This window comes from Fringilla coelebs (assembly GCF_963513975.1).
Source record: "Fringilla coelebs genome assembly, chromosome: 8".
In the NCBI taxonomy this organism is placed as follows: Eukaryota; Metazoa; Chordata; class Aves; order Passeriformes; family Fringillidae; genus Fringilla; species Fringilla coelebs.
Window position 1 is genome coordinate 30445433 of NC_140066.1, and position 72089 is coordinate 30517521.

The window sequence follows — 72089 nt, forward strand, 5'->3', positions numbered from 1 at the left end:
CTGACTGGCAATCACTGCCAAAAACCTTGGTACCACAATGAGATGCTGCACTGCCTCTGCATTTCAGTCTTTGTCCCCTGACAGTCTGAGACAGAAGGGTTGTGCTTGTGCTTTTCATTTCCTGCCTGTGTGGGGACAGCAGGCAGGGGACCAACTTTTTATTAATAATTAGTAACACCCCCCTACTGAAGCTGATGAGGGTGTAATCACTCACAGGGTCTAACCCAAACCTGTCCAGCTCAAGAGGGATGCAAGGGGCTTCTGGCAAGCTTTGGAACAGAACTTCAACAAGGCATCTTCTCAATAAAAGAAAAGTTAAAAAGCCTCTTCAAATCCATTTTTAAAGGTAACTGACACAATCTAAGAAATTAATAACCATACCTGCAAAATTAAAATGGGAAAGGGATTTTGAGTGACACACAGTTATTTAACACTTCAGTGCATGTAACAAAAACTGCATACAAAAGACCATTTCAAGCTGTATTATTTCTGTCTGGAGTACAGACCCTGGCCCCTAGTAACACACCTAAGCAATTCACAAGTCCAGATAACGATTCCCAAAAGGTACAGCCTTGCAGAGTAACAATTAACAGCTAGAACTATCTGTTTCTTTCATTTTCCCAACGTTAGTTTCTTTATGCAGTGGCTTGCTTTTTTCCTCTTTCACTTTGTTCTGGTTCAGGGCATTTCCAGACATTTGATCCCCACTGGTGGACACAGGATCTAAAACTACCACAGATTCTGTCTCTTTTTCACTGCTAGAAGCTTTTCTTGTCAATTCTGTGTGACTAGTTGATCTAGAAGAAAAAGAATAAATATATAAATACAAATGTCAGTTCACATATGCAGAAAAGCATAAAAACACAGAAAAGCATTTCTGTTAGTAGCACATACAACCAAGACAGGTCTGCTAAGCTAATAAATAGATTTATGGATTTAACAGCTGTTATGTACAGATAGCAGTGCACAAAATGCAAACAGTCACATTGCCCCTCCTGGATCATTTGTTAAGCCAGGCATGGAAGATGACAAATGAACTCACAAGGCACTGAAAAATGGTTTCTCCACACCTCTATCCCACAGCCACCTGCCTGGGGGCTGCACTGCATGACTCTGAGGCACAGCATAACCAGGTGTTCCCTTGGCTGCTGCTGGTCTCACTGGAAATTCACCTACTGGTTTGCTGAACTGTCAAGGGCATTTGACCCACGCTCTGTGCTGCAGAAATGGGGTTACACCACCATTGTTTGCAGTGCAGGGATTCATGGGGATAAAAAGCCTCTGAGCAGGGAGGAAGGAAAGGTCAGAGACACCTGGGTTATTTGTCAAAGCTGGCATCAGCCTATAAACAATAAAAGCACTTGTGTGTATTCAGAAGCTTTGTGCTGATGTTGAAAACATGCAGGCAAATCCTTAGATTAGCTGGAATGCACCAGCAGAGAACATGGCAAACACTGGGAATGCTCAACCTGAACAAATGGCAGACCGGGGTGTTCCACTGCCACCTTAACCCTGCTGGCTGGGCAGACAGAGAGCCTGAGAACACAGGCTGTGCCTTCTGCATTCCAGAGCCCGAGCCCCTGAGCCTTCCAGAACCACATCCCCCAGAGCCTGAGCCCCCTGAGCCCCCAGCCCAGTGCCCGTGGGCTCGGAGCTGGGCAGGCTCAGGGGTGGCAGCCACACTGCACTGGCCCACCCTTAGGCTCAGCCTTACAGGCCACTAGGGATGCACCATCCACACCCACAGAGCCCAGACTGGGCAGGTGCTGAAATCCCCCAAGCTGGAAGGTCCTACATGCACTGTAGGCTTGTCCTTTTTACCCCCCACTTTTCCTTTTTTTCTTCTAAATTTTCATGTTTATTTTTAAGGAACAGTCTTCCATTCTGGTAAGGTAACACCCTTGAGAAGAAAAGGTAGAATCAACTGGAGGCCAGAGAAAGAAATTCAGCTAGGATCCATCTGCCATGAACTGCCCTTTATTGTGACAGTCTTTGTCCTAAAGAAAATGACAAAGAAGAAAGAGGTCACCCCATTCAACAATTAGAACACTGGGTGGGGATTGCACCAGCTCCCACCTGATGGGGAGAGAGTAAATGAACAGGTTAAAGCCAAAAAATAATCACAGAAAGAACAGTTGCTGCACTTTCCATTTCATTAAGAATTTACTCAGCTTGCTGCTGCAGCCCTGGATAGAACAAATGAAATTCCATGTTCAAGCTTTAATTACAAGAATTGTCTCTAACATTAGAATTTTGGTATAAGTTAATTAATGCAGAAATTGGCACTAATAGATACAGTTTCAGACTCATTTGATTATCATCAGAAGCTAGTGATTTCAAAAGGAAAATAATGCTTATTTTATGCAAAAGTTGTCAATCATTCCAGAAAAATACAAGGCGGGGTATTTTGAATGCTACAGCAAATTAAACTTTTTAAAGCAGTGTAACCAGAAGAGGGTTATTTTAAAAAGTGCTACTTTTGAAAAGCTGATTGCCCAACACTATAAAAATGGTCAAAGCCATAAATGCCAAGTTCATTTTTATTTCACTTTGGAGGTAACTATCTTTCAAATCCCAACAGCTGGACTATTTAATACAATCTGGTGAATCAAAGTATAATTCTTCACTGGGCTCACAGTGGGGAGTCCGCATTAGTGTATGGCAGCATTCCAACAACTGATGCACAGCCAAACGCTCTGAAGTCTGTTTCATTTATAACAAAAATGGATAAAATGGCAATCATATTTACCACCTTCAAAGGACAGAAAAATGAAAGATGTCTATATAAAGTAGTTTAATGGAGAAAACCGGTGATTAAATCACTGTTTGCAGCATAAAAATAAGAATTACTATCCGACTTTGTTGTACCAGTATTGCCTTCTTCAAATCCTTCACACTGGTGCAGCACCAGTCTGACAATGCTGCTGTTACAGCTGAGGCACTGTTAAAAATTATTAACCCTGTTTATCAGTTATTCACAGCTTACTTTCAACAGTTTGCCAAGAGCAGAATGTTTCAGTGGGAAGAATGAACATAATTTTGGTGCTCCTTTTCAAAAAACAGCATCTACTCGTACAAATAAAGCTGGGAAAAGCAATGAGCAAAGACCGAGTTTGCCACAGTTCTGAAAAACTCAATTTTGTCCAGCCAAGGTATTTGCATTAAGTTCTAAGCAAAGCTCTTCCCTCAATGAGATGGTTAATGCTGCTATCAATATTCCTGTTATTTGTCCAACTATATATTTAAACCAGAAACTGAGACCCTAGTTCTATTGTAATCATTCACACACAGCTGCTCACAAGTCTGCATATATTTTTTTATGACTAAACATATCAAATCTGCACTGTGAAATATGGATTTAGGTAATAAATGCATTTGAGATTAATTCTCTGGGATATGCAACATTCCATGCTTTGTTATGTAAGAATATCAGAAGCAATCTGTTCTGTTTATATAGTTACAGAACCTACAGAAGGTGTAAATACTAAAGGGTTACTAAAGCCTGTGACGTAGCACTGCTGTGACCTTTGCATAAAATTTACAGTAGGAGTACAAAAGGACAAACAAAGGATCAGATTGTCAACTGAGACTTGGATTTTCTTTGTTTCCTCTGGTAATATTAGAACCTTGGCATTATTTAACCTGGGTCAGTGTTCTATTCATGAAATCATTGTAAAATCGTTGCAATGTGTATCCATTAGAAAACAGAATTTTATGTCAGTATTCATTGAGAATAAAAGCAAAAAACTGCACATGTCTATTATTTCAGAATTCTTAACAAGGGAGGAGAATAAACCAGAGAAGAGCACAGGCTAATACTGAGCAACAGTAAAAAAAACACCAATTCCAAGTTTTGAAAGTCTGAGATGAACAAAGAATTCCATCACAGCACTACCAGTATTTGTCCAGCAGTGATTACAGGGAATATAAACAGTGACACTGGTGAATTCACCCTCTGTTCTCTACTGAAGTACCAGTGCTACCTGCAACACCAGACATCTGTGAAGGAAGTGCAAGAAACCTTCTCCATTTCAGCATGCCCCTGCTAAACCCAGCTGAGTAAAAAGGTGGTCAGCACAGCAGCCAGCAGGACAGAACTGCAGACAATCTTTAGCATGGAGATTGTTCTCACTTTCAGGTGCTTCTTTTGAAAAAGCTCAAAAAGATCAGAAAATTTACTTAAATGAAGAATCTCAGGGAGCTTCTCCCTGCACTGAGAGGGCACACAAAGAGTACAAGCTAAGAAAAATGCCTCAGTAGCTTTTAAAGCAGTTAAAACTGAGGAGACTTCCAACTTCCAGAACATCCCATTGTTTTCTTCATCTGTTGTTTAAGCTAAATTGCCCACGTTCAAGCTGCACTGGGAAACCTTTGCAGTTCATTCCAGCTGAGGCTGAGCTGCTCCCTGCAGAGCTGGTAGATGATTTGGGGTACTAAGATTACAGCTGGGAGAGGGAGGACAAATCCTTTAATTGTATAAAATCATCAGATTAAGACTGACCCTCTCTGTAGTGCACTCTGTCAGCAAAGAACTCTGCACCCCAGAAACACAATGTTTACCAAGTGCTGAAAAAAAACCCACCAAAAAACCCAAAACCCAGGGACAGAGCCAGACACACTTTTCCCTTCTGTGCCCACACACTGCAGGGGGTCATGGGAACTGGCTTTGCTGCCAAGGAAAACAAATTGTCACCTCTTCTATGCAGTTGTCCCAAAATTACACTCATGCTGGGTTAAACACTGGGGAAGAGATCTGCAGAGGAAGTTACCTGCACGCTGAGGTGAGGCCTCAGTTTCTCTACAGGACACAATTACTGATGTCTCCCCCCTAAGCAGCACCTCAGAAAAATGTCACACATTCCAAACCATCTCCTTGATGGCTTCAGACACACAAGAACTTCTTGAATTGAAATAACACCTCACCTAGGGGTTTTAAACTCTAAACTTGTTTTCTATAGCAAGCTGTACATTAAAATGTAGGTGAAGAAAAAAGAATAAACCCTGCCCTGCAAGAGACACCTGGCAATGATGAGACATGCAGTGCTCCCCTGTGATGGGAAAGGTTTGCTCAGCTGCTGCAAACAGATTATGAAGTCACACCTTGGTTAGATTTCAAGGAACTGCAAATGATGGGAGCTGCATCCTTTAACATCAGGTGGGAATAATAAGAAGAGGATTTCTCATGCAGGGCACTGTTTGTTCAGTGCTCCTTAGGGAACGGAGTGGTGCAACAGGAGCACAGTGTGGAGGGAAGCAGCCCCAGCTGCAGGGCACAAGACTCAGGGTGATTCACTGTGTGGCCCCCCAGAACACCCAAAACCATGGATGGATCACATGCCCTGGTTTAGCTTCACTCATGCCATGAATCCAGGGATCCAGGATGCACTAAGGGCACTCCAGATTACAAATCAAAGCATAGCAAACCCACACAATAGTGAGATTTGCTTCAGAAGTGCTCTGCTGATCCAAACTAAGCTGCTTGCAGGGAAGCCCAGAAAACTGCCTAATTACAGAGCTGAGTTGTCAGACCTGCTGGCCACATGAACTCCCCTCTGCTGCCTGCTTCCAAGGAGGCCTGCTTCCAACAGCTTTCACACCTCAGAGTCTGGAGGCTGCTTCTACCAACCTCTGCTGCAAACAGCACCCAGGAGAGAAAAGCAAAGCAGTGGCCCTGTAACAGGGTGTGGGGCCTGCAGGTTATCCCTGCTCCTCCTGCCAGCCTGGCCACACAGGAGAAGGAGAGCCCCAGCACCTCCCCTCTCACTGGAAATCCATCCCCAAGGATGAGTGTTCTCAATTAAGCAGGTTTACACCAGTGACTCAGTGCAAGCAAGCCCTGCAGCATGAAGGACTCTGGCCCACCACATTTGTTTTAATGCTTTACACAGATAAATTAAAGTGAAATGTGTCTTTCGGGATGTCACTAAATAGGCAAGCTGAGAAATAAATTGAGCTTCACATATGCTTTTATAACACATAACAACTGTGACTGTCAGCACAAGATCCCTTCCACAGCCAATTCACCACGCATTCTGAGAGACCTTGGGGCCTGCAATTATTTCATTTCCTTTCTTGTAAATGCAATTTCCACTTAGTTTGGTGGAATAAAGGTACACAAAAGGTGGCAGGAGTTGTCTTGTGTTTTCTGGTTCGTTCAAAATCACAGAAACCCACAAACTACAAAGACAATTTTCAGGAACAACCTCACCTTTCTGTCAAGGGTAGCTGCTCAAGAAAATGCAATGGCATTATTCATGCCTAAACCACTGAAAATATCTTCATCTTTCTGATTAAATTAAAATGAAGATCATTTTTCTTCTAAGGATACTTAAATGAAATAAAAGGGGGAAATACATATGATTGAAAATAGCATTCTGCTTTTAATTCTCTGTGGGAATTAAATACAACTGTAGAGCACAAAAGGAAATTGGACTCTATCCACTCAAAAATAAATGATGAAAGCACCTGCATAAGAGTGAAATATCAGTTCATAAAAACAGATGCAAACTGAATATTCAGCTCATTTGCCATGACTTCCTCCTCTGAACAAAGCAATAGAGACTTGCTAGAATGGGTACTGGTGGTATTTTCTAACTGACAGAGCAGGAAATCAGAAGTTTAATTAGCCATAACTACAATATTTTGCCAATCTGATTTGTCTCATCTCTTTCCTTTTCTTGAAATGACTGACAAGCAACCTGGCAAGGCAGCAGAAGCAAGTGCACAGCCTAATTCCAAAAGGAGCCTGGTACTGTTGGACAACAAACCAATCCTCCAGAAAACCTGACATAAATATTGCTGAAGTAGGTTCAAACTGCTGGTTTCAGGTCTTCAGTTTGCTGTGATGAAAGATTCTGCTGCCCATCTGTGCAAATGCAGCACCTTTTTTTTTTTTTTAATTGAGATTTCAAGGTAATTCAAAATTTTACCAACAAAATTTTAAGAGTAAATGTCAGAACTTATTTTGGTTCAACAGAAACTGCCCTGCACACCAGCATATAGACCAAGATGACTCACATGATTGTATTTTTTAAAGTATTTGCCAGAACTACTTTTAATCAAGAGTTAACAATATAACTATCATCCCTCTTCAGGATATGGAAAAAACCCTCAACCTTGTTATTCTTCAAAATCTCTTGAGGGCTTTTTTTTTTGACAGAGAAAATGAACATTTTTTTGAAGAATGTTCACAGATTTTAGAGGAAAAGAACTTCATTAAAGATAATTTAATTTCTCCTTTCACATGATACTGCAAATTATTTGGGGAGTCAGTGGTAAACAGCTGCAGACTGTACATTTATCTTGTTAACCAAAACTGATAATAAATCACTTTCCAAACACATCTTGTACTACAACATATCTAGAAATCCATATTCTACTTACTGTAGAGTGGGCTTGGAGCCCGTAGCACCCTTAGGCTGGTTGGGGACAGGACCTGAGTTGGGTACTTTGGAAGTGAAATCTGTCTCCACATCTTTCTTGTTCAGTGCTGCCTGTGGGGCACTGGCTCCTGAACCCAGCACAGGCAGAGACTTTGATTCTGATGTGGCCAAGATTCCAGTGGGACCTAAAATCCAAAGAAAGTTTAATGCTTCTGTTACCCATATTGGTCTAGAAACAGTACAAGAGCAGAGCAGAACTCAAGCTAACTGCAGAAATCAAAATGGAATTTTCATGAACAGCATCCAGTGCAAGAGAATATCAAAAGACTGCATTTACAGCTCCTGCTCTCCCTTCCTTGTAGCACAGGCGCACTTGCTGTGTTGATCCTCCTGCCTTCTGGGGGATAAGTCCTGCTGCCCACACAGCCCCACCCAGGCACAGCTTTGGTGCTCTCTCAGCCTGACTGCAGAAAAGTCTGCTCTTAAAACTAATGAGGAGCCAGTGAGCTGGCTGCAAAGTCCAAAATAAAACTCTAGAGTGACATTCAAACCAGCCACACCTGCACCAGCTATGGAATGGACTTAACACTTGCACAAATTGTGTTTGTAGCCAAGCAGAACATCAACAATTTCTTGGAGAAGATGACAGTAAAACACAGCGTAAAAACTGGAGACCCCTGGTCTGCAGAGGAGGTTAATTCAAATCACCACTCCTAAATCTCATTTCTCTGGCTAGCATTACTTTCAAGAGTATTTTCACAGTAGATTCAAGCAAATAACATCTGAGCTCCAGGATGGAAAGAGGAATCTGAGTGTATGTGTCTGTGTGTGCAGAAAATCCTGTCAGAAGCAGCTCTTGGAGAAAATGGGATGAAAAGTAACAGGTGAGACAGGGAAGGGAGTCAGTGTAGAAGAAGGTGAAGTTCTCCAGAGTGGCTGCAATGGCAGTGGTCTGGAAGAGAATGTACAGCTCCAGGAGTCACTGGATGCAGGGAGAGGAAGGACTCCTGAAGTGCAGCACTTACTGCCGCTGTCCTGGTCAGTGGTCACTTTCCGGCGCCGCAGGACTCGCTCCAGCTCTGTTTCACCACTGTCTGTCTCAAGGGACTTCAGGCTTCGGGAACTGGTGGATTTATTCAGTGTTTCCTACAGCAAGAGAAAGGCATGAGAAACTCCCTGAGGACAGACTATGCCAAGCAGCTCACGTGCAAACTTCAGAATCTTTCCCACTGCAGTTCCAGAGCAGCGTGCCAAGCTCTGCCATTACAACAGGAGCAGCTGGGATGCACTCCCCAGCCCACCCTAACCTGGATTCATGATGCAGGGACAAACCACACTCACTACACATTAGGGGGGTGATATCAGCCTTAAGAGAGATGACCTGGCCCTGCCACTGATGAATAAATTCTGATGTTTGTGGGAAACTGCCAACTCCCTCCATCTTAACATGTGAAGGATCTTAAGAAACTGCTAGAGAGTTATCATGCACATAATTAACCTCTGTTAACAAAGAGCCAAAGATCCATCTTTTACTGCTGCAGTGGGTTTGATATTTCAGCATTGTCCTGTGTTGCTGCATCCTGCTGTATACATGTATCTGCACAAGTCAGTATTTATCAGCTACAACTGCAGCAGATTATATCCTATAATGTAGCTGATCTGCCATAAACCTCACCCTATATCTATATACTTCAAGGTTTCTCTTTCACACAGAGTTAGATCTCAAGCTGAAACAGTTTTTTATACATACAGAACATAAATAAATGCTATTACTGCCTTATGCCAAGGCTAGTGTGCGGTATCAGTGAAGCTGCAAGTCCAGGAGCACTTTTCTTAAAGTGAGAGGAAAAGAGGCTTTAAGCAAAGCCTGAAACCTCACAACTTTGCCTACAGGAATTTAAACTCACATTGAGTGCATACTGCATGCACTTCCCAACTCACAGCAATCAGCTGTTGGGTCAGAACCTACTTGATTGTAAAATTTGCCCAAAATGTTTATAATGCAACTGGAAATTTGGTAGCCATATACTATTTCATTCTCCCTTTGAGTCTTTCCATAAATCTTATTTATTCAGCCTTCCAGAATATGTCAGACTCATACAGCATTTTTCCAGATCATAAATAACACTGTATTGATATCTTTTGTTGATAAGCACATAACCTTTGACCAGAAATAGCCAGGGAAATAGCACTGCAAGTTGCAAAAGCTGCCCTATTTTCAGGAGCCCTTCAAAGAAGCTCTTAATTCTTCACTCCTGACTAGAAGTTAAAAAATTTTCTTTCAAAACTATTTCAAAATTTGAAATTTAACTGAGCAGGTTATTCATTAGTAGTATGCTCCAGATATGTACAAATGTACATGTACAAAAGCAACTTAAAAAAGGGAGTCACTCAAGACTCTGGAATATGCACAACATAAATGTGTTTTGTTTGTAACAATTACATGGAGGTCTACACAAAATGCATAATTAGCATAGTAACAACAAATGTTTACTCCATCACATTCCACCCCCATGTTTGTTGTCTGACTGTGCATAATCACTGCTCTCAAGAATAGACTGGAGCTGCATTCTACACAGTTTGTCTTGCACTGCAAATGCCCTGAAAGGCTCAAAAGCAAGGAGCCTGACACAGAAATGCAGGGCCTGCAGGTTTCCCCCTGCTCCCCCTGAGTGCACAATCAAGCCTCCCCTGATGTCAGTGACACAGTGCTGGAGAAATGAAACAGCTGTTAGAGAAAGGACCCTGGGCAGGACAGCCCTGTCCAACCCTCACTGGTGCAAACAGCACACCACATCCCACTACCCCTGTAATTATAGAATTCTGCTTAAAGCACAGTCTCACTGTTGCATTTGATTCCTTTCCTATTTACTGCTGCATTTAATGAAGTGTCCCTCTAATTAGGGCTCAGCATTAGGGTCTGGTGACTCTCTAGACCATTTCTTCCCTTCCTCCCCTGCTTTCACATGACTGGAGAACAGCAACTTTAACCCATCACTGGTGATTTTAAATCACAGCACAAGCTGTGGCTACTCTCTGCTGTACTGCCTTGCATCCCCCAAAACACCACAGAACTGGTTTTTGTATGGGCTGTTTAACCACAGGCTGATGAGAATTATTAGCTTCACCTTCTAGAGTGGAAGTGAAGCATTTTGCTTCAATACTGGCAGAATTCCACCTGATGTGCCAAAGTGGCACTTCAAAAGTTTCAGGGCTACAGAAGTCAGGGAGCAAGAACTACAGCTCCTCCTGACACAATTTTAGCTCTTGTGCAAATGAAGCAACAAGCAGTGACTTGAGTAAAGGACACAACAGGAGTACACTGCTCTCAGCTGGACCAAACATGCCTAATGTTTTTATTTTGTGGTAAGGGGTTATGTGGACAGCTATCCAGAATCCCTTTTTTCCACATATAAATGCAGACAGACCAGAGCTATTGCTTTATGTAAACCTCACCTATGCTAACAAGAATCTGGCGCCACAGGAAAGAGACCAGTTGATGAGGACAACTCTACATCTACTCTTTGTGCAGTCCAGGGGTTTTACTTTGGACTGTGCACAGTTACACAGCTGCCTCTCCATCCCTAAGCATCCCCACTGTGAGTATTTGGAAATTTTCCAAAGAATCTATGGCAGACACAGACCACAAAATCCCCTCTAGTGGCAGGAGCACACAAACCCAGATGAGAGTGCAAAAACAAATTTTCCTAGCTTAAGTCCTTAAGTCAAACCAAAGTCAAGGGTGGAATTGGGGGATTTGCTTCTGTGGCTTCAACCCAAAATGCAGAAGTTTCACAGTTTGCACAGAAGGCCCTGTCAGGTCAATGAGAAGAAAATGAAATTTAATATAAAAGTTTCCTCTTACCAGAATCCCTTTTAGTTCTTTCATTGCACTTTCAGAGGGCTTTGGTGTTTCTGGCTGTAAGCAAACACAACAGACAAATGTTAAATGTCACATGAAGTGGCCCAGGACAGACTGTGTACCTGCACAGACCTCACTCAGGGGCTGCTGCCCAGGCCTGTGGCTGTGTGGTTCTATGAATTAATTCCTCTGTCCCCTCCTCTCCTGGGCACAGCGCTAACACTCCATCTATTTCCTTACTCAGATAAAGAGAAAAGCCTCAGCTCTCAGCACTGTGAACCACAGACTACAAATCAAGATTATGTTTTTATGAAGGAGGTAAGCAATGTTCTACAGCAGCCACATTCAGGTATTACTTGTGTTGCATAAAATAAAAAAATAAAGTGTTAATGCAGTCTACTTGCTGATCATCCCCTTTAACCACTTCAGGTATTCTCTCTATGCTTTTTGTTTCTTAGCAGCTGTTTGTTTACAAGTTTCTTTTCAGTGTCAAAGAAACTGGCCTTTACTTACTGCTGCCTTCTTTTTTGTTTTGGTTTGTTTTTTTTGTATATGCTGCTCTAATTAATTTGATCCAAAATCAGGCAAAGTACATAAGGGGAGGAAAATGTATTATTCTGAATACATAAAGTTTATTTTCAGTGTAAATTACTGTACTTAACTAAAATTATTGGTCTGCTACTTATTCCAAACCTTTGTCTTAGGCCTGCTTGACTGGTTGACCGGTCTCAGGTGAACTCCCTTCTTAATCCTGTCCATCATTTCTTCCACAGCTTGCCTCTTCAGATCTGTAACTTCTTCACCTGCTAAAAAAAGTCAAAGAACAGATCACATTTCAGACAGGAACTGCAGAGAAATGGTACAAAGTAAAAACCATGTTCTCATGCTGGATACAGGGATCTCTGCTATCAGCTCAGCTGTCCCCAGCTCCTCGAGGAGCTCAAGGACAAAATGCCAACCTGCACTGAGCATCCTGACTTTGCAAATGCCCAACTGCAGAAGTCTGGACAGAAGCAGGGCCCTCATCCTGAAAAACACAAAGCTCCAGGACCTGTTTGGGAACTGCACAAGCTCAGTGCTCCAGGCTGAAGCAGCAGGGACTGGAAGAACACAGCTCTGCTTCAGCTGTGGCTCAGCAGAAATTTCCACAGAGGATAAGCTGATAATGCCCCAGGACTGTGACTCCCCCATTTCTCATGGGTTTGAGGACCTGGCAGAAAGAACATACCAACACTTCACCCTGACCTAAACCCACCCCTTCAAAAAACACTGCATCAAGTTAAAGGGAAAAACTGAAATACCATGAAAGGAAATGGCTGCTTTGTCAAGTGATTTGCTATCAGGACTGCAAAATATTCAGATGACATAGGAAGCTCTGTGATGAACCTAAATAATGCCTGTTAACTTATCAGCATTCTGGATAACAAAAGAAAAGACCCTTAACATACCAGAAAATGGAGGGGGGGAAAGAGCACTTAAAGCAAATACTTGGAGAAATGGGGTTGATGCTATTCAAAGCTGCCAACCTTGTACCTTATGTAACAGGAATTTTAAAAAGACTTCTGCTCTCTCACTTGTCAGGGCACTCTTGATGATTCATAGAAATGTAGTTTCTGTATTCTAAGCTGATTTAATGTCAGGCTTTAATTTCAAAAACAGGCTGTTTCAAATATAAAAGCTTAATTGGTGGTATGGGATAGAAACCACTCATTCTAAGTCCTTAACAGGGGTTAAAACAAGACTCAAGTTTGATATAATAACTAGATCAAGAAATTATTTTCTCCCTTTTTTAAATTTTTCTTTTAAGGACAGCTCAACTATTAAGAGGAAAAGCAGTTTATATGTAATTGAAGAAAGGTCAGAACTGTTAGTTTACTAATAAATAATGAAAGAATGGGGAGTTGAGAATTTAAGAGTGAATTTCATAGTATTTCATGCAATCACTGCTTGTGACAGTCTCAACAAAAAGGTGTAATCAAAACATCTAGGATGCTTCAAGGTAAGGAACCCTGACAAATCAAGGCACCATAATTGGACTTCTACTGAAAGATAAGACTGATCCTTCATCAGAGATCTCAGACAAGATCATCTCTCTAACTACTCTATCCAGACCAACAACCTTGTTTCTCTCAGACTGGTAACCAGTTCCCAGAAATTCCCCCAGGGACCTGCCCAAGTCACTCCATTCCTCAGTTCCTCACCTGAGAATGGGAGGAGTAATATTCTCTTTTCCCCCATTTCCTGCCTGTTGGTTCCATGCAACAATCCAGCCTGACTTACATACCATTAGTCTGCTAACAGCAGGGGTCTTTTTAACAGTTATATCCTATAATTTCAGCCAGGTTCCCTTCTTTGTTTAAGTGGCAGCAAATGAGTTAAGCAATTCACTAAAAACAAACTCCTGCTGTTTCAGAAGGAAGAGAAAAACAGCAAGAAAACCCTTGGTTATTTAACTGGCAATGCCTGTCTAACCAGCCCTGACTCCTCAGGCACTCACAGTCATTTGCAAATCTGTACTTAACTCCTGTTCTCAACCTACTAAGTTTTCAGCTTCCATTAACAACAATAAAATGCAATTTCAGCTGTTACTTTGCATGCAGAGCCACCTTAGTGCAAGACTGTTTTGTTTTAGGTTTTCAGTGTTATTAAAGGATTAGAATTACAGTCAACTCTGAGTGGTAATTTCACAAGATATGAATTGAGGGATGAAAACTGAAGTATTTAACAAACAAGCTCTGTGGAGAGGCTCTGGACAGAAGAAATTGCCATGTGGAAGTTCAGAAATTTCCCTGTATTATGCTGAATATAACCTGCTCTCTGTTTAATGCCCTTAGGTTTGGTCTTCTGCCTCTTCCAGGTAACCTGTGGAAGCACAATTCCCTGCACATGCTGCAGCTCAAGCAGGAAGATCAGAACTTTTCTCCACTTACAGCAAGTGTCAGGTGTTCCCTTGAGGTTTTTGACCTGCAGCCTCAAAGACTGTTCAAACTCAAATCCTTTTGGAAGAAGTAAATTGGATGCTGATGGCCAGTTCAGTTGTGGAGGCAGAGCTGCCTATCAGGGCCACACAAATTTACTTGGGATCTTGAGGAAATTTGGAGTAGAATATAACAAAATGTTTTAGCTGGAAGGGCCCTGCAGTGACCATCTGGTCTGACAGCCTGACCACTTCAGGGCTGACCAAAAGTTAGAGCATGTTCTTAAGGGCCTCAAAACCTTACAAGCTTGGGGCACCAGCCACCTCTCTGGGAAGCCTTTTCTAGTGTCTGACCATTCTCACCATAAATAAATTCTTCCTTATGTCCACTCTAAGCATTCCTTGATGCAGTTTTAAACACTCCCATGTGTTCTGTCACTGGATTCCAGGGAGAAGAGCTCAGCACCTCCCTCTCCCTGTCCCTTCCTCAGGAGCTGTAGAGAACAATAAAGTCACTCCTCAGCCTCCTTTTCTCTGAACCAGACAAGCCCAGAGTCCTCAGCCACCCCTCCTAGGAATACCAAAGCTGTAGTACCAAAGATACCACTTCCCATCTTGGTGCACACATTCCTGGGCTGCAATCCCATTTCTGGACTGCAAGGCAGAGGAACGTGCTGGGACGTGGAGATCTGTAGGTAATGCTGACAATCAGAAGCATCTGAAGCACCATCTTTATTCCCAGCTCCTTTCCTGCAGTGCCAGTGGATAACCCACACAGCCTGAGAAGGGATGAGCCATACCTGACTCCTGCTGAGGAGGTTTCTCCTTCTTGCTCACGTTGGTGTTGGAGTGAGATCTCTTGCGAATCATTGACATGAGAGACCTTGGGAGGAAATGAAACTGCACATTGTCATTCTGTCCTGGCTCCCCCACTGTCATTCTGTCCTGGGTGCCCCACTGTCAGAATGAGCCTGAACATGACACACCACCAGCCTGCTTACACCTGATTATACAGCCACTTACAAAAGACTCATTTAATGGCTCTCGAATGCAGATGCACTGAATTACCCCCCACAATGCCTCCCATCAAAATGCACCAGAGAAATTTATTTCTTTTTAACAGACATTAGGCACAAATCAAAACACTCCAGATTTGAATATTAAAAGCCAGGGTCTCATTGTGACATATGACAAACAGAGGCTGCTCTGGCATAATAAACAGAAAGAAGAGCTGTAGATGTTGAAGTATTGTTCTCCAGAGGACACTTAAATATGGTGATCAGTATCTCCTCACAATTTCCAAGTTTGTAATCTCTTACAGTGTCAAATAATTATCCCCTCACTATATTCACAATGTAAAAGTCCACACCAGCAAATGATTCATCTTCAAGAAGAAGTACAAGCTCCTGTGCCCATCTGCTGTGTCAGTGAGGCCAGTCACTCCCTACTGAACATCATTCCTTACACAGCGGTGACATCCCTGCCTAAAAGGTCAAAACTCTGTCCCAGAAAAATGCAGCATCCAGTGCCTATGTCCTAAAACAACTTCTATCCACATACACATCACAGTGCATGAGGAAAGAGTCTGACTTTGCTATGACAGGGCTTAAAATTAATAGTTGCACCTACTCCAAACAGTAAGGGGCACAAATTTAAACAAAAAATCCCACGACAGCCCTACACAGTTAATTCATGCTATCCATCAGTGAGAAAGGAGCAGGCAGGCCAAGAGAGTTAATGGACATAAAAGATGCAAAAGGCCAAACACAATCTTCCTGAATATCTTTAGTTTCTAAAAAACAATGCAAGATGCACAAAGGGATGAATTCTCCCCAGTAACCACATCTATTCCTAAGTTTAACACAGTAGTTAACAAGACTCCATTACAGAAGGTTGCAAACTGTCATCCAAATCCATTTATTTTTAAAACCAAGCAGACAACGTGAAGATTAGCAGAGTTTTTAAAATTAACTAAGTGCCCTTTAGTGTTTTGTTAATTAATTTGGGTCTAATGCCTGATGCATCAGCAGAGACTGGTCATCCTCTTTTATAGTTCTTTGTAGAAATCAAGCCAAATTTTGATAATTTTGCCCAAAAATGCTTGATGACTGGGTGGTGATTTTCATTTCTTATTTTTTTTCCTCCTTTTTAACTTATGAAAGTAATTGTGAGAACTCAATGGAGTCTGCATTTTCATCATCAGTATCTGACATGAAGAGACACACAATAATCTAACATATCCTTTGGTTCAAAGGAGTTTTCTTGGCAACAGAAAGCATTTCACAAGTCTATAATTACAGCTATCAGGTGAATAGGAAAAAAATAATCTCCTAAATTTAGAGGAGACAGGTATCCCTCCTCCTCCAAAATCACAGTCTAGACAATCTGCTAGGCTTGGCAAGGCAGACACTGCTCAGAAGTGGTCAGGCTGTTAAGTCTGGGGGCAGGTGGGGCAATGAGCATGTCCTGCAGTACAGTAAATACAGGGCAACCCCAATGATGAAGGGAGAAAATGATGCATGTGACTGCACTGATATCAGAAAGCTAATTACTTTATTATACCATATTATTCTATTATTCTCTTCTATTATATTACACTATATTACACTGAATCTGCTCAAGTACCCAACTCCACTCAACTGAACAGAATCTTGTGACTGCCTGCTGACCAACTGGTAGGCCAAGGAAACAAAACCCCATCACTTTGGGTAAACAATCTCCATACTGCATTCTACTTTTGCACAAACACAGGCACAGCAAATGAGATAACATTTTTTTTTTTCTTTCTCTGAGGTTCCCCGCTGCGATTCCCAGAAATATCCTTGGGAAGTTGTGCCTTGCTTTTCTCTGTGAAGAGAAATCAGGAGCCCCAGACAGGTGGAGAAAGCCTTTCTGACTTTGAACACACTCTTCCTGCCTGGATGCAGTGATGTAAGGAGCTCCTGCTTTGCCCTGGCTGGGAGCACTCACCGGATGGGGTTGGGAGGAGGAGGAGGAGGGAGAGGCGGCGGTGGAGGCGGCGGCGGAGGCGGGGCAGGATTTTCAGACTGCTGGATTCGCTTCTGAAGCTCATCAACTGCACGGGAGCAAAGGAACAAACCACAGTCAGCTCTTGGGCTCTCTCATCCCCTCTAAAAACCAACTTTGATGGTTTGAGAAAAAAACTCTACTGATTAACTAAAGAACAAACAAGATTAAACCACACAACTGCCCAAAGTCCATTTTTTGACATTTTCTACCAAGAACAACGCACAGGATTCCCATCCTGAGTTACTACTCCAACCTGAGTTACTACTGAAACTCACCCTCGCACAGGATTCTTCATATAAAATGACAGATCCCATTTCTGCAATGGTGTATCTCATGTTGTATTTGAGAATAAACTAACAGGAGATCAAAGAAATTGACAATTTCAACCTCCAGACCTGTCTCTGCCTTGGTTGTGGGCTTTCCCACAAAAATGGTTGAAATTGGGTTGTGGCAGAATGGATTTTTTCTCTCCTGTTTTCATGTCAGACCTAAAATGTGGAAATTACTTTTCTGCACCTGAAATGCTGTCAAATATAATTAACTGGGGAGGGGCAGAAACAGGAAAAAAAAAAGTCCTGAATTTCTTTTTGTTACAAAAATCCTTCGCAACTGTTTTGTGTGCAGTAGGTTATGGCAGAAGAATATGATTTCCAGAGTGGATATGGTTCTTTGTTCTTGCAGTGATGGATTCAAATTAAAATTGCAGTATTTTAAGCTTGCTTTTAAATTTTAAAAGGTAACAGCAATTAAAAATCTACTGAGTGACTTTTAAGTCCAGGTATAATCTTTTGTGTCTTTCACACAGACACTTATTCCCATATATTTATCCATATCAGGGCAACCTAACCACAGGATTTTTGTTCCTTACAGAAGTTTTAATCCTTCACACACATTTTGGACACAGTTGTTCTGCAGCTGCAGGCAGCTGTTGTACTTTGTCCAGTGAAGCAAAGGTCTGGATGATTGCTAGACAAAAAGCTTCTAGGGTCTCAAATGTAGATGTGCACCAACCATCCCACCCACTTTACCCCTGAAATGAAAGTTATTACACAATTTTACCTGAGTGCTTTAGGTCCCTAGCTTTTTCTTCTGCATGCTGACACTTCAGCTCCAGTTCTTTTTTATCTTCTTCCAGAAGTTCTAGTTGCTGTTTGAGGCGACTAATCTCCTTGTGCAGTGACTGATTCTCCAGCTGCTCTTCTAATTCTTTAATCTGCAATTGGCAAACAGGAGCATTCATCACAATAAAAGACATTTTCTGTCCCTCCCATTGGCAAATAACCTACTAGGCACAGTTATGCCTGAAAACATTGTGTTATAGTACAGGAGTGAAGCACAAGTCCCAGAAAAAGCAAAATTTTTGAATGAGAGCTGGAAAGATTCTTTTGAGAGATGTCAGAATTTTCTGTTATGATCCCAACTTGCTTTATCTCTTCTTTAAAATATGTCTTTAGCTCCAAAGTACTTAAGCTTTACATTCTTCCCTTTTCTTTTTAGAGAGTTTTTATCACATAATTAATTTCAGAACATTTCCTCATTTGAAGCACGAGAACGTTGACATTTTTGTTCTCTTACTGCTTCCACTGACAGGCTCATTATTTAAACTCCCTTGTTTCAACCCATGCAGATGCCAGTGGGGGAATTATGGAATATCTGAATCAGAGGCAGCATTCAGATGCAGAGTAGCAGTAACTTCACAGCTCCCAAAATATATACATTTTGCTCTGGATTTCCAAGTAGCCAAAGATGCAGAGGTTTTCTATCAACTGGAAATGATTCTTCCAAAATATTCCTTCAGAGCATTTGAGAATGCAGCCTTAGAATTGCTGCATTGATGAAAGAATAGGAATTGTTTACCTATCCCTACTCTTACTCTACTAAAAGAGTTTTAGGAACAGGCCCAAGGGCTAAAGCAAAGCTCATTTTCAGGCTTTCCTGGGAAGCAATGGTGATTTCTCCCAGTAAAGAGATTGATCTGGTCTAGTTTCAGAGAATAAATTTGTTTATATCCTATCAGTTTAGATCCTCTCTCAGCACTTTGCAGATTCACCTTACACTTCCCTGCCCCAGTGTGCCTGTCTGGCTTTCTCCCATTCATTTGTTCAGCAAGAACCAAACCACTAATGTGCACTGCCTACCTCAGCTCCTGTTCTTTCCTTATACCCCCAAGACACCCTTTGTATTACTCAATGTCCAAAATATGCTCTTGCCATCTCTTCACTTAATGGAACCTGACTCACTGCTTGTGACTGCACTTCACTGGCACCCAGAATAAAATACTTGCCTAAACCAGAGCCTCTTCAGGCTCAGGAGCCTTTGAGTTCTGTACTGATATCTGAACAGTGACTCAGAGGGGAATCACAACCTTCTCTAAAATTTAGTTTTTAAACTCGAAGCTCTTACAGGGGATACGATCTCAAGTAATCCCGAATGCAGTTAAGACACAGCACTCCTTAAATTCAGGAGGTTTTCAAAGACTTCCAGTTGATACCAAAAGAAATTCTGTTTTACCTTTTGCTGGTGTTGAAGCCTCTCTTCTTCTAATGTGTGGGTTAGCTTAGCATTGTCATCCAAAGCCTTCAAAAGCTGTTGATCTGGAGCAAAATTTTGCAGAAGCAACTGACTCTGCCTTTTCATCTTGTTTTGTTCAATAAACATCTGCCAAAACAAGCCCACACCCAACAAAAACAACAGTCAGGCAAGCACAGTCTGATGCTAAAATGGCAATTGGAAAGAAATGAGATACTAACATTGGGTTAATGTGGTAGAAATAATGAGGAAGAAGCTGAGAAGGAAGGGGAGGAAGGGGAAGGAAGTTTGGGAGCAAAATTCACAAGGGCTAAGCTCACACTGAAAGGAACCAGGTGTTTGCTCAGAACCACCCACTGCTACACCTCAATTACCCACATGTTGGCAGCATTCAGAATTTAAACACATCTCTCAATTCTGTTTCCTGGAAATGGGAATAATCTGAGCCCCATTCTGGGAGCTCTGGAAAGACTAAAAGAACTCTAGGTGGAAGATAAAATGTCTATGAATTCACAGGCTAACTCCTCAAACACATCTGCAAGCCTTGGCATAAAGCCACTCACTTGAGGGTTAGCTGGGTATGTGAATGATGGAAGCTCATTTCTTCAGGAAACAAACTTCAGTCCATGGCTGTGTAATCAGTGCAGGCACTGGGAAAAGGCTTTTTAGGACAATTTCAGCCTTTTAGTTCTGATCCTTGTGTTCCTTCCTCTTCCCAAGTTTTATTTTTGATGTGGCAAATAAATACATTGATGGGGGGAAGCAAAAATCAAAAGGTCTATAGACCTGACATTGATAAAAAAATCCCACACATCTCTAGGCTTCACTTAAGAGGTGCAGAAGCTGTCAGCATATGCAGTTTCCACGAGAGATCTGTTCCTCCCAGACTGTTTAGGAAATAGGAAAAAAAAAAAAAAGATAGCTTCCCAACAAAAAAAAATTCCTAGTGAATTTGTTCTGCACCTTGACATCTCTTTCAGGTAGATGTTTGCCCCCAGGCAGCAAGGGCTTCCACTCGACAAACCCAGCTGTACCTGTTCTTAGAGCAGAAAAAGGGACTGGGTCATGCTGAGGTTTCACGTGAGTGTGCACAGGTCAGCAGAGCCACTTCTGGCAGCAGAACAGAGAACAGCCTGTGAATGCAGGTACTCCCTCAGACTGCAAAAACACTGTTGCAGAGCTCAGCAAAAGCAAGGAGATATTTTAAGAATAAAGTATTAGAAATACAAAAGTGCCATGACATCTTTTCAGATTCCCATTCTGTTTATTCACAAACCAGAATTCCAGATATGACACACGGTTTCTTCCCCTCTGGTGCCACTGCAATGCTCTGTGATTTATTTCTTTTAATACAATTAGATATGAAGTATGAGCTGATGCTTTTGGCAAGCATTCTTTGCACAGACACTTCAGCTGAGCCTTCCCAGCAAGCAGCTGTGTGCAGACACACTGAGAAAACCACTGACCGTGCTGAACTTTTACCCGCCCTCGCAGCCTGTGTGACCCTGCATGCCAGGAGGACTCAACTGATGCAGCCCTAACAGCAATAAAACCTGCAGTGAACACTCCACTGGGCAAAGCTCTGCCATGGGGACAGGCAGCAAAGGACTGGAAGCATTTGATGGAGAGGAAGTGATGAACGTGGGCACTGGTGCTGCAATTTGTTATATAGCAAACGGGAACAGAGTGCTGACAGTGCAAAGTCAAAGGTGCACTGGACATCAGCTCTCTGTCCCCAAATTCTGCCAGTCAAACCAATTTATGCTTATGGTATCTTTTACTACTAGGACTGGGGTAAAAACAATTCAAGGGAATCAAAGCTACTCACAACAATCCATAAAAGTTTGCCTTTGTACTGCAACTGATTCATTTGACACTTGATTTTTTTAAAAGAAACAGCATCTTTGAATATTCTCCTTGAGAAAGGCCTCTAAATCACTGCAAAACAACTCAATACTGTCTCTAAGTTTTCTGTGTTCCTCTCAAGTCACTCACAGAAGTTATTTAACCCTGAGAGAAAACAACCTCTCTCCAGAAGCCAACTTCAGCAAACATCCTGGTTTACACACTTTCAAAGCAAAGCGAAAACCTGGATTTCTTTTTCTTTTTTTTTTAAAATCTGAAAAAAACTTTAAGGTGATCAATTCCAGATTTTTATTCACAAAGTTTCTGCCACTAATTCCAACCAGAGTTGTTCCAGCCTGAGGGAGAAGAAAGCTGCCAAAACAAGAAGAAATCAAGTAGAGCAACTTGATTTCTTCAACTTGAGCAGATACTTCACCAAGTGTAGAAAATTCATATTCACTTTGTTTCATGTTCTTCTGCAACAGAATGATAAAAATCCTTTTGAAGACCTGGATGAAAACTTTTTCATTCAGAAGCTTTCAAATCAAGTCCTGCATTTTCAACTAGCTTTATAAATTGCTTTAGTGGTATTGCAAATATTTTCCTACTGACAAATAATGAAAGCATCTTCAACATTACAGAAGAATAATTCTAAGGTAATGCTGCAATCAGACACATGGGAACCAAATTCTCACAGGTAGTCCAAACCATCTCAGAAGTTACTTAATTTCAACAACAAGTGCCAACATATTCTAAATGGAAGGGACAAAACCAGACAGGAAAGTTGTGTCAAGCAAGCTGGTGGTACTGATTCCAAGTTTTTAAGAGGCTGAACTGTTTGACATAGGACAAAAAAGACCCTTACAAATTAATTCTAACTTAAAATTTTAAAAAATCAATTCCTGCTTCAGCGGGGCGGAAACCTGCCTGTCTGCACAACCCTGAATATTAATTAAAGTGACTGCTGAAAGGGCAAAACAGCTACTAACAAGATTATTTGGACTAGGTGGAATTTAACCAATTGATGGATTAGTTCCGACTTTGCCACCTGCTAGACAATTATCTGCAGAGCATCCCAATCAATGCTGGAAACACAAGTCAATAGTGCAGGAATCTGCTGAAAACCACGCCTGCAGCTGAAGGCAGACCACAAAGAAAAACAGCTTGCTTACACCTATCAGTCTCATTTTTAAAATCACCCATTGTTGTGCAAACCAGTTCTGTATCTTCCTCTCCCTGAGTTTACAGAGAGAAGCTGCAAAGTACAGGAGATCTGGGAGCTGGCCACTTTCTATCAGCAGAGCTGGGGAGGTGGAAAGAAGGGGGTGAAAATAATAGAAGGTTTTCCCTCGACCTCAGTGAGCTCATTCTCAGCCCCTTGCTCTAGGCCCTTACCCGACAGTGTTCACTGCAGCTGTTTTTTGTTTACAGCAGGGCTGAAAAAGGAATTCTTCCTCATTAAAAACCATAGAAAGCAACTCTGTTAGTGTCACATCCCCGGGAACACCAAGCCTTGTTCAAGTGGGGTTCAGGATACAACGGGATACTTTCCAACCAGCCCTTCTCCCAGGAAGAAAACAATGACAAAGGGAATTCTTTAATATCCATGTGAGGCTGCACTTCCATCTATACATCCTTCCAGTATTTGAGCAATAACCTTTTTGTCTTAGTTACAGTTTAAGGGAGAAAAATGTCCCAATACAGCAGGTGCTGTTCCAATAAGGTAATCAGTGGTATGCTGTCCATTATAAATAGAGTAAAAAAAAGGTAAGTAGCAAGGCAGAGCCAAACTTGGGAGAGTCAAACAGAAGAGAAGATCACTCAGCTGAGCAGCTGGTCCTTTTTTCAATCCTCAGCAGCACTGCCCCAGCCCCTCCACAACCAAGTGAGGAATCAGTGAGTCACAGAGGGGTAACCCATTCCCATCTATCACAGTTTACAGGAGCTGATGCCTTTTGCATTATGTGTACCCCAAAGCCTTACAGCTTGTGTTCAGACCTCAACTAAGTCCCAAGAGAGGTAGGATCAAGGTATTTGTTTCTCCCCAAAAGAAGAGGCTGTTTGAAGGATTTTATGTGATGGGGAGGACAGAGTTATCATGTCTAATTATGTCTTGACAGGGCACTAAGTGGCTCTAAAATTAGGATTAAAATACAACTCCAGGTATGGTTTTTAGTTCAATGGCTAATCAGTAAAAAAACCCAAACAACTCCTTTAGTGAAGTCAAAGTCTGATCTAGTCATATTAAGTGAGCAGTGTGACCATGAGAAAGGTCATATACATAATATGGACAGCCAAGAGTCACTCATAGATGATTCATAATATTTCTGACTAATAAAGATAAAATCCAGTTGATTTTAGTTACCTGGTTAATTGCCAGACAGCTTCTGAAAGAGACTGTTTTGAAAGAACTACAAGCTGCAGCATTAGTAAGTTTTGTGGCTCAAAAGAAGAACTCTAATTCAGTCAGAATGGGAGAACTGAAGTAGATGAGCAAAGCCTATTTTTGGTCCATTGTTTGCTTCTCACCACAGAGGTGCTTGGAGCATGTACTTTTGAGTGTGAGCAGACTGTACTCCCATCAACAATGTGACTTCCTTAAAAACACAGCATTATTTATTTTACCAGCCTGCTCTGTACAAAAGGGTTTCTCAAACTACAGCACTCATTCTTCACTTATGAGGCATAACTGCAAAAAATACAGAGGAAAAAATATTTATTTATTTCTTCATTTCCTGCAATTTTCTTTTTGTCATGGTAGAAGCACAGTGATACATTCTATAATGCTCACAGCACTTAGACACCATCTAACAGATTCACAAGTAGATCATACACCACATGAAAAAGGAGGAAACATCTTCACTTTTTTTCCCCCATAGACTAATTGCCTGAACAAAAAGAGATGGGGGGAAAAGAGACCAAAGAGTTTTCCTAGAGCATACATCTGTTACCATTCCCCAAGCCTCTTCCTGGGAAAAAGCTTGATGGAACAAATTAGCATTACATCATGCTTCAAAAGTGGTAACATCCAAGCTCAGGAGAATTCAAGTACTAACTACTTATGTCTCTTTAATTATTAAATCCAGTTCAGTCAGCTGGACTGCAAATTAATTATCTTCAGATACCAGTTGCAGTTGAACTATCCTGGGTAAAGCACAGAGAGTGGCACTTGCAAGCACAGAGTTGCTTCTCCAGTGCTGCTTTTGCAGTCTCCACTCACAGATGTAATATGTTAATGCAAAAGTCCTCAAAAATTAACCCAAAAGGTCACAAATGCATCTCAGGAAGAGGTCTTTGGGAGCTCATGTCATCAAGATAACCAAACCCATTGCATTCAACCTCATGAGTAGTGCAGACACCTGCTAAGAGTGACAATGATTTCCCCCAAATTGACAGCCACCTTTTATCTTTCAATAAGGGAAGATTCAGTCCCAGAGTAAATAAAGTCAGCTGTGCACTGGCCCAGCTATGGGATGCAGGTATTTTGAGGCAAACAAGTTAAACACACACATTTTGTTGTGCAGTAGTCACTTAAAAGCACAAACAGCTGTGGTATGGTGAAAGCATTGAGGAGGGAAAGTCAATGAGAAGATGAACGATGCACATTAGAGATTCACTGAATTGTTTTAATTCATCTAGATCATATTTCCTCTGAATGCAGCCTTTTAACTCCTTAACTACAAATTGTTTTACAGGTGACCATAAACACTTGGGAAACCTTTCTTTTCTTTTTCCAGTTGTGCATTTTGAGCAAAAAGCCTATGCAAGCCTCAGAAGTGAAAGGTGCCCCAACAAACTGCTCAGCAGTTTGACAATTCATTTCTATTTGTCCAAAATACAGAGGGCAGGGGAAAAACAGCTTTGAGAGCACACTGCTTCTTCTCCATGAGCTTTCCAGAGCACTTCAGGTGCAGGGATTATCCCTCCACCAGCATACACTAATATTAAACTGTTCACTTCTGCTGGTTTTGGCTGGAAGAGTTCATTTTCTTCACAGTAGCTGGTATGGGGCTGTGTTTTGGATTTGTGCCAAAAATAGCATTGATAATAGAAAGTTATTTTCATTATTGCTGAGCAGTGCTTGCATGGAGTCAAGGCCTTTTCTGTTCCTCACCTCAAACCACAGTGAGTGAGCTGGGGTGCACAAGGAGCTGGGAGGGGACACAGTCAGGACAGCTGAGCCCAACCGCCCACAGGGATAGTCCAGACCATGTGGCACCATGCTCTGCATCTAAAGCTGGGGGAAGAAGAAGAGGGGGACACTCAGAGTGATGGTGTTTGCCTTCCCAAGTGGCTGTTGTACCTAATGGAGCCCAGCTTTCCTGGAGAAGGCTGAGCAGCTGTCTGCTCATAGGAAGCAGTGCATGAATTTCTTGTTTTGCTTTGCTTCTGGGTGCAGAAGCTTTAGCTTTACTTAGGAAACTGTCTTTATCCCAACCCATGAGTTATCTCATTTTTAACTTCCAATCTACTCCCCCATTTTATTGGGGGAAGGTGAGCAAGAGGCTCTGTGGGGCTGAGTTGCCAAGCTGGGCTTAAACCCCAACATCACTTTACAAAATATTGTTGCAGGGCAGGATATACATTTAATAAACAACATATGCAAGATTATTTTGTTAAACTCAGGAGGTTTTGGCATGGCTAAGAGTTTCTATTTGCTTCTCACACCGTGTTCTGCTTTTGGCTTGCTTTGGCTGCATGGACTGTATTTTGCTCATCTTTGTGGGAGAGTGCTTTTCAGAGCTACCTCTATATTATTGCAATGGCCTTCAAGATACTCTCTGCCTTCCTTTGTTTTCTTATAAACTGCTTCACAAACAGCTGAGAGATCTTCAAGTGTCTCTTAAAACCTGACACTAGAATTCTGGTTAAGCTTGCCAAGATTCCTGTGTTAACAACCCTGTTTTATTCAGGTAGGTACAGATTTTTCCATGCCTCCGCCCCTTACACACTCTATTTATTTAGTTCTTTTATGCAGATTCCTGTACCTTTCACAATGGATTGTGACTCACTTCAAAACCTCTCTCCTTTTCCTTCCCCCTCTCCACACCACGGCTGACAATATTTACTCAATTTCTTTAGAACCTCTAAAGAGCATGAATTCTAATGTTTGAAGTTGGATCACTTTTGATTAATTAAATATATATTATGGTGGTGCCAGCAGCATGACTATAATTAAAGCTGTATTGGGCCTTTTTTTTTTAATTTTAATCAAAAGGTCTGATTTTCAAGTGTTTCCTCACTCCTATATGTGCCTGTTCCCTCCATGTCTCTGCTCTCCCCCATCTGTGCTCACTTCTGCACACAAGCTCAGCTGCCCTTCCCTCTCACTCACACCTGCACTCCCAAGTGTTCCTGTTCTGGGCAGATTCCTCCTCACCTGTCACAAGGGCAGGAGGCCAAGGGCACCCCTTTGAAAAGGAGCCCCCACCAGCCACACCCCTGATAGCCATAATGCAAAGACAGAAGATGAAGCCATGGATAAAGGGAAAGGACTGAGTCTGAATGCATTGGCTGGCCACACCATAAAGGCAAACTTAATGTGATTCAGCCCCTTGGACAGATGATGTGCCCACCACCACACAAGCACCTCCACAGGCTGTAGTTCTGAATTTTACTGAGCTAAAATACACATTTGGCTGTTTGAGACATCACAAACACTAATACAAAACACTACAGTGTGCCATTTTTCAGCTGCAGTGACAGCTACATTACTTGGAGCCTTTTTCCCTTCTCCAAGTGCTCCATACAAGTCAAGAACAAAGGACTGCACATGCAGGGCTGCCCTTTATTCAAAGCTCTTCCTTCTGTTGACACTGCACAGCTTAACAAAACCAACTAGTGTGGCTTTTGCAAAATCCAAGCGAAAATCCAGCAGAAATTTTGAGGTTTAAAAGAAACATTTGATAGAGACAGAGAAAACAGGCTAATGAAAGCAGGCAGAAAATCCCTGAACATCCTTAACATAATCCAAACACAGCTACTGTAAGCACATCCTAGAAAACTTAGCTCTCCAAACACAGCTGTGACCTTGCAGCATGATCCCTGTGAGAGGAAGCTGACACAGCCTCACTCGAGCAGAAAGCTGTGCTGCTGTCGATGCAGTTGTGGCCAGAGCCTGTCTCATGTCTCAGGTCACTCAAGGGACACCATCAGTGTGAAACTAGGCCAATGATAACAGGTTTTTAAAGTAATTTTAAATATTGCTTCCCCAAACGTGAATCAGCAATGCCTTTGTTGTCACATGGTCGTGTATTTTAAAAATTGTTCTCAAAATCTTTCTGAGCAGCACAACACCACAGGAAGACAAGCAGGTACAGAAATAGAATAATAATGCAGGCCTGAAGTTCACTGTTGTAGTGAATCCATTTTGGGTAAGAGAATTTTATGGAATGAAAACCTTCAAGTGAACATCTACTCTGACAGTCTGTCCCAGCAGGGGCCCATATTCTGGAAGAGGCAACAACTAAATACTGACAAAACCCAAGAAATAGCTGTTTACAAAAAAAATCAGCATTTCTTTGGCATTGTACCTAAGATGCCTGTCAGCTTGTTAGTTAATTACAAAAAGTACTTTCAATTAAATCTTTCAAAATGTGTCCCTCAACTGATACTGTAGTTTTCAATGCCTTTTATAGGAGTCCACATACTTTTCAGGAAAAAAAACCAAACAGTCCTTCAAATTATATCACTAGAAAGACAGCTAATCCCTCCCAGTTCCAACCATTACATATTCCACATTGGGATGTTGTAGCAAACCAAGCCCAAGATAAATTTAAAGCCCTGAAAGGGGACATAGGTAAGACTGCATGATTAATTCCAAAATGCTTTATAAACGCTTGCTGAAACAGTAAACTCATTTTTATTGATGAAATACAGATGTTACCTAAGCAGAATCTGGGGCTGGATGAGAGCTGGGAATTGAAATCAAGTCATCCAAGCTGGCAAGGTTTTGCCCACTTGCAATGTCTTAATTTTTCCCTTGCCTACTCACCTCCTGTGCAAATGACTCTGCCTTCTTCCGCAGGTTCTTTTCCAGCTCAAAGTTTTCATGAAGCTCTTCATATTCCTCCACTGCCAGCACAGACACTGTTTATATGAATTAAACAAGATCAGAAGGAAAAGTGGAACAGATCAAAAGAAGAAGTACTGTTTGATTTACCCAGATAAGCTGCTATTCCCTAGTACCATGGATCCTTGACTGACAGCATTACCTAGTTTTACATTTCCATATGCAGTCTCCTCTGCAGTATTTGTCCTAAACCTCACCACATATATCCATAATTACTAATCTTCTGAACAGAGTAATATTCCTCCTCTTCAGACTCAAAATCTCCAGTAACAGGCAAAGTACCACAGACCAGATTTTGCCTCTCTTTGCCTCAAAAGAGCTTTGTTGAATCTATCAAAGATTATGTTATTCTTGAGAAATCCATATTTGTTTACCTGGTTTGGAGATGAGCATAACAGTTTTTAAAGGTAGGTACAGTAAGTGGTAATTTAGACAGTGGGATACACATCCCAGCATACCTGACTCTCCAAGTGATTCTAACTTAAAAAAGCAAATAAACAAAAACCAACCACACACACAAAAAAAATTGACAAAAAACACACATACTGAGAAAGATTTAAGATCAATTCATAAACTCTGACTGAAATGCACAGAGTGCACAGCTTCAACACACTGCTACATAAACAGAGGATACAGGAGGTATTGAATACTTTGATAGCTTACTTCATGCATACAAAAAAAATCTTGCTTTAATTTATCTCTTCCCTCCAGGAAAATAGGCAAATGTGAAACTAGGGGTTGTTTTTTCCATAATGCTTCAAAAAAAGAAAAAAATTTCAAAAAATTTTCATCTCTCATATTATCCCATCAAAATCTTCAAGCTAATCTGTTTAATCAACTGTTCTGAAGTTTGGTGTTTTGAGAGTCATCAAGTACTGCCTGCCATAGGTTAAGAAATGCAGACACATGGAAGGGGTAAGAGATGGACACCTGGAGAAAGCTTACAGGATATGCCCTACTATATCTCAGCTACTTCAGGAAAATGGGAAACATCCAATGAGGCTTTTTACCAAACAGTGTTTAACTTTTTAAGGCTTAGTAAGCAGCAAGAGGAAAGGGCAGAGTAATCTAAGAACTAAAAAATTTATCCTCTCCTCTAAACTTCTTTGGAATCAACTATTACTCATGTAGAAGCATGCACCTTCATTAAGCAAAAGCTTTCCTTTTCTGAGCTATATTTCTTTTTAGTCTTTCCCTGCCCTGGTTTTACCTCTTCTCTTTCCAGTAAAGGAAAATTCATGATTTTCTTCTGTAATTTGGAAATCTTAATTCTCGTAAGATTCTCTCTCACTCCTGCCTTTTTCTCATCATCCTCTGAACATAAAACAAGTTGCTCCCAAGACCTCAGACACTGAAAATTAGAAGCTGCATCCCAACAAAAAAAGAAGACAGGTCTAATGATTTAGGAAAGCAGGAGATTAAGGTCCAAACCCCATCTCTCTGAAGGACTGTGCCCCTGCCCTGGTTTCCCACTTGTGCCACACAGGAAAAGATTTCCCTGTTCTCACAGAACACCTGCTATTCACATTGTCACATTTTCCTGGAGTACAGAGAGTCTGGAACAGTCCATGAGTTGATGCAGTGCCTGCAGCAATCGGGTTGAGTGTCAGATCTGCACCACAGTCACTCTGCTGTAATCTACTCTTTGTACTGCAACAGAAAAAGCTCTGCCAACTTCTGCAAAGGATGCAGCAAACTCCTGGAGAACCTGCTGAGACTACACACCTCTGTTACACTTCTCCAACAGTTTTTGTTGCTTATTAACTTCGGTTGTCAAAACAGCCTTTTCTTCTTTCAACTTATTTACCTAGAAAAGTATAAAGAACACATCAAAACCAAGAGCATTTCAGTTGATGACACAAAGCACACAGCACATACAAAATTCAAGCAGTATTTTGCTGTCAGTAGCTCTGTTTCCTAGGTTTGGCTTGATGCTGGGGTTTCCAGTGGAATGGAAAGCATTTTTACTCCACCTTACAGATGTTGTAACAGATGTCATAAAAGGGTGATGAACTAATTCTCCCACGGCACGTTGCAGTCACAGCTGCCAATACATGATCTTTGGAACCTTTCAGGATCAGGTGCCATAGCACCCGGCTGGAAAGTTACTTGACTGTTTGCATTTTAATATAGTCAGACTCCTGTTTTGGTTGGGTTTTTTTCCTGAGCTCTGTTTATTGTCCAAGTGCTGTTAGCTGTGTCTTTCTGAATGCAAGTGCTGCATAGACAAGAAGAGCCACCAAATCCTGATTTGCATCAGTACATGGCTTATCCAGTTTTCAGGCAGGAATTAAACTCTGCTGGCTTGAAAAGTCAATTTGCTGGTGTAATTATCATGACATGGCACTGCCAATGGCTGAACTTATAGATATACTCAGTGAAGTAGCACCAGTGATTAAACTACATGTCCTACAAAAGTATTTCTGACACATCTATGGGTTTAAAGAAATCCAAAAAAACCTTGCAGGCTGTGATGGGTGAGAGGCTGCCAGGAAGGGGAGGTGACAGTTGTAATATGGGCTTAGATCAAACAGGTAAGGAGAAGTCATGTGCCAGCTACAGTGGCACTGGACTGTGATACAGAGGGTCCCTTCCAGGGACATACCCTAAGTGATCCGTCACTGGCAGGACTTGAGATTAGACAGTATTCAATTAACTTCACAACTGTTTTTAGCAAAATAAGCTAAAAGTTACAGAAAGGACAGACTCCATGCTAACATGGTCTCGCCTTCCATGGTACAATACATACTTCTTCAATTACTTCTGCAAGTTTGCACCTCAGGTTTTCCAGTTCAATGGCCAAGGTCTTCTTTTCCTCATGAACAGATACGATTTGATCTCGCAGCTCTACGGTTTGAGGAAGGAAATGAAGAATATATTTTATTGGAAAAACAACAACAAAGGAAATGTCACAGCAATGCAAGTACAGTCGAGTATGAAACACCTGAACTACGTATCAAGCATCAGTTGTAACCAAGGAACATCCTCAATAATTTATGAGCTTTGCATAAGTGTCAAGTAACAGATCTATAACTGGGTCACAGTTTCAGATTTACTCTGTTGAGGTAAGCTCCTTGTTCAGGCCTGCTGTCTTTATTTGCATTTTGAATGATTCCTTTCCTGCTGTAACAGGGCCAATCCTGCCACCATAGAGGGTCCTCAGTCCAGCTCTTGAGACTGTCACACCACAGAGACTCTGGTATGGAGGCAGCAGAAAGCAATTTTTAGGAAGCATCCTTTAAAACAAATTAATACACTTCAATTCTTTTTGGATCATGAGTTCTTGTCACAAGAGAAATAAACAAAACAACAGGCAGTTAATACTTAGGAGGTTTTCACAGAAGAAATTGTCCTGAACAGCTGCCAATTCATAGCCTTTGTAACATTATGAACAGAGTCAGAATATAACCTTTACTGATGGAAGAGCTAATGCTTGTAATTTTCCCCTCAGAATTTTTGTTCCTTAATTATTAAAATATGAAATAAATTAAATTCACAATGGAATAAAACATTTGATTATAATCACTTCTTAACAGGAGATCAGTTTGCATACATAATATATCAAGGTTTAGGTTAACATAAAATCACCACAAAAATCAAAATTTATTGATATATATTAGCTTTCAGTAAGTGCTCTCATTCCCCACCTGCTTCCAGTATTTCACAGCACTGCTGTTCATTGAATACCAGCCATGAGTTGAGAAAATTGTGGCTAATCAATTGCAGATGATGGTGATGACATGCTGGATGTCATTCTGGTAGGTCTCACATCTTGAAAATGTCCATTCTACACCAGCATCCCCTCTCCCACTCCTGGAGCCTCAGATTTATTTTACTCTAAATTAAAAGCATACACTTTCTGAAGTAAATAAAAAGACCTGTTTTCTCAGAAGATTCTTGATATACATTGTCCATTTTATGGATTTGTGCTCTCCAGAGAAATTACTGGAGGGAAAAAGTCTCACTGAAATTTATGAGACTTGGATTAATTCTGGTTTTACAATACATATACCAACGTTACTATTGCAGAGAAGAAATCATATCCACATACCACAGAGAACCTCAGGTTTTACAACCATATTTGTGTATCCTTACAGAGAAGTGGTGGGAGGGAAGGAATCACTCCAAGAAACATCCAGTGCTTTCTTGAATGGTGAGAAGGCTAAAGGACTTGAAAGATCCCCAAAATACCACTTTTCATCCTTTAATTAATTGTTTATCAAGACAGAAAGCAGATACATCAAAACCTGTCTTCAAAATTTCTCTAATTTGACCCTGCTACACCCCCATCTGATCTGCAGACAATGTTTATTCTCTAAATATATTCTTGACACCTTTCTCCAGTAAAGGCAAGAGGTGTTCCAGTCTCATTTCCCATTCTGATGGGTTGCATGGTGTGCATCACACAATTTTCTGCCTATTCCTACACCTAGAGGATGGAAAACTGATTACAGAATGGTACTATGACACCCTATTTCCTTACTGGGATTGTTTCACAAGCATTTTTAGAACACACACCATTTGCCTCAGTGATACTTTGTACCACTCCTTGCAGCTGCTGCATTCAAAAAGACAACAAGTAACAAGGCCAAGCTGAAAGTTTAAAAAAGTTGTACTTAAACATCATGTGCTGCTCCAAGCCACAATTAAAAAAAAAATGAAAGCCTTTTTTTAAAGAAGTTAAACACTTAATCTTGCCACAAAATCCAGAATGTTGCCATTCTCCTTTTTTGGATATATGACACAACAATATAGAAAACCATGACGACTTCATCACAGGGATGAGAAATAAGGCTGATTTTGGACAATGGGAATATTAACTGCCTTTCAAAAAAGAACCAGAAATTTCTGAAAAAAAAAAAAAAAAGCACAGATCTGTCTTATCAATATATTTCCATGTTCTCCAGCTTTGCTGTTTTACCCAGTACAACAGTCCCTCTTTAGACTGCTTGCTTAGTAATAGCTCTGGAGCAAGAAGGAAGTTTGTGCATACAAAGGTACATAATGGAAAGAGTTCTGACAAGCTCTGAAATAATGACATTGCAGATGAAGGTGACCTTGTCCTTCTACTTAACTTTTATTTTTTTAAGGGTTTTAGGAAATGTTTCTTTAACTGATTCAGTAGCATTGAACTCTCTTAGCTGGGCAGATCTCATTTTCCTATTGCATTTAACTTCCTCTGCAGGCTGTGTAACCCCCACCATTTATGTTACACACTACCAGCCCTCCACATTCTCAGCCATTCCTGGAAATCCTTTGATTCTGACCACTCCCAGAAGCATGACTTGGAACAAGACCAGTCTCTGGCCCAAACCAACACTGCTGTTCTTCAGACAGCTTCTGCCCTGCAGGTGGTGTAGGATCAGCAGCAATGCTCACCTTTTATTTGCTGCTGACAGTGCACAGAACTGCATGATCCAGAGGTAGCTTCTGTATCCGTGGATGATTCATCCTCATCAATGTTAATCTCCTCAGTGATAATTTCTGGGCCCAGTTTGGCCATACAAAGCATACTAATTCTTTTCAAGGTTTTATTTTCTTTGTTCAGCTGAAAGGTGAGAAGTACAAACAGTAAGTAATTAGTCTGTCTTTAAGCTGCTGGGCAAGAAAAAAAAGTCAACTATTTTTTGTCCTTTATCATTAAAAGATCTGTCAAACAAAGAAGACAAAAGTAACATTAGATTAAGTTCCACTCAACATTAGAATGGTCTGAAGATGGGGTGGTTATCCACTTTTTCCTCTGATAGGCTTGAATTCAACATGATGCTTTATCCATGCCTTTTTTTCCTCTCTGGTACTTTTGTTTAATAAATACTGCGTAGGTTTAAATCAATCAAATCAACTATCAAGCTGACTTAATGCTACACAGGCTTTGTGATAGCTGCTTCAGCTCCTCTCCTTTAAACATGTACCAGGAGTCCCAAGTGAATGACCTGAAGAAGAGTGTGTGCCCCTGAAAGCTCATCTGGTTTTCCAAGTTGGATCAACTGGTTATATAAAAATCCTTACCTTCTCCTATATATAAACTACAAATATATATAATAATACATAAACTGTAATAAAAATAATATCATAATATATAAACTATATTATTTATTATCTAATTATACATAATATATTATTATTTATTATATAGATATAATATGTATAAACTACAAATACTACCACTACTATATTCCTAGTCACAACAGAATTATCTTAAAAGTCTTTGGAGTTATTACTGTAGAGTCAACATACATAAGATGAGAGCCATCTCATGAACCAATTCTTTATGGGTCAGACCACAAGTCAGAAACCCCTTTGGGCTGGATGCCTGAACACATGGCTGGTTGGTGGATGGTACAGAAGAGATTCTACAAGGCATCTCTGTCTTGATCAACAAAAACTGAACAGGAATCACTGCAAATGTTTAAGTCTCTCCCACTGTTCTGCATCCAGACACCCCAGAGGTGTTCAGGTAAATGTCAGGGTGACTGCCCACCCACCAGCCAAGTATTCCCTGTGCTCAGGTTTAAGAATAAAACTCAATTTTCTACTGAAGACACACCACATGCCCAAGTCCACATGAACTTCAGAACTCCAATGTGCATCTTCAAAGAAAACAGACACTGTACAGTTCACCTGACCCCAAATTGTTACCTAAGCAATCATCTCTGATCCCCCTTATCCTCAGCCCTTCAACTATGGGAGATTTATTCAAGAACTCATCTCCTTCCTAAAGGATGAAAGTGAGACAGTGGGGAGAGTGGTGTGAGGAGCCCTACATGGTGCAGACAGCTCACAGACAAACAGCCCCACGGAGCAAAGGGAGTCTTTGAACTGCCCTTGTCCCTGCATTACAGGGAAAGTGCAGAGAAGAAGACAAGTTGCATAAATGTGTTCATTTTCTTACTTATATGCTGATTGTCTATCTTATGAATTCTAATATAGTGTCATTATGCAAACAATTAAGTAAATACCTCCAGAAAGTACATTGCTAATGCATCTAAATTAAAGTGATTTCTTGCTGGTGTGATTTTTACCATATCTAAGGATGTACTTTGGGCAGGGAATGGGGAGGGAGGGGAAAAAAAAAAGAAAAAAAAAAAGGCAGTCAGCATTGCTAATGAAATTTGGTTCAAAATTGCTGTAATCCATTTTCTGATGAAGTGGCTCAGATGCATTTTACACAACCAAAAATATATAAGAGAGATAAAAACATTCTTTAATAATAATGCACTTCTGATGAGATGGAATATAGAAAATTACACACTTGCTAAATTCATCAGACTAGACGCAATCAACAGAGCAGCAGAGGTCACCTTTCCCCTGCCCTTGCTTTGCTTTCATAAACAATCACCTGAAATGTAATGCAGTGGTTGACTTTTTCCATTTGATTTAGACACTGAAATGCTCATTATTGTTTTCACACAGAGGAGTTCTAGAACTTATTTTCCATTTAACCTAAATGCATATGAAAGCTAGAGATCAGGATGCTGGTCCATGAAAATAGAAACTACATTAAAATGGGTTTTTTTTTTTTTCCTTTAAAGGCAAGAATGGTATTTTGCATCTCGCATCTGGCTGTTAGCTTTTTGCCACTTCCGAATTATTTCACAGCTCCACAAGATTATACAGAAATATATAAGGGTCATGCATACATTCTCAAGTTTTAAATAAATAAATAGATTTAAAAAAAAGAGCATCACCATAATTCTTCTCACCTTAGAAGCCAAAGCCTCAGCACTTTCACGGCATGTCTTCTCAATTTCAAGATGGTTCTGAATACAGTTCACTTCCTCAATAACCATGTGAGAAACTAAGGGAAGAGTTCAAAAATTAGTCAGTATTTTCCTGAGACTGACACATGCTTCCCATGATAGAAACAGCTTATCTTCTTTTGCTAACTTTCATTGTGAGCATTTCAAACACAGAGAAGTACATACTTAGATAATCTCCACAGATAGGAACTGTTCTGAGCATTGGATATTTGGGTTGTCGCTTTAAGCAATTCTCTCAAGTCATGTTTGCAGCTTTAGAGGGGCAACTGTAGAACTGAGCATAAACTTATGGAAGCAGAGGACCAGCAGCAGCCTCCTTGACAAACCTCATTCATCACCTTTATTTCACTGACACTTGAGGAATCAGAATGACACCTTTAGGATAATCCCTTCAGAGATGCATTACAAAGTTCCTTTTCACTTTCTCTCTGTTTCTCATTCCCAGTCTCTCTGTGCTTGAGTAGACCCCAAAATGAGCACCATGGCCTCATCTACCTCCACTGTTCACAACACAGATTTCAAAACACTCCCAAATTCTTCCCTGAAACCAAGACTGGGCAGTCTGACTGCAGCTGGAATGCATGGCTGTACGTTTGTTGTCACAGCTGGAGAAGCAGTGACACATCTGTTCTCTGCACTTAGAAAATCCCTATTACAATTGTGGGTACACATCACTCTGGCAAAAGAGTAACCAAAAAAGTTCTGGAACAAATCTTGTTTTGTAACATAGGAGATCAATTGAATCAGAAAGAATTTAAAAGCACAGGTACATTTTATTTTGCAATTCCACTCATCTTCTAGCAGTGCATACGTACTTTAGTAGCGTTCAAAGTCTAAGGGATAGGTTTTAGGTTGTGCTGGGGAGCAAAGCAGAAAACTCAAGAATAGTTTTCCATTTCTCAAGCTCATTGATGCAATTCCCCCTTGCCTCCTGGCACCCTCATCCAATCCCAAACAGCAGCCTGGACCCTAATTCTGCAAGCCATTGCACGGCACAAATCCCTCCTCAGCCCAGGGTCAGGATTTCAATGCACAGAAAAGAACAACTCGCAGCTGAACAACACTCTGGAGCAGGAACAAGGCTGGAAAATACAGAGCAATTTTTTCCTAGTATTTCTTCTCTTTTTCATCAAGATAAGCTTTAAAACCTAGGGATTTTATACCACTGGTAGAAAACTCCCCTTGCCCTATTCCAAGAGTTTCGACCAAAGAGTGAAGAGAAGAGGTCATCTTAATAACTACAAGCCAGGACTTCATTATAGGAAAAGAAGGTCATTAACAAATGTTATTTATGTAGCATAATATTTAACATCAACTGAAGTTTTCATTATTTAAGTTTTGTTGTTACCAGAGGAAACTAGCAACACATTGGTTTGCTGAGTAACTGCACAAAAGACCCAATATCTACAAAAAAGAAAAGGCAGGGCAGTGTACTGGTAAATCTTGGTCTAAAATGTATATTCACATGAAGTCTTCTACCAGCAGTGCAACCAGACCTCTTTCTTTGATTGTCTTTTTATTTTCATTTCTCCTGGAGAAATTATCTTCATTTTATTTTATTTTCATTTCTCTACGGAGAAATTATCAGCTCCAAACGCGTCCTACCAGCTGCTACATTTGAGAGACGTACAATACATACAATTTGGGAGAGGAAAAGTTTAAGACAGCACATCTCCCTGGCTCGTCTGGTTTTACTCTACTGTGCCCTGGGAGCTTTGAGCAGTGAGATGCTTTGGGCTGGATGAAGGAGCAGTGGAGATACAGAGCTGCTTCCATTTCACAGACAGGAGTCTAAGGGCCTCAAGCAAGGCTAAAGTTAGGAAACAGGGATCGGGCTCTCACGGCAAAACTAGGGATTACTCTTGGTTCATTTAAACTTAATTAACCTGCAATTATGATTAACTCAGGGGAAAAAAGTCTTTCCAAATTAAATACAAAAAATATATTATTTCCTAAGTCTGTCCAAAGTTCTTATTATGTTAATATTAATATTCATAAAGAAGCACTAAGTGGCCTGAAACATCTCTAACCTTGACAGTTTTTTTCAGGGGTAATAATAATCCGCAGCAAATGCAGGCCAACCAAAAACCACTTAACTAATTAGTAGTTGCAGTCACCGAGAAAACATGAATCAACACTGTTATTACAAGTGGCACATTTGAGTGGCATCTAATTATGACTTGATGAGCACGATACTTGCATTATCAACATTACTACTGCATCCCATCAGGGACTAAAAGCCGCTGATGGCATTGACTGCGAGAAACTCCCCCTCAATGGTACCGCAGCACCCAACAATCTCCTTGGCAGGGGCACCCTCACTAAATGACATGTTAAGCATAATTACTGGTAGACATTGTAAATAAACAGGATTGGAAGTGAAAATTGTACCAAGTGCATAAGACACAATCTGACACATTGGAAGTGGCAGCCTTAATTGAGAGTTTCTTTGACTGCTCAAGATCATTTCAACTGCATTTCTCGGAGGACAGTGATTATAACTGTGGAGACAGACGGCATAATGGTATCAGCACTGCTGACAGAGCAGTGAATTAAATTGTATCTGCTGTTGTGTGAAAGCCTTGATGAGAGGTACAGATCCTTAGTGGTCTTATCATTATAACACAATGGTCATGTTGTCATCAACCTTGCTGGCTCCAATTGAAAAGAAATGATTGTGTGTTGAAGCTTTCCCCCCCACCACCACCTTCTATCTCTTGTGCTCAATAGAACCAATTTTCAGAGAGCTATGAAATCACGCAATAGGGCCTAAAATGCAGCTGCTTGGCATACAAACGGGGCCCCATTAAACTGGAATCACACACAATATGTGTTTATGCCAGGAGAACAAATAGAAGCTGAGTACAGGCCAAGTTTATTCACAGACACAAAGCCAATGTAGCTCTTCATCAATATAATTGCCTTTTATATTGTCGTTTAAATAATGGGCTCTATTATTGCTTTAAAATCCTAATATTCCTGGCATTTTATCACTATGTTTACAAGGTATGTCTTTTAAAAATGTGAAAGGAAGATAAAAGAAACCTATAAAATCTTACAACATCAAATATTACCTCAAATTTTAAGTCTTAACTACTTGACATTTTCTGCCACACTCCAGTATTCCTCATATCATAACAAAAACAAAACAGGCAGCCATTTTTCCAGAGGAATTGTACTTCTTAGAGAACATTCTTGGTTACCTAAGATCATTCAAGGCAGTAGACAATTCCTGTTGATTTCAGATTATTTTCCATAATTGTATCACACGAACTATTATAAAACAGGAGTGAGCAAATTCCTCTTTAACACAGTCACACAAAAGTACAGACCATGTGATTTCCTTCTCCTGCATTAACTTCATCCACATTTCTGATGCTTCACCGTGCAGTTCACTGTACTGGCACAAACCAGATGTAACAGACCACAATCCCATTGTAATTGTCTCTTCTAAGGAGCTATTCCACTAGGATACTTCCACTCCCATTAGATGTGCTTTGTTGCTTCCAGACACCATAGGGTTTCAATAGAACCATTACCATAAAAGTGCAAAACTGAATATTGAGGTTCTCACAGCCCAGACAAGATAGAACTTGCTCTAAAAATTAGCACATGAGAGCAGTTTGTCCTAAAATTCTTTCCTGGTGTGTCTATGCTTAAAGTAGTATTACTCCTTCATGAAAAGAATTGCCATTTTTATTAATATTATTATAATAATTATTAGGAATCTCAGCCTCAAATCCCACTTACTTCAACCATGCATCATTCCAAAAGTCACTTGCAGAATCCAGGTGAGATAGAGCCACATTTGCACCACTGTATTTTTATCACTTTGCACCCTGAGAGTGACTACCTGTGCCAGAGAGTACAGATGCTGTAAAAGCATTTATTATGACTACTGTGGGCAAAGTCTCACTGGATCAGCTGCTTAAACTCAGCTTGCAAGGAGAAACAGCAAGTGGACCTGAATCTCAGCATTCTTCATACTGCTATAGAGTGTGCAGAACTATGTTCATAATTGTCTACGTCAAGAAAATCCCACTGACATTGTCAGCTTACTTTTCTGAAACTCCTCCAGCTTTTTGACAGCCTCATCTCGTTCTTGCTTGATTTTGTCACACTGTAGGAAAAGAGAAAATTGAAATGAAACACTGATCCCTGTTATTTAATTAGCAGTCAGTCACAACATGCAAAGTCAACCAAGATCAGTTGCCAGCACAATAATGTACAGAAGCCTATCAAAGCATTTCTTTTCCCTTTCAGCCATCTAACATCAATGGAAATTATGCATAAAAAATTCATTACTCAGAGTACTTCCCAGCCAAACTGGCACACTGTACTTGATTTAGATTCTGATTCAGAGCTACTCTGAAAATATTTTAAAGAGACACATTATCCAAAACTGATATAAGCAGTCATCCCTGTTACACAAACAGTAGAAGCAATACTTTGCATGTCAAAAATAGGCTTTAGGTCTAGTTTCTTTAACACAAATAGACTCAGAAAAGAGGCCTACATTTCTATACCCACCATGTGCAGAGAAAACCTCAAAGCCAATCATCAGGGACATGCTGTTTAATTCCATTACATCATGAGCAAAGTTTCAGCTTTGTAGAGAGAAGGGCACTCATTTTCATGCTTTAAGGAGTTCCCACCACCTCAGTTTTATTAATTTTGTGGTTATTGCTAACACTACACAGGCCTGCAATCACTGATCTTATGATGGAATGGTTTCTTCACAAAGAAAGAATAAAACAGATGTGAAATAGAGTTCTCTAAGAAAACCCATTCTCTAAGTAAATGAAAGAACTCAAAGAAATGAGTAAAACTCACAAGAGATGCAGTCAGTGATTAACCACAGTGTGAAAAACACATGACACCCAGGGGGAAGTATGACTGGCACACAAGGTGCCTTACACACACACATCCTTCCTCACATGCGGCTGGGCATGTTCACAGCAATAAATCAACCTAAGACCATGAGTTAACTTCTGGAAGAGGTCTGTGTGCCTGAGCTCCTTACAGTGCAACTCCAATTACAAGGATGCTGGCCACTGGAACAGAACTGGGTAAAAAAAAACAAGAAACAACAACAAAAAAAAAAAACCTGAAATGATTTTGCTCGATTTTCGGTTTTTCCACATGAGGAGCCACTTTGAGTTAGCTGGGAAAGGAGCCTGCTGTTAAGCAACAAGAAGGGGCAGAGTCTGATTCAAAGACAGCCAAATTCAAGAGAACTCTTCTATCAGCTACAGAGGAACTTGGATGAGACCCAAAGAAGGTTCTGCTCTCATGCAAGGCGAGGATGCCACTGGTGCTGGCTCAGGGGAGGCTGATAGCTATCTGTGGGAGCAAAAGGAGCTGCACTCAACAAGCAATCTCTCTTCTCATGGCACTGATGAAGCTTCAGGGGACAGAGGATGAGTAGGGGGACAGGTTAGTCACCAGCTGCTGTGAGGGCTGTGAAACAAGGCAGAGCTGCAGAAGGAGCAAAGACATACTGAGCAAGCAGCACTGGACAAGGACTCACCATTTCCTGGGGCCCTGTTACAAAGAACCTGTAAAGAGGATTTTGCAGAGGAGAGGTGGGGAAGGGAAATCTCTGCACGAATCTTGCTGCTCGCTGCCCTCCCTCCGTTCCCTCAGCAAAAATCTGGGTTACCTTTGTGGCAGAATGCAGTGTAAAAGCAGAAGTCAGTGAAAGATGCAGAAAGTGTTTCTGGCTGCTCTGCAGAGCACAGTCCTGCCGCAAAAGGGAACTGGTGGGAGCCGCTGCCTCCTTGGATTTTCCAAGAAAGACCCTGGAGCCACAATGACATATTTCACCCACACATGATTTTTCTGCACACTGCAAGCTTTCAGCCCACTCCACATTAAGTGAGCAAATGCTTTAATGCTTAATTTAAAAACCAGGAACATTAGCATTTTAAGGATCTCATCTGTTGCCTTTGGAAGTCAACAACTTTCCTACTGATGGAAACCTTGATGTAGAGGACACAGCACACTCCCTCATCCCAACGACGGGAAAAACTCCTTTTAAAATCCTCCAGGCAGCAAAAACTCCTTTCAAAATCCTCCAGGCAGCAGGCTGTAAGGCAAAGCAGCTTTCCCTGTGCAGTGAAAGGGGAAGTTAAATGACCTATTCCACTTCACCTCGAGTGCTATTTGCAGAGAGAGCTCCATTTGGACCACGGCAAGCTGACTATTCTCCTCATAACTGCCACATTTCTCTGCACAATCAGGGTCTCTAGGCTTGGGTCTCTGCAGAGCAATTCCTGCTCCCAGTTGCAGTTTTCTCAATACCTTCCTTTTGCTGCTACTGTGCTTCAGAATGAAAGAAGAAGAAGAAAAGGAGAGTGGGAGATTGCTGCCCTTGCTGAAATGATCAATGGAAAGCACTTTGCCTTCTGTCTTGCAATCAGAGCCATGCAAGCAGAGCTGTTACAGGTCCTTCCAAAAAATACCCTAGTTTATCTTCTAAGAACTAGAAAAATTTGAGATTTTCTTTAACTACTTAAACTGTTTCAAATTTGAAATTTACACAAAAATAAAAAGCCTATAAACTATGTTTCATAGCAAAAAATACTGTCAACCCTTAAAAATAAACTGACCTTACTTTTAAAACTGAAAAGTTTAAAAATCAAAATTTAGACATATGAGCTGCTCATAAAATGCTCCACAGAAGTCTGAAAAGTTCAAAACCATCTCACTTTTCAAAAAGGCAATCTGAGGTATATACAATAGAATCATTAATAGACAAAAGCATCACTATTCCTAAACATTAAAAGGCAAATAGTGTAACATTACTATAAAATCTACTGTGCACTTTCCACATTCAAGCACATGCAACTGCTAAGGAGAAACAATTTCCATGTATTTACTAAGCTTCCTCTTTTCAGGGTTAAGGGATAGCTCCAAACTAAAGCTGGCTAAACCTTGAATAAAAATTAAAAAGTTTTTAGCTTCTAGATTGCTAGTGAATTTTCAATTTTTAACTTAATTAAGAGTTCCAGCTTCTCTGCAAAGTAAAATAAGCATTTATTCTATTTTATTTAATATATTTAGTATTAGTAATCTAATATTTATACCACCATTATCTCACTTATAAAACCCCAACAACATAACAAACAATATTGCAGTCCTGAACTGGCTACAGGGCTCAGTGATAATCTCCCAGCAGTAAAAATGCATTGCACCTGCATTTTAAGAAATTAACAGTCCAGTTGCCAAAATTACTTTTGTGAATAACTCCATATATTCTTCATCTTTGCAGGCACAAGTTCAGAAGATTTGTCAATCCCACTCCTTTCAGATTTTAGCCTTCTAGGTAGCTAATACACAAGGCAATATTTTAATTTCTAGTTTCTTGTCTATTCTCTACTAACAGCCTTCTTTTTTGCCAACTATTTTGCACATAAGCTCCTACAGACTTCAGTAAAAGGCCTTCAAAGGGCAAAAACAACAGGGAGATTGTTCAGCCCAGATATTAGGATGCAAGAAGTTCACGTAGTAGTCATATAGTCAATTAAAGCATTGCTAAGCAACACAAAACACAATTCTTTCCCATTTACACAGATTGTGAAATGTATGCAGATTTAATGCTTTTTCTAAAATTGTGAGTTTGGTGCAGTGCTCAAAAGTATCCAATGACATTTGCAGTATTCTACTCAGAGAAACAATGAGCGTGTCACCAAGGCAGAATCCCTTCCCCATTCCCACTGGGTGACAAAACATATAATCCCCTCCATCCGTGTGCTTTAGCAGAGCAAACACCATGAATGATGTATCAGAGATACAGTATTACACCTACTGTTTTGGATAGCTGTCTTGCTTTTTTTTCCCCTACTGGCAGCATGACAAAACACTGTCAAAACCAGCGTTCAGAGTCATTTCTGTCTGATTAGCAAGTAGTCAAATATTTATTCATGATCTGACTCTGAATATGTCAGAACTACACATTAAATTACCCACATTTGTGTGCAGCTGAACATTTGTTATCCATTTTTGGGGGGCCGGTATGAATGTTTTGTTGGCTACATCAATAAAAAAGGTGACCTAAGAGACGTAATCTGCCAATATAATTTTGTCTCCATTGTTTCTAAAAGTATTTTAAAACACTACCAAAAAATGTCTGGGGAAATGTTGTCAGAGACTCCACCAGTGGTCTCCAAATTGGCAGTTTTGCAAGGCAATGAGGAAGAGACACTGTGGATGAAAGATCTTGTCTTATTAGCATCCCTTTCAAAGCAGCAGTGCTTTGAACAAAGTAAGACACATAAAAGTCAATTTACTTCCTAATTTTAAGGAAAAATATGAAACAAAGAGCATAAATTTTCAAAAATTAAAATTATATCTTAAGTTACCTGCCCATTATCCACTAAGTCCCGTGTGTCTAATGGAAACTAGGACAATTTCTGCATGCACAGCTCATCTTTCAGAGCCATACAAGCACAGCAGTGACTTAGGAAGGTATTCCACCAAGTGTACCAAAAGCACACACACACACACACACACACACACAGAGCTATTTAACTCCTCTGTGGCACTTTCCACACGCAGTCTGCAAGTCACCTGCTAAAAAAATTAACATCTCATTCTCCTATCCACGCAATTATGTGACCACAGCTGATACAGAGGAAGCCATTTGCTGATATTCACAGGAACAGAAGTCACCCACAACTTCCCAGACCCACAGGCAGAGAAATTCTGTGCTATTTTTCCAGCAGCAGGTTTGATCCTGCAAAGCACAAGCTGAGATACAAAGCATGGGATGCTAAGGACCTTTAGGATTACTCTGTCCTGCCATAACACAAGGAATAGTTTCTTTCAGTACTGGCACTGGAAGCAAATATAACCAGGAACTCTGTATCAGTCGATTTTTTTTTTTTTTTTGTGGAAGAAATGCACTTAGAGCCTCACACTTAACCACTTGAGTCCAAGCTCTTGAAAAATGAACCATGACTGCTTACACAAGCACACCAGTTTGCAGGAATGGAGTTTTTGGATGAAGAAAACTTGCATAACAACTGAAAATCCAGCCCTGAGCACGTGTTTAACTGATTTGCTCAGCTGGGAATGTAATCCCCATACACTCAGGCTTGGGGGATTTTTGGGTGTTATGCAAGAATTCTGCAAAAGTTCAAAGCAGCCTCCAGATGAAACACACAGGAGTTGCTAGGGACATGCAGCTGTAGGAAAGAAGCCTTGTGAGAAAGAGGAGCAAGGAGGCAAGAAGAGCAGAATGGAAAAAAAAAACCTCAGAACATCTCATTCCATCTCAATTTCAGAAATAAAATTTTTCATTGAAATTCCCTTTGAAGAAAAAAGAAATTAAATAAAAACATAGCTCAAGGGAAGTCTCCCCACTCCTCCCTTCCCAAGCTAAACAAAGTTTTGCTGAAGAAACACCAAAGCTGATGTAACTTGAGTTCAGGGCAGAGCTGGGAAGCCTGTTTTTCATCAGGTGTACACATGTCCTGGCATGGCACTTCCCACACGTGACAGAAGCCAACAGCCAGCATTGGACAAATAAAGAAAAAGAGTAGTGCAGGGCAGGATGCTGAAATACCCCCCAGGCTGCAAATGGTTTGGAGACTGCAAGAGAAACCTGCCCAGGTGTTAAACATGCTCCTACATGCCTTCCTTTCTGCTGTCAGAGACAGCATTCTGGGCTGGATGGAGTCTTGGTCCAAATCAGTCTTATTCTCATTTTCTTCTGTGCATTTCCTCCAAAGAGCAAAGAGAGAGGACAGTTTTCCTGGGATAAGATCAGCAGAACAGGAATGAAGAAACAACCAAAGTGAAAAGGACAAGGAGGTCAGAGGATAGGAGGGAATGAAGCACATTGTGCTGACCTCCGTAGAAATACACATGATCTTTGCTGAATCGTAAGTGAACAGAAGTATCAAATATGAAAAGAGTTAAGGACAAAGTCTTCTCAATACAGCCTTGAATTGAAACATTTGTAACTAAAAATGGCCATTCCAAAATGATTTCAAAAGAAGCTGAATTAAACCTACATGTCTTGGCAGCTAACAGGAATTTAAAAGCGAACAGATTTCTTACATCTTCAGCTCACTCATACTGAAGAAGGAGAATTTTGCTTACAATACAGTATAGCACTGACTCCCCTCCATTCCTCCCTATCTTCATAAATCATATTCCTACATTATGAATGTTCAGAAGCTGAAGGAAGTTGTTCTTTTTTTTTTCTTGTCAGTAATTAAGTCCTCAGTGCAAATGAAGTCATAGTAAAACAAGACTTAGATCAAAGAGAAACAATTTTATCTGAACACGTGACTTGGTCTATGCTCCCACTGTTATCACAGGCAAACCTGGTAAAGCAGCAATCACACAAAATGTATTTACAGGAAATTTTCTGCAGTGGGACAGCCAGAATAGCTGTGAGAGCTGCATTCATTGCTCCATAAAACACACAGGTACAAGTAATACTTCTTCTTCTTCTTCTTCTTATTCTTCTTCTTCTTATTATTATTATTAAACAGTGAACTCAAAAAGCAGTAAACAATCTGCCACAGACCACAAGGCATTTCAGTATTAAATGAATAATTGATTCATACAAACCTCTTCCTTCGTTTTCTTATTTTCTGCTCTAAGCTCTTCATATTCACCAATAGCTACACAAGGGGGAAAAAAGAAAAAAAAGTTAATATAGCAGTACCTCTTCCCAAATTAGCTCTCCATTTGATTAAATTGAAAACTCTTCTGTTTGTCTATGCAGACTTCTTATCTAACATGGGTCATAAACTTCATTAATAGCCTGTTAATATCCTATGAACTGGACAGCCCTCTAGAATTGAAGCAATTAGGAAGTGTCTGTAAAGGATGGTAGCTCCCAAAACAATCAATTTTTGATCAATGTAGAGTTAAACAATCTTATTGATTGAGTTCAAAAATTACAAGGTGGATATACTGGTTTGTAGTGACCATTTTAAACCCACACTGGCTCAGGTTACAGATCAATCCTAGAAAGAATGGTTGGTGTGATATATGGGTACTTGCAGAGCAGCTGATCCATGCACCAGTAAAACCAGGGTCTCCCATCCATCCCTTTACTTTGTCCCCACTTCTCCTTATGCACCCAAAATTCCATGCCCAAGAAGCAGGAAAAACAAACAAAAAAACCCAACAGGTAGATGAATAAACAAGAAACCACAGTGGTGAAACAATGTATTTCCTACACAGGAGCACAAAGGCTGTGCCTCTTGGTCACTGCTCCACTGCCAAGCTATTCCTGTTCCCTTCAGGAAAATAAGGGAAGAGACTTGTACCATTCAAAGGCAAGAAAAGGAATGCAATCTGTACCAACAGATGCAATTCAAGTTTCTTCACACTTGAAAACTGCTCATGTTTGCTTGCCTTTAAGGCAAAGTCATTCTTGACATTCAATACTTTACAAATGACTGAAAAATGTAAATACAGATTTGCTCCACCCTCGACAGCTCTCTTCACACACTCCATGAACAGAGAACTCTGACTCATTAGCCCTGAAGGAGAAAATAACAGAATATTCTGGGCTATAGCTCTTAACCCACCCAAAACGTATTCTCAGCCAACCCTGCTCTTTCTTACAGTAAAAGAGTAAAACCCCACAAGAGCCAACATGAGTGAACACAGCATGTTCCTCCACAACAGTGGCCTCACTTATTCACCAACTACTCACTCCACAGCTCAGCTGGCCAGAAGGGACTGTCCTGGAAACATATCAATACCCTTTATCAGTATTAAATTAAGCAGGCAACTTTGTATGCAGAAGCTCCTTTAATTACAACTTAGTCTTTTGATTTTCAGTTGTGCACCTGTGTCTCCTGAACCTGAATTTGCTAACAAAATGTATTACCTAAATTAGATGTTTTATATATTAGGTAGTTACTATGGCTGAATAGGACTTATTACTAAAACAAGGCTGTAAGGGTAAAAGTATATAATGACTATAATTCACAGTGAACAACAGGAAAGACACCTTCATTCCCACAGAGTGAGGTGGTGACTCTTCCTACTCTTTTTATTAAAAAATTAATCAGCCCCTTTCCTAAAGCTGCATACTAAAAAACACAAGTTAAAGGAAAAAAACCCAAACTTTAAAAATGCTACATGCATATACTTCAGTATTTATATTGCAAACCAGGGCAGCCTTCCAGTCGATTGAGAGCCATTCCACGCCAAATCAATAAGTAATGGATTTAAAATCTACTTATTTACTCAAAAAAATAAGTAGAGCTGTCCAAGCAAGAGTCACTCCACTGTTTTTGCTTCCATACCATGGACCAGGCATGTCTTTACTGGTACAGGCAGGAGAAAGAGCTGATGGTGCAAGAAGTGCTCTGCTCTAGATGAAACAAGCTATCCCAATTAAGTCATATTTTGTTGGAAGAGGTAAACTAACACCTGGCTTTTTGGATATATCATTAGAGACAGAATTACCCCTGTCAGCACCAGAAGCTTTAATGGAATTGCTGCCACCACATTGCACCTCCCAGTGCACATGGAACAGCAAGAATCAGGCCAAGAGTGCTGTGAAAACTCTCCAACAAAAATGGCCTCCTACATGTACAGCATGCACAAGACTGAAGTGCTGTCAAAAGGATGAAAAAAAGCCAAAAGGGATCAATTTTCCCCTTGTTCACCATTTTAGGCTCAAAGATCCTTTCTGCTAAATCAAACTTAGCAGGATGCAGTAAGGCTCCAGCAGCACCAGCCAGGTGCACACTATTTTCAAATAATGTCTTGGTGGCATTTTTAACACCTCCTTCTGTTAAGGGCAATCTATGGGACAGCATTACACTCAGCACCTTACAATGACTCCAAATCCTGACTCACAATACACAAACCTATCATCAGGCCCAAAGCTTACATGGGCAAACCAAGCTTTTGGTCAGATATCAGCTGCATTTCCTGAAACCTACACGGCTCAATTACCTTACAGTTCTTTAAAAAATAAATAAAAAGCACCTGTGTAAGTACACAAAGATAAGTGTTAGGTACAAATACTGTAAGTCAGCTCCTGCATCTGTGTCCCCATATGCCTTGATTTTACTCAAATCTGTGAAAGTGTGTACAAGTAAATTTAATTAAGCCCCGAATTTGCATCTTGCAGTCTTACACCTTCCTTGAAAAAACAGGAAAACTAAACACACCACTGCCTGATAAAGACCAACCACTAAGTTCACACCAAAAGATTTGCCTTCACAAGTTTCTGAAAAAAAAAAAGATAGGGTGCAACACAAGAAACTGAAGTGGAAAAACATCTGAATGATAATACATTCAAGCAGGATGGGTTCTGCTGGGGAATGATGGCTGCTGTGTATTAAGACACACACACAGGTACACAAAAAAAAAAATTACAGAGCAGGTGACTATAGAAGGGAAGACAGCAGCCAAGAAGGTGTCCTAAGAAATTGCTCTGGCCATGAAAATTACCCATCTGCCACAAAGTAGAATGAATTTGTCAGACCACGTTAGGAGCTTGTCAATAGCATACATTTAAAAGGCACTGCTCTGAGATATTGCTGTCAGATTGGCAGTCTAGACTCTTCCTAAGAAGATACATTTAAGATGTTTCCTTATTCAAAGGTACTGACATTATAGGAAAAAGTTTAAAGAGATCAAATAGATCATAATGAAAAAAAAAAAGAATACAGAGCCACAGTGCTTGGGACTAGAGACTGGAAATCATCACACTTCATCAAATCCAGCCAACAAAAACAGAGCAAAGTTAGACCATTTGAAAATGAAGAAAAAAATCCAGGCAATATAAATACCTTTAGTATATGTGTGGTTAGCAGCAGCTGTTAACCACTGTAATTTAGCAAAGTGACCAGAAATGTGGCTATGACAGTACTGAAGTGTAATTTTACCTAGTTTATAACTCCAGACACTTTGATCACTGACTCTCGTTTTCAACTGAACAAAAAAGGGACTATTGCAGAAGATGACTCTGTCTTTAAGGGCAAGGTACCAACAGTGCCAATAAAGCCAAAGACAAACAAGGCAATCTTCCAGGCAGGTAATCAACTACCGTTATGATTCAGCTGTTAGTCAAGTTTGCTACCATTCCTCAGGTTCTACAACCAACCACTAATACCACAAAGTTTTGCCAAACTGCTTCTTTTTTTGTTTTAAGTCTTTCCCATAGAAATATAAGGGCCAGTTGAGTAGAACTGCACATCACTGGAAACATCAGTGAGGCACTGGTAATATTTATGGTGGAACTGCTGTATTAAACCATGACATTTCAGAAAACTATTTGAGGATTAAAACTCCAACAACACTTTTAAGTCCAAAATATCATCAGTACAGAGATCTTGTTTCTTCATGATGCTCACCTTAAACTTAGTAATGGAGCAAGCTGAGGAATGATCAGTATCAGGTATCTGAGTCTAACACACAGGACTTGGAAAATTCAGCATGGGTGAAAGATAAGAGTATCTTACACACAGATGGCTTCAGTGTCCTTGTTGCTGCTCAGAGCTCTGCCAAACAGCCAAGCAAATTTGCCCAAGCCCCAGAGAGCTTCACAGCTGCCACTGAGAATTGCGTGGGCAGCTACAAAACACCTGCCTCAGGTTCAATCTCCTGACCTTGGTGAGGAGAAGTAAGAGCAGCAGCTGAAATGTGACAGCAGTCAGCCACAGACGCTGCTGTGGCACCACTCCTCAGACATTTCATTTACCTGGTGCCAGGCAAGCCTCTCAAGAATAGAAAAACACATCCTGAAAAAGAAACCAAGCCAACAGCTACTGAATGAATGTCTTCTGAAACCTTTCCAAACCCATTTGCATTTTCCAGAAATCTGACTACACATCAAAATGTTACAAAAATCTGAAGCCGAACGCTGCTCTGAACAAAATAAAGACAGGCCAAGTCTGTGTACCCATTACCCCAAATATTCAGATCCAGCAGATCCTTCCATCAACTCAATTTATTCCCAAAATCATACTGTTATCTGCATTTGGAAGCAATAAACAAGAAAATTAAGAGACTGTTCAACAGACCATCCTAAAATTACTTGAGGGAAGTTGGTAGTATCTAAAATAGTCTTGTTTTGCTATCAGTAAGAATGGAGAGGACACTATCTATTCCAAATTACAGTATATAAAGAGTTAGCAAATTTACTTATCTACAGTAACAATATAGTTTATCTAACTACAAGAATAATTTCATTTATGTCATTACCTTTTCACTGCTTGAGTTTTTCACTCTAGGAACCAGACTCATCAGTAAACACAACTTAACTACTGATTTAACTATGTGTGCTACCATTTTTGTTTCATAGTTTAAGACGTAAAACAGAAGAGTATTTTAAATTTTTTCTTCACTGGCTAACTTTTTGCCTACAAAAACCAATTTTCCCACCAGCCACATAATCACAAAAGTGTATGTTAGCCTAACAACAACACACCAAAACTCCTGTGTTTAAGGATGAACATCCACCAAGAACAGAGCCTTACACGATTGGGTCTGCCAAGTACAGCTTCTGTTTCAACAGCTCAGGTGGATCTGGGACAGCCAGTCCTCAAGTTACAGTAACTTTCCCTTGAACTAATTCCTCTAGTCCCGTAAAATTTCGTTAGACATTAAAGGATACCCAGCCCACTGGAGGAGAAGACTTTCAGAGAGCAGAACTGAAGCCCTGCTCTAAACAATTTCAACAGGCTCAGTTTTCTCTAAAGAATAACATAAAGTTGTCTTTTTTTCAACTTATCATTGTCATTTTAATAAATGCTCTCTTGGAGGCAACAGTACTGAAGGGAAGCAATCAGCAAGAGAACCAGATTTTGAGCTGAATTTTTTGGTCTCAGATTACCCTCAACTGAGGGATTATCATTTTTCACCTAATGACTCCTTCCAAGGCCGAATCTATCTTGTGCTGATGGTAATCGTGAATTTCCAAAGCTGAGCATACAGGAAAAACCCAAAAAGTGACAAAGCACATCATAAATAGTCCATTATTAGTCAAATGAAACTTAGTTAGGAGAAGCTTCTGCTACACAGCAAAAGTGATGGAGCACCTTTAAGGTCAGAATGAATGACAGAAAGATGGGCACTGATCACACCCCTGTAATTTCACTCCTTTACACAACTTTGCCCAATACTTCCTTTCCAAATTCCTCCTCCCCGGCTCGCTGGAGACCAGGAGAGCTCAGTAGTGGGAAATACCAGATGTGAATTCCAGCGTGGCTCCTTCACAACTCCTGCACATGCAGCTGTGGTACAGGAGGCAACACCGACTGCTTGGGGCACGGGAAGATGTTCATAATTCAAACAGATTTTCAAAGCTTTCAATGTGCCCACCTGACTAACTAAGGCTGCAGCTTTGCTGGATCAACCTGGCTCAGGGACTGACCACAGGGGGAGTTAAAAATGGCTCATGAGCACCCCAACTCCTTTCTTTCCATGTGCCTTCTTGCAGAGGATTAAATATTACAGTGTTCTAGTTTCTGAGTCAGACTATGCACTCATGAAACTGAACATGCTGAAATTTTGGCCTTTCCTAAAGCACCACAAGCGACTCACACACGAACCAAACCAGCCCAGGGTGGAAGTACTAAAGTGCTATAGAAACCGAAAGCGCATCAGGACAGCCTGAGCCATCAGCGGGAAGTTTGCTCGCTGATAGGGACAGGGACAGCAGGAGTTCGATGGGTCGGGCCAGGACCGGACCCCGCAGCACGGAGCGGGAGATGGGACAGCTGACAGGTTAGCACGGCCTGGCTCAGCTCCACGTGAGGCTAAGCTCCTCGGGGGAACAGCGAGGCGGACAGACTGTCACCCCTGGAGCTGTCCGGTGCTGCGGGCTCCGAGCTCCCCGCCAGGGCAGCACCCACGGCCCATGTGCGGCACCGCCGCCTCCCGCCACGGCCATCGGCCCCCGCGACGGCCGCGCTGGCAGAGCCGCTCCGTCAGCGGGGCTGGAAAAGCCCTCCGAGATCATCGACTCCAACCCATCTTCAGCCACAGCGGGCACCTGCGGGGCGGCGAGGCAGCCGCGGCGCCCACATGGGTTAGAGCCAACACGTTCCACTCCCCTGCTTTATTTCATTAAGGCTTTTATTATTTCCCTCCGCATGGGCAGAGCAAGGGGCCTGGCAGCGGGGCCGGGGGACGCCCAGGCCGCGCCCGCCCCGCCGCGCCCCGTTCCCTCGGCGGGCGCGGAGCCCTCGCCCCGCAGCGGCCGCGCTCCCGCCGGCCGAGCCCGGGCCCGCGGCGGAGCGGGGGGAGCCGCTTTCTCCAGCGCCGGAGGCGGCGCCGCCCGCCCCTACCTTGGTCCTTCAGGCTGGCGAGGAGCTCCAGCTGCTTCTCCTCGTCGGAGCTGTTCATCCTGCCCCGCCGCCGCCGCCACGGGCCGGCGGCTGCCCCGCTGCGCTCCGCCCCAGCGAGCGCGGCTTCACCTGGCAGCGGGCGGGCGGCGGCGGCCGCAGCCCCGGGGCGCGGCGGGCGCGGCGAGCGGCCCGGCCCGCTCCGCTCTGCACATGCCCAGACTCCCGCGGCGCCCCAGTGAGCATGTGCGAGTGCGGGCACGGCGGACCCGGCCCGGGGCTGCTCCGCCGGGCGGGACCGCTCGGGGCGGGCGTCCCGGCTGCGAACCGAGTGGCGGATCAGTTCGGCTGGAATAGGCTTCGGAGGTCGTCGAGCCCAACTTGTGACCGAACGCATCCGTGTCAACCACACCGTAGCACCGAGCGCCCATTCAGACTTTGAGCATCTCTAGGGATGGTGACTCCACCACATCCCTGGGCAGCCCATTCCAATGTCTAATGACCCATTCTGTGAAGAAATTCTTCCTAATGTCCATCCTAAACCTCCCCTGCCTTAAGACTGTGCCCCCTTGTCCTGTCGCTGGTTTTCTGGGAGCAGACCCTGACTCCCATCTGGCTCCAACCTCATTTCAGGGGATTGTAGAGTGAGAAGGTCTTCCCAGAGCATCCTCCAGACTGAACTTCTCCCTCAACTTCTCCTCATAGGACATCTGCTCCGGACACTCCACCAGCTTTGTTGCCCTTCCCTGGACTCTCTCCAGCACCTCAGTGTCCTTCCTGAATTGAGGGGCTCAGTACTGGACACAGCACTTAAGCTGTGGCCTCACCAGTGCTGAGTACAGGGGAAGCATCACTTCCCTGGGCCTGCTGCCATGCTATTCCTGATACACCACGATGCCTTCTTGGCTGCACACCAGCACCCCCAGGTCCATTTCCACCGGGCTGCTTGCCAGCCGCTCTCCCCCAGCCTGTACTGCTGCAGGGCTTGGTGTGGCCAAAGTGCAGCACTCTGCCCTGGGCCTTGCTCAGCCTCATGCTGTTGGTGTTGGCCCACCGATCCAGCCTGTCCAGGTCCTGCTGCAGACCCCAGGCAGGGTCTCCCAATGAGCTGGGGTTAAGCCCTCCTGATCCACTCCCACACTGCTGCCCGTATGTGGCTGCATTTTTAATGTGCCCTTTTGCACAGCTTGCATAGCACAGCTTTCCACTGAGGAGCCCTTGCCCAGAGAGCGGTGGGGACATAAAACAGCTGTTTGAGTGCCTTGGTGCAAAGAAAGCTGAAAGGTCGTAAAAGAACTCTGGAAGCTTGTATTACTGTTTGTGAGGATCCAAGGGAACACAACTGCATGCCAGTGTCCAGCACTTTAAGGAAACTTTGGTACAACATTAGGGCAGAGGGCTTTGACAGAGACCTGCTGTGTTCACCTCAGGAGAACACACTTCTCTCTGCTATTCTCTGATGATCCCTTTCTGGAAAAGGAGGGGATCCAGCCATAATCTCTGTATTAAAGTGGTTACCTTACCCAGCTTACCCCAAGGCTGACAGTAAGTGCAATGCAGTTTGCTTCCGTTTATACATTTTGCTGAGCTCCAGCAGCAGTCAGCTGAGCAGCAGCTATCTCCAGACTGACATGGGCAAAGGTACAGTTCTTATGCCTCCCTCCCTCCCTCCCTCCCTCCTTCTTTGGCAAACACCTATCAACCCTTGTGGCAGGCAGGTCAGAACACACTGATGTGGCAACATTAGTTAGAAATAACAGAGTGAAAGGAAAAAGACCCTGCTACAAATAGTTGCTCAGTCCTCCTGCCTCTTTCCTCCCGTACAGTATCCTCTAGTTTTCCCATTTTTACCTAGTAAACCTTTAAAACGTGAAGAGACTCTATGTGGATGATTTACAGCACTTTCTGTCCTACACGTGGTTAATGACACGTGTAACATCCTGGAGAGAAGCCATAAGAACTGTGTGAGCTGTGCTGATGTCTCAGAGGCGTGATATGCCCCAAGGCAGAGGCAAGTTCATAGGCTAGTCAGCTTATTTTGAGCTGGTCAGCACAAAACACCTTTAACTGCACCAAATACAAAGTTATGGATTTTGTGCTTCTAGTCATATGCAAAGAATGGGAAATGACCTTGGAAAATGAAGGCTCTCTAGAGGAAGTGGGAGGCAAAGTGCAAGCAATTATGTAAGTGCTGTCAGAACCTTACTGCTGCAAAAGAATGGGGGGATTGCTGACAGCAGGGTAAAAAGTTCCTTCTGTAACACCAACAGGATCAAAATAAATTTTCTGTATCCAGTTCTTTAAAAAATGGTACCAAAAATTAAAAGAGAAAGCACAAGAGAAAAAAAAAATGACCTAAGGTTTGAGGAGAGTGCTTTGCAATGAGACACCTCAAACCCTTGATCTTTTTAATTGAGAAAAAGGAAACAAATTATTTGGTTATGTCAGTTTCAATACTTGAGGGCTTTTCAGCCTAGTGGAAAAGAGTCAACCAGAATCTCTGTAACCAGAAGCTGAACATAAAAGCTACAAATAAAGCCACACATCAATAAATGCCTCAGTTTGAAGGAACACAGAGGTCCTATTTAGGTCCTTGGAGTTCTGGGATGACCCTGGTTTTGAATAGCCCCCACTTTAAGTCTGAGCAGTTTTGCCAGTGTTCTACTTTTTAGTGTCCTTTCTTGGGCTGCCTTGTTGGCTTCCCTTCAGCCACAGGTCTCCTTCCAAGTCCCTCTTCCCACTGCCGATATCATTCCCTTTCATTTCCAAACCAATTTCCTTTATGCAGAGCAATAGCAGGATTTGCAAAAGAGTCATTGTAGGGTTGCTTATTCCTGCACAGTGCCAAGGCACTGGACATTTTCATCCTCCAACAATGTTCTGTCTGTTGCATGCAGCCAGAACAGGGCATAAAATCCCTTTGATATCTGCAAAGGCTGCAAGTCAATTCTTCCATTATTTTATTTGTTTACTTAAGTTAAAGTAATATGTCCACATCAAAAGAATTCACTTCCATAACTCCTATATTAGGGCTTCATAAGTTTTGGTTTTGTTTTTATTCACTTATATTTACATCCAGTTACAATACTTTGAAAAGTTAGCATTTAAAACCTTGTTTCAGACCATGCTGGTTGCAAGAATAGGATGGCTGTCTCTGCAGTAGTATTATTTATTACTACTATAGTAATAGTAATAGCAATAGCTATAGCTATAGTAATAGTAATAATAAAATATTAAGCAATTGTTGCTAATATTTTTCTAAGTTAGGAGATGGCTGAAAAGTTAACTCTATTACTAATAGCTAATGTCCTTTGGGAGACCAAAATTCAGATGGATTCATCATAGCTCTAAATTCCACCAAATCATTGCTGCAATGTATGAAAATCTGTCTGGTATTCTCAATTACACAGTAGCCATCAGTCATATAAAGTTGGCTAATTGCAGGGGAAAAAAGAAAGAAAATAAAAAATTCTGGGAGTTCTAACTTTGTCTTACTTTGGGATAGATCTTAGTGAGGTGTTGGACACCTCCTGTTATTCTAATGCTTGAACCTGATGCAAATGATCAGTTCCCAACAGGTGTGTGTAACTCAGGCTGTTGTACCTGCTTGCATATAATTTTTTCAACTTTTTCCATGGTTCACCTCTTGGATGGGACTTGGATGAGTAGTCAAATGATGGACTTGGCAAGCTGAAAATATTACAATATGACAAACTGGAGCAGGTTGCAGTGATTAGTCACATAACTCCTAAATTCATAGGATCTAGAATGAAGACCAAGGAATTCATAGCATAATAGAATTTTTTAATTTTGAAATTTTGAATAATTAAATTTGAAACAATTATCATGGGTATGAACAACTTTTTCCTGGGACCACCTAGAAACAGTAAAGTGTGAACTTTTTCTATAAATCCATAGAATTTTGTTTTCTCAAATATTAGCTGTTTAGCATAACAGTCATAACTGGGCATACAGAAGTAAAGATTTTGGTACCTTATCAAATAGGTAAAACAGTCATGAAGTTGGTGTTGTTGTTATCTCTCTATCATCTATCTGTCTATCTATCATCTATCTATCTATCTATCTATCTATCTATCTATCTATCTATCTATCCATCCATCCATCCATTATCTATCTAAAATATGCATATTCCCATTCCTCATTTTGGGATAAAATTTACTCAGACTTTCTAGTGGATATCAAGGCAGCCTTAACTCTGCCACATAAATAAACCCCCAACATCTCCAAGAACAAGGAGCAAGGAAGGGAGCAGTGATCCCCTCTGGCTGGGGGAGAAAGGCGTTCCCTTCGGAAGCAGTGCAGTCCATCAATCCCTGCAAAGCCTGAATTGACTCCTGAGGGTTCATCACCCTCCTGTTGAGGAGAGCTACCTGGTGGAAAGAGCTGTGACTGCAGGCTGAGCACGCCCTCAGGGCACCACTACAGCCATATGTTTACTACTTCCAGAAAACATGCATTTTATGAGAAGTGGGGGGACAAGATAAAATAAACTACATAATCACTGCACAGATAAACAACTATCAATAAACTGGGAAAAAAAAAATAAGAAATGGCAGTAGGTATTTGAGCATCTAATTAACAGGATGAATAAGACTAAGCAGCTTGTCTTGCTGAGGTAATGTATATTTTTCCATCAAACCAATCAGTGCTGAATAATGACCGGCATAATATATCAGGGTAAATATAAGCACTTCTTGTCTCCCTAGGACAGAAACTAACTAATCAGCACACATTCAAACTGGAGTATAAGTATAATTAAAGATTAAAAAAAACCTCAGATAATACAGATTCATTTGAAAAACTTACCATTTGATTAGAGACACTAGCATGATCTTTGCTAGTCATCTCCATCTAGGATGGCAAACATGTCTGTCTCTGCACAGCAAAAAGGCACAAATTGATTGGGGGATAAATCAGAGGAAGATTAAGTATTTATCATGGCATTTTTTAATGCTCTAATTGTACCATAATTGACAATCCTGGATATTAAATTTGCAACTGTAAACTATAACTAGGCAAATTAAATCTACTCACCCTTCCTAGCAGTTCATTGTGCTTTATGGATGCTCACCTCATTTAATTTGGTTGAAATGGGTGGATCCTCTATCTTCAAGCACAGACAAGTGGTGGATTTCACCCACTGAGGTGTGAACATCTGCCAACACCTGCAAGGACACATATTTAGAGATAACAAATAGCTCACTAGTGAGATCTCCCATGCTTCCAGCCTGTCAGAGACAAATACCACACTTTTGGAGAGCTAGAAATTGAGTCACTTTTCAGACCCCTTTCCTGAAGTAGGGAACCCTGTTTCATCATCACTGGGGAGGCTGTTGTTGCAGTGGCTTTTATGTGCTCCTCTGGGGTTCTTTGTTTTGTTCTGCAACAATTTGGACAACTGGGCTGCCAGAGCAAAAAAGAGAAGAGGTTGTACAGGAATCTTTAAACCACTAGGTGTTATGTGATGGTAAATGACAATAGCAAAAAAGTTTGTTGGTTTTTTTTTTTTTTTGCTTTAGGAGGAAGGGATGATCTATTAAAATAAAAGGAACAAAAAACCACTTTAGCCATATAGGATCAAATATCTCTGTGCTCATAATTTCATGGTGACTCATGGTCATAATCTGATTTTGCTGTGGACAGATGTTTATGATGGGAGAAATCTTAAGGAAGCAGCACACTGCAAGCTGATGAAGTGTCACTGAATAAAAAACTTATTCCTTAGTAAGTTATTCCTGGAGCTTGCAGTTCTATTTCATACCTTGTTCTTTGATAAACAACTAACATCATGTCAAACTAAATAATAAAATCAGTTAGTTAGGAACTTAAATTTATTACCGTACAACAGTCAAGGTCTTTTGGTACTGATCATAAGCATCTTAAAAGACCATTCATTATGTATAGCTTTTGAATTCAATGCCACTGTTATTTTGCCTACATCTTTATTATGCTGATCTACAAAGTTCCCATCGTAATTAATTTCTACAGAAAGGGTAAGTAATTTCATTTTTATTAAGCAATTTTGCAGCTTATGAAAAATAACCCATTGCCCTGCTTCCTCAACACACTTTCCATCTAGTATTTATGTGCAACTGGAGCCACTTTGTCTGTCTCTCTCTCCCTCTCAGTTGAACTTTGCATACAGCTCAACAGTAGTTGATGCTTTTGTTCCTGTTGCAGACTTGTCCCTTTTCTGGTGCTTGCACTACCTCCATTTTTCCACATAATTAGGGTCAGATGCTAGTTCCCTGAATTAAAAGGCATTTGGGCTCTCCTTCCAACAAGCCTTTCTACTCCCTTCTTGCAAAACAAAGCTGTCACATGCATTCTTTAGCTGGTGTTGGATTACATTATACCACTTGACCACACTTACTACATTAAGATAATTATGCCAGGTATTTTGCTGATAAAAATCACCATGGCATTATTGTGTGCTGTGGAACTCTATCAGTTCATGTCAGCAGAAAATTGAGTTTTTTGTAGGAATTTAGGGACAAACCTCAAAGTTGCCATAAGGATTCTCACCAGCTTAAGCAGCATTTCTGGAAGTCCTTCAAGAATGCAGAAGGAAAAGGACCAAGGAGTAAGCAAATTTATTTCCATAAAAATACCCCACAAACTTTCTGCCACTTGCCCAACTGTACATTATCAGGTGGCAGAGAAATACATTCTTTGCAACACTTGATTTTGCTGGTTTGCAGTGCCATGGGCCAGCTCCTACAGCTCACACAAGCACTGCTCCTGGCTGTGCTATAAACAGAGATAAAGAAATTCTGTAATGAACCTTGAACTAGAAGGTCTTAGAAGATTATAAAGAGCTGTTCAGAAAGGATAAAAAACTGCTCTCAGTGGAGTTTTACTGGTACTAAACTTGGCCCAGAATGTTAAAATTTAAGAGAACTCTCTGCTTTGCCCTGTGGCTTCTCAGCATTAAATGGTCTTTCAAAAAGCTGCAAGTTCCCACCAGAGTTTGCAACCAGGAATCACAGACAGTGAAAATGGAATGCAGTGTGCCCACAAGGGATTGCTCCCACAGGACCTTTTGGTCAACAGGACACTCCAGTGTGTCTTCTCTATCAGAGCAGGTCATACAAATCCTCCTAAGAATGATATTGAGGGGAAAAATCCTGCTTGTCATGCTGGTTCCCAGTAACCATCTTCAGTTTAAAATTTTTCTCAGTTACTATTTCTATCACCAGAAGTAGTATATATGATATTCTCACTCCACCAGTGCTTTTGATTTGTATTATTTTTCTACATTAAGGTTTTTTAAATTAAAATAGATGACAAATCAGGCATTAGCCACATCTCTGGGTCTGATCAGTCAGTTATGTGCTGGCTTAATTGCATTACTTTTAACTGACTTGCTTCACATTCCAAATATCAAGCATATCATTACTCATATATAATAAACATACAATAAGTATAATAAAGTACCCTAAAGCTATGTGAAAATACTGCTTTTATGCAAAAATATGGAGGTGGTCTCAGAGAAGAAAGCTATTTCCTACATTGTACAAAACTAGTGCAGTAAAACAATCTAATAAATCAGAGTGTTCTCACAAGGTGAGTTGTTTTGTCAGTTGAGTGCTTGAAATGCTATCTAATGTCTCTGTGGAAATGGCTGAAAGAAACAACAGATGTCTCAGATTTTTGCCTTTCATGTCTTATTAAAATCAAGGAAAGATGGAGAGGCAAACAAAGGGTTACTCATCATTTTTCTCTCCCTGGAAGAAGCTCCTATGAACACCACCTACAAGAAGAGGCAGTGATAACTGAAAGACAAAAAGCAATTTAAATAATGATGAACATTTCTAAAAGAAAAGATTCATTAAGAACACTATTCCCAAGGATAAAAGGTGGAAAGGAGACAAGAAATTCTGCAAGCAGCTGATGTGAGCAGTGTGGCAGTGCCACTGCAGCCTTCAGCAGAGCCATCTTGTGTTGTTCCCTGCCACTCGCACTCACCGAGGAACCCTGAATGAGAGGCTTCTGATCTGATTTGTGCTGGATATTTTTGACTTCACTCCCTCATTCAGACTCACAGCTCTGGCCTCTGAGCCACATCCCTGTTCTGCAGAGACTGAGAAGCTCTTGCCTAAGTAAGGCTCAGGGATTTGGGGCATCTTGCTGGATGTTTGCATCAGGCTATTCCACTGTCATCACCTGAGATCCCCAACTCCTGCTTTCATCCTGCCTTGCATGTGAAGCAGCAATGTTTGCCATTGTTCATTATCTGCTAAACTACAAGAAATATTCAAGAAATATTAAAATCTTCCTCACATTGCTATGGTAGCCACTTACACTTTGCACTAGAAGCCAAAGTAAACACCCAATCTCTCATTCTGTTATTTTCTCCTTCTGTTGCTGCAGGAAGATGAGTATGTAATTTGCATTGGCTGTACTAAGCATCTCCTGATAAGATGAAAATCTTATCAGGCTATCTTAGAGAAAATGCATATGCAAAATGTGACCCAGGCAGTATTTCTGATCCATGTTTCAGCACAGCCTGGGAAGCACATGTCCAACCACCACGCTGTGTGTGTGTCACTGTGTGCTGGGAGTCACACAGCCCACCTGGATGGCTGGAGGTCCTGACATTCCCTGAGGACACCTCTCCTGCCCCTCCCATACCTCCACAGGCAAAGTTCTGAATCCATCCAGGCTGTGATTGGCAGCACTTGATGAAGCTTTAGAGAAAAGGTGCCAGAGAAGAGATCAGACTGTTCTGCAGTAAAAGCCACTTATAGGAGATGTGCAGAAATCCAGCTGAAATACTTAAAAAATAAAATAATAATCCTGCTTTTGCATTCCTGGGCCAAAATACTGCAGAAGAGTTCACACAGAATAAGTTGGCTTTGATCTTAAAAATTTTACACTTCAAATAAGGAAACTGAAGAGATTCTTTCCTTAGTTATTTTAATTTAAGGCCTGAATCCCAAGGTATTGATACCAATGAGATGTGCTGATGCTAAGAGCCACTGAAAATTGACAAAAACCAGGTTTTAAACCATTCAGTGAATGATCTCATACATAATGCAAAGGCACTGGAAGAGATTGGGCTGATGGGTGGTATATGTGAACTTGTCTTTAGAGAAGGCTGTCCTCAAATAGAGAGACATAGAACAATTTTTAAAACCCCAAAACCCATAACTGAGTAATTTTTGGACACTCAGACCTTTTATTTATATTCAGATGCATGAGAATCAAAACACTTCTGTACCTACTGTAAAAGTTTTTAGACTAACTGTAAAGGTGTGTTGCAGACATGCCTTTATAAGGTTTACTTTTGTTTATAGAATTGTCAAAATTTAATGATGTGGACTAGAGCATTCAGTGGCAAGTTTCTGAGTAAAACCAAATTTTGGGTTTGTTTCAGTGATTACACTGCCACTAAGTTTTCATTCCTTAAGGGAAAAAACATCAGACCTAAACCAAAACAAATTATTGCTGCTTGGTTGGAAGCTGTAGCACCTCACCACCTTGTGGCAGCTCTAAAAACCCAGCCAGGGATCCATCCCTGTGGTGGCCGGGAGACTTCTTGGCCACAGAGTTTGGTTTTGTCAGGGGCAACCTGGAGAGCACAGCCTCTGCCCTGCCTGGGTCAGAGCAACCCAGAGATGGGCTCTGGAAAATCCATCCTACATGATCACTCATGTGGGGGGGAAGCTGAACACTATCCTCACCTGCCTGCTGTCCTTCCCCTCCCTCGGTTTTAATATGCTATAAATTAGAAAATACCTCTAGGTGATTTATAAGACAAACCCAAAACAACTACCCTTTTGAAGATGACCTGTCAGGTGTTCCACTTTCCAAAGAAAAGATCTGGGCACGTGTGCCCTAAACAAAGGTTCTAATCTTGGCAATTCTTCACTGGAGCAGGAATTTACAGCTTGCAGGTGCAGGATGAGGGAAGGGAAAAGGGAATGCTGTGAAGGGGGCACTAACCCCTCTATTAGGCCAGGCTGCTGTAACATGCATTCCTGTCTCAGGACAGGATTACAGCTGCAAGTCCAAGCAGCTGCAGCCCCTCCAGAGAGGAGAAGATACAGAGCCATTCCACTCTCTGCTGGTATTGAAATCAAGTCTCCCATGCCTATGGTACAGCTCATGTGAGACAAGAGATTCATCCCTACACTTTGTGCAACACCACCAGCTCCAAGATGTTTCCAGACTAGCTGTTGAAATAGGTATAGAATGGCTTAGGTATTTAAAATAGGTATAGAATGGCTTAGGTATTGAAAATAGGCATAGAATGGCTTAGGTATTGAAAATAGGTATAGAATGGCTTAGGTATTGAAAATAGGCATAGAATGGCTTTGTAGCAAAAATGTCACACCAACACCCTGACTTTGGGTCCTTGCCCTAAATATACTGACCTAGAGCCACAGCAGCATTTGAAGAAACCCTCCCTTCCACCAAACACCTCCACAGGCCTCCAAGCCACTCCAGAGGCATCAGAAGAGCCAAAACCAGGCAGTCTGTATTGAACAGCAGATTCCTTTGGAACAAATTCTTGGCAAAAAAATGCTTTTGCATTTTTGCTTCCTGCAGTGCCTCAGAATGGTGTCTGTTTAACTAGCATGTGCTTATTAATCTGGTAAGGAAGGCATTCTGGTGTGGTGAGTGAAAAACACGGGCAATTGTGTTTTGTGTGGGAGACAGTCCAGCTTGCCAAGCTTGTCTCAACAGCCTGTTCTGCCCTATCATTTATGAATAACTATTTTACTTCTCTAAAGGAGCCAGCTCTATTTTATGGAAGTAAGGGTGATCCTCTGACCAAATCCATTGGTATAAAGGGTCTGAAAATTAAGGCAGCTTGCAGAAGTGAGAATTGCTGCCCATCTGGGGAGAGCTGGCACTCTGGGTCTATGGGATCTCCAGCCCTGGCTCTGGTGCCAGCATCAGGGTCAGTAATGAGTCTCAGGCCCATCCAGATCTGATAAAGTCCTTGGCAGGCACCAATGGCCATTCAGTCTCTGTTCTTTCTGCTGAAGAACAACAGTCTGCAGTCAAAAAACACTCTAAATTGTCCCACTCACAAGTCATTCATACAATTTACCCATGCTGGCAGATGCTAATACCTTTCTGTCTCTTCCTAGAAGCTAGATTTATTTTATCAACAAATAAATCTTGAGCCACTCTGAGTTGGCAACCTAAAGATGAACAGTTTGAATTTCAATTTCCTCTCTGATGCAGTCTCACCAGGACACATTCCTGTGTGTCCAGAACTACTGAAAGCCAGCCACACTTTCAGTAAATATAAATTTTCTAACTCTGCTGTTTCTAATGCTCTACTGTCTTTGTCTCTAGTGTCTTAGTATCTCAGTAATACTTTTGAAATATGCCTCAGCCTTGAGTTCCAGGTTAAAAACCAACTGGATTTTATCAAACAATGGAAAATCATCCTCCCATCAGGAGCTCAGGAGGAAATATCTTGAAAATACCAATTGCTTTCCAGTTCTCTGACGTGTGGGAGGAAGCCAGCTGCCTCAGTGGAGCTGCAGCAAGCTCAAGGTGTGTACAAATGGTCAAGCAATGCAAGTTGGACAGAAATGTATGAAAAAGGGAGTAGCAGGGGAAATATCAAACAAACAAAGACTGGGTCAAATCCCAGTAGGAATGAGAGCACAGTGAGGTGGGCAGTATTTAGCATAGGAAATCAAGTTTGGTGTGCACTTTGTCTTCCCCTCCATTTCTGCCCTCTTCATTTCTTTCAGCTGCTCAGCCAATGGAAAACATTGCACTGATGAGGTGCAATTTTCCAAGTCCCTTCAGGTTTCAGTTTTCCCCTGCTCATAAAGCCCACCACCCACCCTTTGGAGCTATGGGATTTCATACCTGGAATTGCTCAGGGCTGTATTCAGTCTGTTTGCACTGCAATGGCACCAGACCAACCCTGGCTAAACCCTGAGCTCATCAATCCAACTGCTGTAAAAACTCTTGCAGGCACTACACCAGCTAAACCTCTCCACCCTAATGCTTCCCCCCACCCCAAAAATAGTCAGCTTCAGTAGATAATGCAGACACTGGTATAAAGGAGGCAATACCAGTGCTGTCATTAGACTGCATCTGTTGCTGTTTTTTTCCATTTCCTTTTGCCTGTCAGCAGACCTTGAGCTCATGACTCTGGCCCTTTTGTCCTTGCTTTGGCACATTCAACATGTGGGACTCATCACCCTCATAAGGGTAGCATCTGCTTTTAACTATGCAGGAATTCTATAAAGCATTGTTGTCATTGGTCCAAGAGAGAGCTATCAGCACAAATATCACAGATGAACTGAAATAAGATTTTCAGGATATATAGGTCTGAAATATTTCTGACAGGTCAGCTAAAAGATGCATTAAGGCAGAATATAACACACATCAATCTCAAGAAATGCTTTTCTTTCCTTGACTTCTACCCATTGGAGCAAATCCTGAGCCTCTGAGTCAGCTTGTTGACATACTGGGGCAGAAATGACTGAAAAACACTTGTTAAAAAACACTGTAAAAGCTCTGTAATAAACCTCTGTGTCTTAACTCAACATTATTGATGTATGCAGCAGTCATTCTTCATAGGTTGCTCAGTGTCCTGGGCAGCCAGGAACCACACTCATTTTAGATTAATAAAGTACAAGTGCATCTCTATTGACATAAACTTGGAGAAATGTATCAAAGGAACAAAAGTCAGGTCCTGCCTCCCATGAAATTAAATCAAGAGAGATTAGTGCAGGAAGGACAGTGACAGAGAGAGAGCCTACCATTGAAATACTGGTGTTATAACCAGCTCAACTGCCTTCCCACTTTGTTTTGTCAGGAAAGAATCCAACACTGTGCTTTAGAGGGGTTAGTGGACACCTTGGAGGAGCCACCAAGAAGTCCAACACAGCCAGGAGTAGTGGAGGGATTATTCACAGCTCCTGGCCACTGAGTGGATCAGGATGGTTTGGGCTTTCAGCCCTTGGCCCCTGAGCTGCAGGGCTGCCTAAAGAGGCTGGAGCAAAGCAGCCCCAGGAGAGGCTTTTGGGCTGGTGGAGTCTTGCTGGGTCTGATGGATTAAATAAAGGGCATCTTTATGTCTGTAGAGCAGCAGGGGTGTCTGAGTGGGAGATCTTCCTACCTGGGAACAGGGAATGACCCAAAAGTACCTTAACTAAGACAACTATGTCCTGGCAACTCAGAGCTCAGAGCAGGAGCCACCTCTTGGCAGGTGTCTCTAGGTGCAGGGACACTGCAGTGCTCCATCCTCCCTTTGCTCATAGAAAGACCACAGTGAGGTTCTCAATACTTCAGCTGCCCTAAATATAATTTATCCCATGCAGTCAAGATTACTGTTATGGAATTATGGAATTATGGAATTATGGAACTCTGGACACTTACAAATATGAAGACTGCATTGACTAATGCCTCAGCCAATCTTACATGAAAATAGTTTAAAGTTAACTGCATTACTGATTCTTACTGAAGGATGGCCTAACTCATCCCAGAGATAAATGTAGGCTCTGCAAAAACTCACTTAGCTGCCAAATGCAAACTGGAATATTTATTCTTATATAAATAAAATACCAACTGTTTCCCATGTAAACAGGAACAATATTTAAAGGACCTAAAGTACATGATGAGCAGTCTCCACCATTTTGCGAAAGCAAATGTAATAATAGAGAAAAAAAGGGGTCTCATAAAAATATTATAATGAAAATGGCATTCAGAAATCCATTAGCTGTGCTTCTTCACAGCACCAGGAAAGTATTTCAAATGTAAGCAAGGATCTTTGCTTTTAAAATCCTTAATGAAGATGTAAAGTACTAAAAGCCACTAGGAAATCTTAAAAAATGAAAGCAAGACCGTGTAGCAGAGTGAACACCTTGGTTCATAATGGATTACAAGTCAATACTGTTGTTCTTGCATACATTACTGCAGACTGCCATTATCTGAGTGAATGAAACTGCAAAACTCACCTACTTTTTTTTCCTTGGCCTCCTTATTTCTACTAAGATTTTCTTCATTTATTGATCTCCTTGATGGGTACCATAGCAATGGATGAAACAGGTTTTTTAAGTTAAACAAAATGCATTCAGGTGAAAATTGAATGGAAAGATAAAATAGGCACTGAAAACAGGTAAGGGGAGTACTTGTGGAGGATTGGGTTTTGAAACATAGCTAGAGTTTGTTCTTTTGGTAGGAAAGTCAGTGTAATCTGTATATTGCAAAGATCCCGGTGGATTTTAGGAACATTAGGATTTATTAGGTGCAGAAGCTCCTAGTTTCTGTATCCTGCAGCCACATCTGGGGACCAGAGCCTCCCAAAGCAGATGGTAAAGATGCTGCTAAAGACTTCTTTAAAATGTCCTGCACTAATAGGGACCTTTTTCCTGTAGATGTACACTTCAGACAAAACCTGTGATTTTTTTTTTATGACCGCATTTTTTCCAAGTGCTCACCCCCTGTCATTTTGTTGTCAGGTATGGCTACAGCAGGGTGTGTTGTGCAGACACTGAATGTCTCTGAGGAATGCAAGGGTAGTTTATAAGGGCATAATTTCACTTCAAACAAGTCATTCAATAGAACCTTGCTTACTCTGCCATGACAAGGAAGAGAAAATGCCCTGAAAGTTGCAAAGCCCTAAAGTTTATCCTTTACTAGTAAATGAATTGAAGAAAACCAACCTGATGCCTCATATTTGTTAATGTAAACCACAATTAAAGGAATCCTGGCTTCCAAGGCAGGTGGTGTCTGAGAAAAGGATAATTGGAATGTCTTCTGCCGCAAGAACAAATGTTGTCCCTGGGCTAGTCATGCTGGGCAGCTCTGCTCAGTGAGCTGGTGCCACTGCTGTGCTTTAAGCAGTGCATTCGTGCTGCAGGTCCTGCTTATCCCATGTTTGCTGTGCCACACAGGGAGCACTGGGGATGTCCCCTGGCTGCTCAGCAAGGCACATCCCTCCAGATGGGCCAGTACCTCTGCTCTATGACAAGTTCCAGCTCTCATCCCTGTAGTTACAACTGCAACAAACCCATCAGTGGGAGCCTTGTGTTCCCTGACAGGGGCAGGGGCATGGCCTCAGCTCCCCTGGACACTCTGGGGTTGCTTTCAGAAATGCTCACTCTCACATGCTGGGCATGTAGAGAAAAGCATCATGCAGCCAATAACTGAAAATTAACTGCTTGGCTAGGACTGAACTCCAGCACATTATAATGAGTAAAAAACCCCAAATCCCTCAATATGATCAGTCATAGAACCACCCCCAGGGTCTCACCTTTGGCTGTCGTTCCAGCAGAAGTCAAATAAGCCCTGGACTCACTGGTCACTTTCTGCTACAGGCAGCATCTGCTCCTGGTTTGCACTTTCTGAGTAGTAGTAGTTCTCTTTCTGTGAGAAGCACAGCCTCCTTGCATCCTCTTTGCAGTGCAGGAAAGGTTAATGTTCAGCCCTAGATTGAAGGAATCTGGCTTTGAGCTCTCAATTATCTTAAATACAACCAAGTACACTTTTTTTAAAAAAAAGATGCTTTAAAAGCACACAGCTGCATAAAGGATGAATGATTCACTTCCTTATGCCTGATGGAAAAGAGAAGCCATTGTCTTAAGTGTAATAAAGTTGATGAATTATGGGCTTTAAGAGGCAGATCTTGCATTGGAATAAAGAGAATGCAGCAGGCAATCAGTGTTGTGAAACTACTGTTTATGCACTTCACAGCTTAACAAATAATATAACAATATATAGAGATTGATTTTATAATGTAACATAATGATTTCATGCACAGTAGCTGTTATAAAGTGATGTATTGTTTATTTGTTCTGTCAGTGCCCAGCAGTAACTGGTTATTTGTCTCCCTGTGCAAGAAGGGGTTGGCAGAATCTTACCTTGAAGGCAGTGCTGTTTCCTAGTGCTTGACCATTCAGAAGGTGTTACAAAGGCTGAATCTATGCTGATAAACAAAGGAAGTCCAGGAATAAATCACTGTCCCCAGGGTCAACAGGCTCAGCCTGGCTTACAAGCTTGCTGCTCAGGGCTGGGTCATCTTGATGGGCCATGGAGGTCGCCCTTGGTATTTCTTAGGTACACTGTGGCTTGAGACAGAAATAATTGCAGTTTTAGGTCTTCTCTTTAACTTTCAAAATACACAAAATAGCACAAGGGTTGTGGTGCATCTTGCTAGTTTGGTGTTTTTGGGGTTGTATTTAGCTTGGTTTGTTTTGGTTTTTTTAAATTAGTGTAAGCCAGTCTATGTGTTGGGCAGTGGGATTGAGACATGAATGTCACCCAGCTATCACCCAGCCCCCTGCTCTCTCCTGCACTGAGATTTTAGGCACTCACTATTAATTTGCTGACACAGGTTTTTCAAGTGGCTGTGCCTGATGATTTGGGGCCAGAAGTGAGAAAGAAGCTTCTCCCTGCAAAATCAAAGTGGGTACCAGGGGATGGCAGATTGGGAAAGCAAAGCAAAACTCATTCTGAGCACAGGAGTCTGGACATGCATCTTTTGAATCCTTCACAGGGATTTACCACACTGCCATGTGTTCAGGCCTGGTGACATAGCTGCTTGTTCCTCATGGATCACGGGTATCAGACCCAGTTCTCTCCTGAGCCGGGTTCTGCAGGGTCCCAGCACATGGAGAAAGTTGTGCAGCTCTCTGGCTGGGTGGTGGGACAAAGACAAAGGAGAGATGTTAGGAAAACAACCATCCACAGAATAAAATGGCTTGTGCAGACAGACACAGTGAGCATGTGTGTGCAGCACCTCTGTGGGCACATGCACCACCTGGGTTCCCTCTGTTGCATTTGGTGGTTTGAGTAATACCTGTCAAACCCCAGGCCTGAACCTCCTTCTTTCTTTGGACAATCTATTTCCTTTTTCTTTTCATTTTTCAAAAAAAACGTACTAGTCCCAGACACTGGCAGACAGGACTCACAGTTCCAAAGAATTTTTATTTGTTTGATTTGCTCTATTTCATACCAAAGTGCCTGCTCTCATGGGCGCTGGTAGAATCAGAGCTGTGTCTGTGCTTCTTCCGTAGGATTTCTATGTAAGATCTCAGAGCCAAAAGGCTTTTAGCCATGCTGGTACCAGTGGAGATATTGAATATTTGGTCTGATATTATTGGGTCAGCAAAGAGTTTGATGTTGCGTCCTCAATGGACCCTTTTTTATTCTCATTATTTTTTCTGTGAGAAAATAAAGCTTTGAAACTACTCAAATGTTGTTGGCCTTGCCTTATTGCATGTAATTTTGAAGCATTTGTTCCAGGCACACTACAATTTTTGACATTTAGTGATTACCTTTAAATTCCACGAAGCCTTTTCTCATGTGCCCTTGTGCAGTGCTTTGGGAGATTGTCTGATGTGAAAGGCACTATTACACATTGAACTGATTATTGTTGTTTGTTGCTGTTAACACAGACAAGAAACCCTCCTGGCAGGGAAACAACTTCTTTGCTAATAAGTATTCATAATTTGTATCTCAGCAAAAGATGTAAACATATATTATCATTAAATAGGCTGTAATTTTAATTGCCTATAAATGTTATTAATTCTGATTGTGATTATTCAATAGGTAATAAAGATAAAGGCTGTCAAAATTAATTAAGTACATATTCATTAAATTCAAGGTAGCTTCAGTTTCTTTATTGCACAAATACAATTAACACTTAATCTGAATCTCAGTAAGTTACATAATCATGTGACTCAAAATAAAGGGAGGATACAACCTTGGCCTTTTACTTTTTACATGGGAAAACATTAATGATGCTGACATTGGAGACAATTAGACAGTGTCGGCCAATTGTTTTTAGTCAGCTTTCTCTCACATCTGTGGTGTCTACAAGCAAGAAGGGCCATTGTTTCTGCAGGCCTCCGTCGCGCTTTGGCTCTTTGTGCTAACCGTCAATCTCTTGCTGAATATCAAAGCTGTGAGGAAATTAGAACAGACCAGCTCTACTGCACCACACTAAAGCTTAGCAGGGTGCATCCACTATGCTACTAATTAGGCAGTGGCCAACAAAATAACCTGTCAATGTGTGCTTGCCATTTCCCACACACCTGCATTTCATACACTAATAAGCGTACAGCCGTGGAGAGAAAGGAATAACTGCTGAAGTGTGAAAAATGAACAAAATATAACAATGTTTCTCTCCCCACCTATACTACTGCCAATTACCATTTAACATTAGGTAGAATCAACATGTCGGAAGAAATACAATACAGTATCTGAAACTAAAGAGGGGGTAGGAAGGAGCAAAGCCACACATAGCGAGTGTATTAATGTTTGCTGCAGAACATCGCGCTGAGTGGAATCTCCCTTTATTTGTATAAACCAGGAGGTTGAAAATGATCGTGATTAGGGTTTTTCTATTCACGTCAGCCCAGAGAGAAATCCATATTTTTGTTGCTTACCAAAAATATGTGAATAAA

The 72089-nt window shown here is 41.4% G+C and overlaps 1 protein-coding gene across 1 annotated transcript; it reads right to left on the reverse strand.

The window, feature by feature from the left end:
• Positions 1–586: 586 nt before the first annotated feature.
• Positions 587–53780, reverse strand: SHTN1 (shootin 1; the record flags this gene model as incomplete). Its single annotated transcript, XM_084210064.1, has 17 exons — positions 53680–53780; positions 46982–47034; positions 40457–40517; positions 36341–36435; positions 34017–34185; positions 31387–31484; positions 30363–30444; positions 28560–28654; positions 19703–19849; positions 18251–18404; positions 17132–17237; positions 14962–15044; positions 11938–12047; positions 11248–11301; positions 8408–8528; positions 7384–7567; positions 587–797 (listed from the first exon to the last, which is right to left on the reverse strand). The coding sequence occupies exons 1-17, from the start codon at positions 53735–53737 to the stop codon at positions 587–589; spliced, it is 1881 nt and encodes a 626-aa protein (XP_084066190.1). The 5' UTR covers positions 53738–53780.
• Positions 53781–72089: the final 18309 nt, after the last annotated feature.